Source organism: Miscanthus floridulus, chromosome 5, assembly GCF_019320115.1.
Source record: "Miscanthus floridulus cultivar M001 chromosome 5, ASM1932011v1, whole genome shotgun sequence".
Classification (NCBI taxonomy): Eukaryota; Viridiplantae; Streptophyta; class Magnoliopsida; order Poales; family Poaceae; genus Miscanthus; species Miscanthus floridulus.
The window spans coordinates 9,743,588-9,815,676 of NC_089584.1; the positions used below are offsets into that span (position 1 = coordinate 9,743,588).

Consider the following 72,089-nt stretch of genomic DNA (forward strand, 5'->3'; position numbering starts at 1 on the left):
TGTTCAAATATCTAATGTGACATTGATTACAAATTAGCATAAAGTTTTTATGGGATCCAAACACCCCTTGCGAAAAGCTGCTGCCACCACTGCGGTACTCAAGGTGTCCAGGCCTGGTTTAGATTAAGGTTATGAATTAGTATTGGATACTGTAGCACTTTTGTTTATATTTGATAATTATTGTCCAATCATAGCCTAACTAGGCTCAAAAGATTCGTCTCGTAATTTACAATCAAACTGTGTAATTAGTTATTTTTTTATCTACATTTAATACTCCATGCATGTGTCCAAAAATTTGATGTGATAGAGAGAGAGTGAAAAAACTTTGCAATCTAAACAAGGCCCCAGTGTCAGGTGGACATGAGCACTTGGGCAGGGCGCCTTGCCGCCTGCCTGCCTGCCTGCCTGCGGTTGTTTGCAGGGGTGGACGCCGGCACACCTTCTCTCTCCTGAGAAGTCCTGATCTCGTCCTTGCGCAGCGCCGCACGGGGGACCGGGGAGGCCGGCAGGACGCCCGCAGCGGGACATCCTCCCCGCCACGTTAATCATCTACGTGCTTGTTTAGTTCCTAAAAAATTTCTCAAAAAGAGCTACATTAGTCATCATATCGAATCTTGCGATACGTGCATGGAACATTAAATGTAGAACAAAAAAAACTAATTGCACAGTTTGGTTGGAAATTACGAGACGAACGTTTTGAGCCTAATTAGTCCATGATTGAACACTAATTACCAAATAAAAAAAAGTGCTACAGTAACCAAATTCCTAAAATTCGCGAACTAAACATGCCCTATACTTGTTGTGAACCATGATTCCTTTGTACTTCTTTCATGTGTGTTACTAAGTAGGAAATACATGGAGTGGTATGGATTCTGAAGCCCATAGCAAGGCACGGGTAAAGATTACTTCTTGATTGGTTCCGTTGATGCGCTAGAAGCATGTATCCATGTGACTGTAAATATCGTCCGTCGCTATGAGGGAAAATGTACAATACATCACCAGTATATCAATCCACAACAACACTAACACAAATTAGATAACTAAAAAGGTATAATATATGTTTTGGTAATCAATCATAGGATGAGACCAAATTATTTAGAGAAAAAGAATACACATAAATCGTAAAAAGTGATCTTAAAAATGTAATATGCACCTAAAATGCAAAATATAAACAAATAAAATATGCTCTAAAAGCTAAATGACGATCACACTCCAGATTTCCCTAAAATAAAGGAGTTAGTGGGTTCCTACCTCATCGTAAAGCTGTTCTTGGAATTTTGTTGTTACAAAATTTTAATTATGAAAGGTAAACAAAATCCAAGTGACATGTGTCGGGGACCTAATACCGGGGTACCCCAGAAGGTGTAACCAATAACCACCGAACGTTAAAAACTTCTGGATGGATAAGGGCGCCGTTACGTCCCTTGTTCGAATGACAGGAGTTTGGTTCCGTCTCGTCCGACGCCTTTGAAGATAGCTCTGCCTCGCCCGAGGGCTCAGGGCTAGTCTCCGTCTCGCCCGACGCCCTTGGGATGGGCTCGGTCTCGCCCGAGGGCTAAGGGCTAGTCTCCGTCTCGCCCGACGCCCTTGGGACGGGCTCGGTCTCGCCCGAGGGCTAAGGGATAGACTCCGCTTCGCCCGACGCCGACTCCGCCTCGCCCGACGCCTTTTGAAGATAGCTCTGCGTCGCCCGAGGACTCAGGGCTAGTCTCCGCCTCGCCCGACGCCTTTAGGACGGGCTCGGTCTCGCCCGAGGGCTGAGGGATAGACTCCGCCTCGCCCGACCCCGGAGGGGCGGGCTCGGTCTCGCCCATGAGATAAGGACTGGGCAAGACATGACGTTCGGGTCAACCATGGCTCCAAGGACCATACCCTGCGCCCTGGCAGGAAAAGTACTGCCAGGAAACGATGGGACAGGTGCTTTAGACCCTTCCGGGCGCCACAAAGCCCAAAAGGTATTACAGGTGCGAGCTCCTCACCCTGTAGAGTTGTGGGTGCCGCCTTCAGCTCTGGGACACAGAACCCGACAGAGACATACGACAACCGCTACGCTCCAGAAAAGAATTTGTTATCTCTATGAACGACGGATTTTCCGTCGCCGCGATATGGACCCAAGGGAGCAGAGCCCGCTTCCTGACCCCTCAGGTCCACCAAGTCAGGACAGCTTGCCCACGGCGCTACTCCGGACCCCAACCCCGCGTCCCTCCGACAAAGACTCCTAGGAGCCAGAAGGCGTGCGGAGCAAGGCTGGGGAGGCTCATAAGTCAAACCACCGTGCTGCAACCCATACCCTACGCAGGGCAGCATTCTGTAACCAACCTGACATTCTACAGAGGCATCGACAGTATTGTAGGCACTTATCTTCCTTCGCACTCATCAGAATGAAGAACCAGGCCGCGTAGACGTGAGCCACAAGATTAGGTAAAGCCCTCATCCTTGTAAAGCCAGCCCCTTCATCTATAAAAGGGGATGCGCTTCTCCCATCAAAGGGACGGACTTTTGATCGAACAACACAAGACACACACACACACACATACAGTCAAGTTGCTACAAAGTTTTTGGCCTCCTTTCAACCCTTCCATCAGAGACTTGGGACTAGTCCCTCTCTCGATCGTTTGTACCCCCTACTACAAACCGTTCACGGTGCTAATAACACGAGCAGCAACAAACTGGATCTAGGGACATTTGGCCCGAACCAGTATAAATCTTGTGTCCTTTAGCGCACCATCCGAGCCTAACGCGCATTACTATAAATTTACTTGCCGGTGCTTGTACGAAACACCAACAGTTGGCGCGCCAGGTAGGGGAGCTTGCGCATTCCAAATCAGGCCTCGGATGGCCACCCACGCAATCAGCTGGGCCCCGGGCGCATACGTGCGTTTCGATGACCTGGATTTCATCATCACACTAGGAGGAGAGCTGGCGCTGACTCACACAGCCGCCCCGTCTCTCCCTTCCATCAACATCAGCCATCTTAGGCTTGAGGGCCCGCCGGGCAACTCCTTTGGACCCCAGTCATCAAGGGGGGCCTCTCACAACGTCACCCTGCGTCCGAAAGGTCCCATACGGAGCGCCCCGATAGCATTTCTGTTTTGTCTCCGCAACGCTGCGGCGACCGCTGGCCACCTTCTGGCACTACGTATGGTTCAGTCACCCATGGACATCGAGTTTGTGGGGGCGATTGAGCATGATACGGAGACCCTCTACGGGCTCCTCAACGAGGAGCCAGGATCGTTCTCCAGCTCGGATTCTAGTAGGGGGAGCCACCACCCTTCCTGGGAATGCTTCATGGCGCAGACCCCCAAGGGTCACGTCGAAAGTGTCTCCGGGGAAGAGGTCACCCCTACAAACAACCCTGACGGTGGATCCGGGGAAGAGACGACAGCCCCATCTCGCCTAAGGATGGAGCAGCTGAGGGCCCATCAGCAAGAGATCGATGAGGCTGGGCAAGGGCTCATCCGGGAGTACGCGGACATCAATCGTGAGATTGAACGCCGCAAAGACGGGGGGTGCACGCACGCCACGGCCCGCATCGTACACCAAAGGATCCTCACCAACGATGGGACCCTTCCTCACTTTGCCCGAGCCAGCCAGAACATCGCCGCAGCAACCGCCTTGCTGCATGGCCTTCCGAAGGCCGCGACGTCCGAGGATCGCCGCGCCCATCGAGAAATTCGCACGTTGCTTGAGCGTGCGGCGGTGCAGCAGGCGGAAAGTTCGTTGTCTCGACGACGCAAACCCGACACCAGCCAGTGCATGCCCTCAGTGCGTCCCACCAAGGACGTGTCCATTCACCAAACACCGCCAGGCGGCAGGCAGCCCTCCGCCGTCCCAGTGCATCAACGCCTCGGCCATGACCGCAACGTACGCAACATCATCGACGCTCACAAACGCGCCCACAGCAACCCAGGAGAGGTAGCACGCCGTGGCTACCATCCCTGACGTGGCGGACGCTATGACAGCAACGAGGAGCGAAGCCCGAGCCCCGGCCTGCCAGGCCCTCAGGCTTTTGGCCGACACATCCTCAACGCTACGTTCCCCCTAAGGTATTAACCGCCTACCAACATCCCTAAATATTCTGGTGAAACAAATCCTGGGCTTTGGCTCGAAGACTATCGGCTTGCATGTCAGGCCGGTGGTGCGAGTGATGATGATTTCATTATTCACAATCTCCCACTGTTCTTGGCCGATTCGGCGCGAGCATGGCTGGAGCACCTATCGTCCAATGCCATTCAGAGTTGGGCGGATCTGACGGAGATCTTCATGGGCAACTTCCAGGGCACGTATAAACGCCCTAGAAACCCATGGGACCTCAAGAACTGCCGCCAGAAGGCCGATGAAACCCTCCGCGGGTACATTCGGCGTTTCTCTCGGCAGTGCAACAAGCTCCCAAACGTCGCCGACGCCGACGTGATAGGAGCCTTTCTGTCCGGGACAACCTACGAATCCTTGGTCCACAAGCTAGGACGCAGGGGCCCGTGGACTACCAAGGAACTCCTAGACATTGCCACCAGTCATGCCTCTAGAGAGGAGGCGGTCGAAGCCATCTTTGATCGCTCCGATGGAAAGACAAGGCGGGACGAGGACGCCGGCGAAGGCGCCTCCAACCGTCCCACCAAAAGGAAAAATAAGAAGCAACGGCGCGATAACTCGCTCATGGCCGCTGCCGACTGCAAGGTTGGCCGAAAGCCCGCGGAGGGCACTCCAAACCACTTCGAGAAAATGCTCGAGGGGCCATGCCCAAACCACGCCTTCCCAGCCAAGCATCTATACAAGGATTGCGGCCTCATGCGCAAATACTTGGCCGGGGGCCTTAACAAAGGGGAGTAGGGGAAGGAACCTATTCCCGCCACAGACGACGCAGAGGAGAAGGACGACGCCTTCCCAACACCGACCGGTGCCCTCATGATCTTCGGAGGATCAACGGCCTACGACTCCAGGCGCCGCCAGAAGGTCACGCGTTGTGAGGTCTATACCGCCAGACCGGCCACGCCAGCCTTCCTCCGGTGGTTGGAATCCACCATAACCTTTGACCAGACCGACCATCCGGATGCCGTCCCATACTCGGGAAGGTACCCGCTTGTCGTCGATCTGATCGTCGGTCCAAAGCGGCTCACCAAAGTACTGATGGATGGAGGCAGCGGCCTCAATGTCATGTACGCCAAGACGCTCAACGAGATGGGCGTCAACCGAACGAACCTTCGTCCCATCCGAGCACCTTTCCATGGCGTCGTGCCTGGTAGGCAAGCTGTGCCACTAGGGTAGATCGACCTGCCCGTCACTTTTGGGGATCGGTCCAATTACCAGACTGAGACCCTCACCTTCGATGTAGTGGGGTTCCCAGGGACTTTCCACGCCATCCTGGGATGACTATGCTACGCGAAGTTTATGGCCGTTCCCAATTATACGTACCTGAAGCTGAAGATGTCGAGCCCCCGTGGGGTCATCACCATCGGCACCTCCTTCCAGCGTGCTTACGAGTGCGAAGTCGAATGCTGTGGACACGCATCCGCAGTCATCGCCTCCGAAGAGCTCACCACCCTTAGGGAGGAGGTCATTGAAGGGGCACCCGACGCAAAGAGGTCGCCCGGATCGTTCAAATCAGCGGAAGGACCCAAGGAGGTCCTCCTGGACCCTAGCAACTCTGAGGGTAAGAAAGTCCGTATTGGGACTGCGCTCTTCTCTGAATAGGAAAGCACGCTCGTAGACTTCCTCCGCAAGAACAAAGACATCTTTGCATGGAAACCCTCGAATATGCCAGGCATCCTGAGGGAGGTCACTGAGCATACCTTAAAAAATTCACCCGGGCTCCAAGCCGGTGAAGCAACGCCTGCGCCACTTCGACGAGGAAAAACGCAGGGCCATCAGCGAGGAAATAGCCAAGCTGTTGGCCATAGGATTCATTAAGGAAGTATACCACCCAGAGTGGTTAGCAAATCCCGTTCTTGTGCGAAAAAAGAGCGGGAAATGGAGAATGTGTGTCGATTACATAGGCCTCAATAAAGCATGTCCAAAGGATCCGTTTCCTTTGCCACGAATAGACCAAATAGTCGATTCCACCTCAGGGTGCAAAACCCTTTGCTTCCTTGACACATACTCTGGCTACCACCAAATCGCGATGAAAGAGTCTGACCAGCTCGTGACATCTTTTATCACTCCCTTCGGATTGTTTTGCTACATTTCAATGCCATTCGGTCTGAAGAATGCTGGGGCAACGTACCAGCGCTGTATGCTCAATTGCTTCGGAGACCTCATTGGGCGAACCGTTGAGGCCTATGTCGATGACATCATAGTCAAGTCCAAGCGAGCTGACCACCTTGTCGCCGACCTTGAACAAACCTTTGTGAAACTTTGAGCAAACGACATCAAACTCAATCCCGAAAAATGTGTTTTCGGGGTCCCGAGGGGCATGCTGCTCTGCTTCATCGTCTCCGAGCGTGGCATCGAAGCCAACCCGGAGAAAATATTAGCCATCACAAGGATGGGCCCAATCCAAAACATAAAGGGGGTTCAGCGGATCACAGGGTGCCTCACCGCCCTCAGCCAATTCATTTCATGCCTCGGCGAATGAGGACTCCCCCTTTATTGACTCCTGAAAAAAGCTGACCGCTTTGAGTGGACAGCCGAGGCTCAGGAGGCGCTTGACATGGTTAAGCGATTTTTAACTAAACCGCCGGTCCTAGTTCCTCCATACAATGGAGAATCCCTCCTACTGTATATATCGGCCACCACCCAAGTGGTTAGCTCCGCCTTAGTAGTAGAGCGAGAGGAAGAGGGGCACGCCTTTAAGGTGCAGCGCCCTGTATATTTCATCAGCGAGGTGTTATCTGACTCCAAAACCCGCTACTCCCAAATCCAGAAACTCCTCTACACTGTCCTCATCACCAAAAGGAAGCTACGCCACTACTTCGAGTCACACCCCGTGACAGTAGTGATGTCGTTCCCCCTCGGCAAGGTCGTCCGTAGCCATGATGCTACGGGAAGATCCGCAAAGTGGGCACTCGAGCTGATGGATTAGGGCATTTCTTATGCCCCTGAACAACGATCAAATCTCAGGTACTGGCTGACTTCATCGCGGAGTGGACCGAGGTCCAGATGCCACCAGCAGCCGTCGATCAAGAGTACTCGACAATGTACTTCGACGGATCACTAATGAAGAAAGGCACCGGAGCAGGACTAGTTTTTGTATCTCCCCTCGGGGTCCACATGAGGTACATGGTTCAACTCCATTTCCCCTCATCAAACAATACTGCAGAATACGAAGCGCTCGTCAACGGCCTATGAATCGCCATCGAGCTAGGCATCCGACGCCTCAACGTCAGGGGCGACTCTCAGCTGGTCGTCAACTAGGTCATGAAAGAGTCATGCTGCCACGACGCCAAGATGGAGGCATACTATCAAGAAGTCTAATGGCTGGAGGACAAATTTGACAGCCTCAAACTCAATCACATCCCCAGGCGCCTCAACGAAGTAGCCGACACGCTCGCAAAAGTAGCATCCGGCCGAGAGCCAGTCCCAACAGGCGTCTTTGCTAGTGATCAACACAAACCCTCGGTACGCTACGTGGGGTCGGAACAAGCCAACGATGGCCCTTCTAGTCTGACCCCAGGGGCCGATCCACCAACTGTTCCGCCCGACCCCGAGGTCATGGAGCTTGAAGAGGACCCAGCAGCGGAGTCCGACCCTCCCGATGACTAGAGAATGCTTTACCTCGACTACCTCCTCCACGACATACTACCGGCAGATAAGATGGAAGCCCGACGGCTCGCACGACATGCCAAGTCCTTCGTTCTTGTAAAGGGCGAACTCTACAAACGGAGTCACATCGGGATTCTGCAACTCTGTATCCCTGGCGAACAGGGAAAACTCCTGCTAAGCGACATCCATAGTGGAGTCTGCGGTCATCATGCCGCACCAGGAACCTTGGTTGGGAATGCATTCCGACAAGGCTTCTACTGGCCCACCGCAGTAGCCGATGTAGAGCAAATTGTACGCACCTACGAAAGGTGCCAGTACTACGCTCGGCAAACACACCTCCCGGTCTAGGCTCTCTAGATGATCCCCATCACATGGCCCTTCACGGTCTAGGGGCTCGACCTGGTTGGGCCACTCAAAAAGGCACTCGGGGGCTTCACCCACCTGCTTGTCACCATAGACAAGTTTACAAAATGGATTGAAGCTCGACCAATATCCACGATCAAATCCGAGCAAGCTGTGCTGTTCTTCCTCGACATCATCCATCGCTTTGGAGTACCAAACTCCATCATCATAGACAACGGCACGCAGTTCACTGGTAGGAAATTCGTTCGATTCTGTGATGAACAACATATCCGGATTGATTGGGCAGCCGTCGCACACCCCCGGATGAACGGGCAGGTCGAGCGCGCAAACGGCATGCTCTTTCAAGGCCTCAAACCTAGAATTTTCAACCGGTTGAACAAGTTCGGCGTGCGCTGGCTCGCTGAGCTCCCGGCGATGCTCTGGGGCCTAAGGACAACTCCTAGCTGGGCCATCGGCTACACACCCTTCTTCATGGTCTACGGGTCCAAGGCCGTTCTCCCAACAGACCTCGACTATGGAGCACCAAGAATCTGAGCATACGACGAACAGGGGGCCGAGGCATCTCACCAAGACGCCATGGACCAGCTAGATGAAGCCCGCGACATCGCCCTCCTCCGTTCAGCTAAGTACCAGCAAGCGTTGCGATGGTACCACAGCCGACAGGTATGGGGTCGAGCCTTCAACGTCGGGGACCTCATCCTCCACCTTGTGCAGAGCAACAAGGACCGCCACAAACTCTCCCCGCCCTGGGAAGGGCCCTACGTCGTCGCGGAAGTACTTCGCCCGGGCGCCTATAGGTTGAAAACCATCAACGGCGAGGTCTTCACCAACGCCTGGAACATTGAGCAGCTACGTCATTTTTACCCTTAAAATAAGCGTATACTCTTCCTTATTAGTTTTTGTCATTACAAAACCCCTATCCTTAGTGACTTCCGACCCCTGCAAATCACGAGGGGTCAGACCTCACTCGGGGGCTGGCATGTTATCTCACATGCCTAACATATTGTAATACAAGTATTATTCTTGCAAAAACCTCATGTGTTATATTTACAAATATTCTCTAAGTTTTTCATTCTTCTCATAAATGAGTCCTAAGGGCTAAGATTTTGGGAACCAATTCTGAATACAACTGGTAGGACTGCGGGACACCCACGCCCCAGTGGCTGCAACCTCTTTGCTCACCAGCTCAATCAAAATTAGTTCGCTCATGTTCCTAGTTTCTTGTGACTTAGACCATGAGAGGGGTCAGAAGGCACCAAAATTGTTTCTACCAAAAAGAGAAAGATAAAAAATTGCTTGCCATAAGCAAAAGATGTAAATTTGTTCATTTTTTGCACAAATTCGCCACTTACAAAGTGATTTCATTACAAAAAGGACTAATGTACTTATAAATTCAGAGGACTGTTTACTCGGGGGCTGCCCCACAAAGTTATTCAATTACAGTCTCTGCTTAGCTTTACTACAAGTACTGCTACGGTCGCCGCGCCACGCTCTCCATCGGCGATGCCCGGGGCGTGTACACAGGCCAGCTCATCTACTACGGTCGCCGCGCCATGCTCTCCATCGGCGACGCCCGGGGCATGTACATGGGCTAGCTTGTCTACTGCGGTCGCTGCGCCACGCTCTCCATCGGTGACGCCCGAGGCGTGTACATGGGCCAGCTCATCTACTGCGGTCGCCGCACCACGCTTTCCATCAGCGATGCCCAGGGTGTGTACATGGGCCAGCTCGTCTACTGCAGCCACCATGCCACACTCTCCATCGGCGATATCCCACCGCTTCGTGGGATCCTCGAAGGCGTCGTCATCTGCAACGCCTCCGCCGGGGCGTCCGGGGACTACACCATCGTCGTCAGCCGCAACCCCGACAGCGACGCCTCTGCCAGGGCGTCCGGGGACTACGCCATCGTCGCTAGCCACAACCCTAACAACGGCATCAGGGCAAGAAACGCCTCCCGCCAAAGGAGGAGCACAGCGAACGATGACAAAGTCGACGACGTACGGCGCCCACCAGCGCCCCTTCTCCTTCGGCAGCAGCGACTCCTCAGCAAGGGTGGCATGCACCATCTCATCTACACTGGATAACCTCCGGCTTGACATCATGCTCTAGATTCACAAGCAAATTTGTGAGTTTTCTCTCTCTCTGGTATTACTCTTTCTCACTCAGGAACCGCCGCGACGCACGGACGCATTCGGCGGAAAGGGAGAAGAAGGAGAGATAGCGGCTCAAAGATAGAAGAAGAGGTGGGATGAGAACTCCCCTCCCCCTCCCTATTTAAAGAGGAGGCGCTGCAGCTAAGGAAAGGTGAAAGGTTGGATAAAAAACCCTCTCCCTTCCCCTCCTTAAATACGGAATTAATGCTGATAGATACCTGAGGGGACGCGCTGAAACTGACGGAACATGCCACGGTCGATGAGGCATCCTCCCCTAGTCAAACTGGACACTGCTTAGGTATGGCCCACCACTGACCCGCTCCGGATGTGGCAATTAAGGTGCCCACGTGGGCAGACAACCCTTCGCCTCCCTAGGCAGGACCATGGGACGATCCGATGACAAGACCTCTGTGAAGCGGAGCCCCAACGGATCTCCTGGGCCAGCCATTCGGTCTAGGAGAGACGATGAACGAACGTCCAAAGAAAGATAAGCATCTCTGCCTTCTTACTTTACGCGTTAAAATTCATTCTCGAGCTTCCGACCCCGTCAAACGGTGGGGACATGAATATCACTCGGGGGCTGCCGAGGATGTCTACCAGTCTAGACATCCTCCTTACCCAACCCCTCCGTATGCTTGAAACTAAGGGCATGACATACGGGCATAAAACTTTGAGTAAAACTGGATGAACTAGCAGACCCTACGCCTCGGTAGCTACGGTGTTCCTATTCACCAGAAAAATCATACTCAACACCCCCCGCGTCTCCAGCTTCGATGCCTGCCTTCTCAAGAAGGGTTTGGAGGGGTCCGCCTATAGAATCTCCCCCAAGGGAGAAGCTGTCAGGCTGCCCAAGTCAATTAAATGGCTCGGACCGCCACCGAGATACGAAAAACAAAGAACAGCGATTCTTATGCAGGTTACTCCAACCTCATCACAAACATCAGGGCCCAAACCCCACACGGACATATCTGGTAGGAGCTTTCCATCACTCATACCGCCAAGGTAACATTACCAACCCCGCCTTCATTTCAATTATATTATACATATGCAAGATGTCCCAACGCTTCGTGTTGCATCACGAAATAGCCATCGCCTCATTCGATATAGGCGGCAGCAGGCCGAGGTTCGAAGGCTGGCCCGCGAAGGGCTCGAGGCCACCTCGTGCCGAACAGAGCCAGGGAGAAATAACTGAGACAAGCCCCAGCGGCCCTACCTGACCCCGCTCAGAAGTGGACAGGGACGTCTCAACCTTTTCTCGTTCGATTCTAACCCCGAGCCAAACCCATAGAATCTCCATCGAGGAGAGGCCATCGGGCTGCCTGAGCCTATCGAACGGCTTGGGCATCTGTCGGGAGGCAGGTTAAGAAGTTGTGGAGTGCCACCAGAGGGCTCTACCGACCCCATCAGCAACTGATGTACTCGGATTCCACACGAACGTACCCGTTAGTGAGCTCGTTGAGCGCGATACTCAAGCCGTCGAGGCAAGTGTCATTTACTCAGCCCCTCCAATTGCGAAAATTGAGGACGGGGTAACACGCAAATTACGACCGACCCCTATCAGACCCTGACAAGGCCCGGGGGCTTAGCCAATCAATGCAGGGACACAGGTTTGAAGGCCCTACCTTGCCGAGCCCATAGAGTCCCCAGTTGGGGATTTCTGTTGGAAGACAGGGCGGGGAATATTGCAATGCCATCCAAGGACTTCATCGACCCTATCACAAAAACCATGGTTCTGGTCTCCAGTAACCCCCAACCCCAGCAAATGCAGGGGGTCGAACCTTAGTCGGGGGCTAGTTAAGGTATGGCTACCTCCCTTCCTTCTTTCGAAACAATCTCCTCGCATCAAGACCAGCGGCAAGATTCGAGGGAATAGATTGGTAAGATCACAAAAAATCAAACAAAATGAAATTACCAAGCAAAATCATGAAACTGCGTCCAGACTCGAAAATACCAACACTTGTTCACATATTACATATAAGTTGTTCTCAAAATTATTCGACTAACTACTCCCGCGAAGGGAGAACCATCTCTTTCAGATTATCCGCTAGGTTTTTCACAAGGGGAGCAACCATCTTCTCCATTGCCTCTAGCTCATCATCCTCATAGGTGGATGGGAAACCTTCGCTCATCACCTTCAGGTTGATTTCCTTCTCGTAATGGGCATAGGCGATGGTGAAGGCCTGGGTGATCCCGGCGTGAAAAGACTCTCCTTAAGCTGGCCCACCTGAGCCATGATACCTGCGGCACGAGCCGCGAGCGGGCTGGTCTCTACCGGCTCTACCACCTTCAGGGCATCAAGGACCACCCTGACCGCAGCTTGCAGAAGATCGTGCTCATCGCTCTCAGCCTGAAGGGTCCTTTGTGCATGGGCAAGCTCTTTTTCTAGCTTGACGGAGATGTTTTTAGCGCTCAACCTTCGGCTCACCGCGTCACCGAGATCCGCCCGAAGAGAGCGGACCACCTCGACGTCCTCATCCACCTTCTACTGAAGGGTCATGGCCCTACTCTCGGCCTTCCGCCTGAGGTCCCGTTCCATCTCCAGCTCCTTCATAACCTCGCCGGCCTTCTCATTAGCCGCGGCATTCCTCTACAGCAGCTCATCTCGCTCCTTTCGGAGCCTAGTGATCTCCTCCCCATCTAGTTTTGACCTTGTCGACAAATCCTGAAACATCCCGTGGGCCTCCTCCACGTCCTGACGCGCCTGGGCCTCTCGCTCCTGGGCGGTAGCAAGCTGGGTGGCCATGTCTGCTCGCAGCCGGGCCTCCTCAGAAAGGTGATCCCACTCTACCTTCTGCTCACGGAGGAATCGGGATTTATTCCGGCTACGAGCAACAAGAATCTGAAGAGGAAGAAGACTGGTATCAGAAATGCGAAAACACAAAAACATGCGAAGAAAGAAGAAAACCCAGCAAATACCTGAGTAGTAGGGATAACGATCTCATGGAGGGCTCCTCTGGCCTGGTCTAGGGCGTCCAGCATGGTCGAAATCCCGATGTCAAGACCCTCCCACTCCATGCTCTCGGCATGATCATCGAGCGAGAGAAGAGCCAATGTCGAATCCCAGGCGGCCATCCACTGGAGCGGCGGCTCCCCCCGCATGGGGCAGCGGCTTCCTCCCGACAAGGGGGTCGGGTTCGGCTCCCTTCTGACCCTATGTGGCACCACCGCCATGCTCGAGGACCCTCCGACCGGACCCTCCTCCATCGGGCCCGCTTCGAGCGGCACGGGCGGATCCACCTGGGCCCCCGGTGGTGCAGATTGCACTACGTCCTCAAGCATCACCACGGCTGCGCCCGGTTGATCCTGGCTTGGCACGGTCATGACCACCTCCATCGGTGGTATGCGGCCCTCGGCCGGTTGTACCACATCCACCATGGAGGAAGCCGCCTACTCGGTAACCATTGCGGGCATGGGCGCCACCACAGACGCCATCAGGTCGGCCAACGCGGCTCCAACATTGGCACCACTCTTGCCCGAAATAGGGGTAATGCTAGGCGACGCCATCCATTCCGCTTGAATGGCGAGGCTCTTCTTGGGCGCCACCCCCAGGGGGTGACCCGTCCGCAAAAACCTACACAAAGGCAATAACCATTAGGCCAAAATAGAAATGAAAGAAGGATGAAAACAAGGGAATCAGCAGCTTATGTTGACGTCCTTGGCCAGCGGAAGCGTTTTGGGGATGGATCCATGCCCTGACTTGTCTAGGCGAGACCGTTTCAAGCCTGCCCCCTGCTCTGGGGCAAGGGGACTCACCTCATGGGGCATGGCACCAGAGCCGCTCCCCTCCATCGTCTCGTGGGGCGCGGCTCCAGAGCCACTCCCCTCCCCCGTCTTGTGGGCCACGGCACCAGAGCCACTCCCCTCCACCATCACCTCGGGGTCGACAGTAGCAAGCCCACCCTCCCCCATCCACCGGTCCTCGGCCGGCATGCCGTGCGAAGCGGCGGACTCGCCGGCCTCCACCGACCTCATCGATTCACTTCCCTCCGCGTGGAAAGGGAAGGGTCCCTGCACGGACGGGTGGCCACTTGTCAGCGTGTCCTCATCCTCCAGGACATCCCAATCCATGCCTATGGCTACCTCGTCATCATCATCATCATCGTCATCGTCATCCTCACTACTCACGTCCTCTCCCCGATCCTGTGCCTCCTGCTTCAGTCGTTTCGCCTTCTTCATCTGATCTCTTGCTTTCTTGTCCCGCTCGGCCGTGAGTCGATTCGCCGCTGCCACGGCCTTGTCCTTGGGCAGCGGAACCGGACTGTCCTTGAAGACTAGCCCCCTCGACTAGTTCCAATGTCACGAAGGTGAGTATCAAAAAATAGAGATTCAGAAAAAACAAAAGAGCACGAGAGAAGAAGGCTTACGAATTCAAAGAACCCAGGCTCCGGCCGCATTGGGGGATGTCTGGGCACCGAATACACAATGTCGAGGACCCTGCCCGTGGAATCCTTCATCGGCTCCGTCACCTCCTTAATGCGCTGCGCCACTTTCGAGAAAGGGAGTGCCTCGTTAACGAGCACCGTCCCCTCGAACGACATCCCGGGCATCATCCGATGCAGGGGAAGCACGCGCGCCATCAGTGGCGCCACCCTCCTCGCATGATAGGCGCCGATAATCCCCGTCCCCTTTACACCCCGATCCTTCAGGGCTTGGAGGGCAGAAAGAAGGTCGGAGATGTGTTTCTTGTCTTTGGACTAGACGCCCTAGCTCCACGACTCCAGAGCATCTTCAATAAGGCATCCAGTATACCTCGGTAGGGTGGCACTCACATCATCCCTAACATAAAACCACTGCGAGTGCCATCCCTTGTTGGATGTCGCCAGACGCATGTATAGGTAACCCCTCGACCGGGTATGGTGCAGATGAATGCTGGCACATCCCATCGGCGCGTTCACATCTTTCCCCCCAATCTTCCTCTTTGACAAACTAATGTTAAGGAAATATCGCCACAGATCAAAATGGGGATCGATCCCCAGGAAACCCTCGCACAAGGCAACAAACGTTGCCATGTGTTGAACCCCATTGGGAGTTAGATGCTGCAGCTCCACCTCATAATAATCCAGCAGTCCCCAAAGGAATCTATGCGCGGGTACCGTGAATCCCCGCTCATGGAAGATGGCGAAAGAGACGACATACCCTTCGGGCGGCACCGGCTCACCCTCATCGCCAGGTAGCAGCCACTCCTGAACGGCAGACAGTGGGCGGAGAAGGCCACGACGGACGAGGCCCTCCAAATGCCGTGAGGTGATGCTAGATCTGCCCCACAACTCCATTAAAGCAATTGGGGAGAAGGGCGGGCGCGAGCTTAATGGCGGCTGCAACACGAGCGCAAGCCGGTCGATGGTGGCGATACGGGCGCAGGAGGCTAGGGCGATTGGCGGCGGATGTTTCAGAACGCAAAGGCAGGGGAGCGAAATACAAAACCGTGGGGGCGAACCCCATGGTTTTATAGGGGGCGATGGACGCGAGAAGGGCAACCGTCCGCCTCAATCTCCAGGCCTGCCACGTGCACCACCGCGTCATGTCGCGGGACATGCGCCCGCAGTCCCTATCCTCTCACCCCAAAAATCACGATGGACGGTTCACCTTCCCCAGGCGAATCCGGACTCTCTACCCACCTAGGAAACGCAAGCCACGAAGGCCTTTTTTCTCTTTGGCCCACCTAGGGCCCAGAAGCTCGGTGGCCGACCCAACCGAGTAAGGGTCCGCGAACGATCCAAAATCAAGGGCGCAAGCACCAGTTAGGTCAGCCCTGAATGAGTTCCCCGCGAACGGGATGCCACGACCCTCTCGGAAAAACATCCAGTTGACGAAAAACTAAGTCCTTCAGCCTTACCTGCGAAGGGACCGATACAACCCCCCGGGCGACTCTACTCGAATCACCCGGGGCTTGGGGGCTACACCCATCAGGTGCGCTCGCGCGCACCCTCTGGCAAAGTAACTTCAATGAAATCAAAAAACACCCTCCAGGCGGTTCTACTCGAATCACCTAGAGGCTCGGGGGCTACTGTCGGGGACCTAATACCGGGGTACCCTAGATGGTGGAACCAATAACCACCGAACGTTAAAAACTTCTGGACGGATAATGGCGCTGTTACGTCCCTTGTTCGAATGACAGGAGTTTGGTTCTGCCTCGCCCGACACCTTTGAAGATAGCTCTGCCTCGCCCGAGGGCTCAGGGCTAGTCTTCGTCTCGCCCGACGCCCTTGGGACGGGCTCGGTCTCGCCCGAGGGCTAAGGGCTAGTCTCCGTCTCGCCCGATGCCCTTGGGACAGGCTCGGTCTCGCCCGAGGGCTAAGGGATAGACTCCGCTTCGCCCGACGCCGACCCCGCCTCGCCCGATGCCTTTTGAAGACAGCTCTGCCTCGCCCGAGGACTCAGGGCTAGTCTCCGTCTCGCCCGACGCCTTTAGGATGGGCTCGGTCTCGCCCGAGGGCGGAGGGATAGACTCCGCCTCGCCTGACCCCGAAGGGGCGGGCTCGGTCTCGCCCGGGAGATAAGGACTGGGCAAGACAAGACGTTCGGGGTCAACCATGGCTCCAAGGACCATACCCTGCGCCCTGGCAGGAAAAGTACTGCCAGGAAACGATGGGACAGGTGCTTTAGACCCTTCAAGGTGCCACAAAGCCCAAAAGGTATTACAGGTGCGTGCTCCTCGCCCTGTAGAGTTGTGGGCGCCGCCTTCAGCTCTGGGACACGGAACCCGACAGAGACATACGACAACCGCTACGCTCCAGAAAAGAATTTGTTATCTCCACGAATGATGGATTTTCCGTCGCCGCGATATGGACCCAAGGGAGCGGAGCCCGCTTCCCGACCCCTCAGGTCCACCAAGTCAGGACAGCTTGCCCACGGCGCTACTCCGGACCCTGACCCCGCGTCCCTCCGACAAAGACTCCTAGGAGCCAGAAGGCGTGCGGAGCAAGGCTGGGGAGGCTCATAAGTCAAACCGTTGTGCTGCAACCCATACCCTGCGCAAGGCAGCATTCTGTAACCAACCTGACCTTCTATAGAGGCATCGACAGTATTGTAGGCGCTTATCTTCCTTCGCACTCATCAGAATGAAGAACCAGGCCGCGTAGACGTGAGCCACAAGATTAGGTAAAACCCTCATCCTTGTAAAGCCAGCCCTTTCATCTATAAAAGGGGATGCGCTTCTCCCATCAAAGGGATGGACTTTTGACCGAACAACACAAGACACACACACATACAGTCAAGTTGCTACAAAGCTCTTGGCCTCCTTTCAACACTTTCATCAGAGACTTGGGACCAGTCCCTCTCTCGATCGTTTGTACCCCCTTCTACAAACCGTTCACGGTGCTAATAACACGAGCAGTAACAAACTGGACGTAGGGACATTCGGCCCGAACCAGTATAAATCTTGTGTCCTTTAGCGCACCATCCGAGCCTAATGCGCATTACTATAAATTTACTTGCCGGTGCTTATACGAAACATCGACAACATGTAATGATAAATGACATACAAAATAAATTAAAGTGAAGTTAAACTATTGTGGATGATAAATCTAACTGAAAATATTGTATCCATCATATTCAATCTGATGATACCATGCCATGTGTATTTACCTTTCTTTTTATTATAATAATAAAAGGCAACGGGGCTGCGGTGGGGAAAACGGGAGGTGGGGACAAGTGGAGGAAGTGGAAGCACCACAGGAGGAGGAGGGTACCCTACCCTACAGGAGCAGGCAGCTGCTTTTGCTTTTGGGACAAGGGCGGACAGCGGGTTTGTCTCACTTGACATCCAGAAGGCTGTCAAGGCAGACGCGGACCAGGGCGTGGAGCCAGCTGTCGTCCTGCCCCAGGCAACAGCCGTAGCCCTTGTTTAGTTAGAGAAATTTGGATTTTGGGGCTACTGTAGTACGTTCGTTTTTATTTGGTAAATAGTGTTCAAATATGGACTAATTAGGCTCAAAACGTTCGTCTCGCAATTTTCCACCAAACTGTGCAATTAGTTTTTCTTTTTGTCTACATTTAATGCTCCATGCATGAGCCGCAAACATTCGATGTGATAAGTACTTTAGTAACTTTTTAGAAGTTGGGGTGGAACTAAACAATGGCGTAGTATCTTTGCCAACGTTTATTTTAAGCAAGTCAAAGAATAACAATCCCAAAGAAACAAAAAATATCACCGGGAGTTGGTAGGGAGGGTGCGACAGAGACACGGACGTACCCGTGCCAATCGGAACTGTGCTAATTTTGCTAGGTGCACACGAGACTCTGGGCCTGTTTAGATAAAATTAATCCAAATTAGCTATGGTGGACTAGTTAGTTAGCTATAAATTGAAAACTTGGCTAAAAAATTAACCCATCTGTTAGTCCTCCTGCTTGATACGGAGGACATTGTAGCTAACTTTTAATTAGCTAGCAATTGGCCCTTAGATCTAAATAGACCATCCATCAAGAAGTTTAGACCTGCTTTAGATTGTTTCCATACGTGCACACGTGCAAGTTCGAGACATAGGTGCGCTCCATCTGCTGTCACGCCGCCATGTTCTACCTCCTCATCTACATGTGCTTCGACGGCGAATGACTTGGTAGGGATGTGGGGACGTATTATACCCCTTATCGGACGGTCTGCGGAGGCTGCGATGTCCTACAAGTTGCCGCTTCACTTGGTCGCCTGTCTAGACTAATAGAGTATTATATACTATATAGGACCGAGCTCCCTAGCTCTGTCGCTAAATAAATTCATTTCTAAAGTTTTTTAAGCCAAACTTAAAATTAAGAAAATTAATTTAATTTATAAAAAGATCAATAAGACTTATAACACTAAAATTTAGTATAATTAGAAATAACATATAATATATTTTTAAAATATACTTATTTGATGTTATAAATATTTATGTTCCTTTCTATAAATTCAATCAAATGTAAAAAAGTTTAGTTGTTTACAGACGGAGGGAATAAATCTATATCTATATCTATACCTAATAATAAAGAAGCAAAATTTCAACCTAATTTTTTGGGTCCATCCATTTTTTGTCCGTCTCCCACTAACTACTGGACAATGAAGAGTTTCTTCCGTCCAAATTTATATATATAATAACTCATGCTCATACAAGATAGAATCCTAATCAAAATAGACCTGATCGTGTTTGATATTGAATCCTAATCCTAATCTAAATACAAAACAAAAATAAGAGTAAAAATTAGGAAAATATACATCCTTTTGTCCTCGCGTTCCTAATGTTTTTGTCTGCAAGTTTTTTTATCTGCCCTGCACGTTCCTCTGTTGTGCATCCGCTTGGTTCTATTTTTGTAGGGTCTCTGGTTGGCCTAGAGGGGGGTGAATAGGCATGTCAAAACAAACACTCAAACTTTTATTAAATTCACCCTACGACAATGCCACTCTGGAGGGCGGCACTGTCGGACTGCGGCACTACCAGGCCAGAACAACTGTACTGTCGCACCTGCAGGCAACTTCGAACCACAGTTCAAAATCCATGAGATTGAAGAAATTTTCTAGCTTACTACAGGTATGACAATCACAGATCAAGAGCTAGATCGACTAAAAACCCTAGAAATCACCTCAACCATAATATATCATGCAAGTAATGTAAATCAAACACAAGTAACACAATAATTTATCCCGTGGTTCGGCTCGCCACCAAGGCTTGCCTACCTCCACGTTGTTGAGGTTAGCCACTAAGGCTTAGGGCTTTCCAACCCTTACTCGTTCTCAAGTCAAGAGACTTAACTCTTGAGATGAGGGGTGAGTTTACTAGCTTCAAGAGATGGTTACAAATCTTTCGGGGCTGTCACACAAGTTGGCAAGCTCCACGAGCGACGCTCTAACTGGCTAGGAGCCAAGATCCAAGAGTAACAAACACAACCGCCGGTCAAAACATGAACCAAGTGCTCTTTAGAGTTGAGGAATCAATAGAGCTGCTCTTTAATTGAGTTTTGGACCCTTTTTCCACAAGGATTGATGGGAAAATCAATGGATTTGCTTGGGGGCTTGAGGTCAACAATGGAGGGAAAGAGAGAGAGAGAGCTCCTGCTCTGTTTTGGATGTGCTGAATTGAGGAAGAAGAGGTAGAGGGCCGTTGGGGAGGAAGGGGAAAGGTATATATATCCCCCCAGCCCCCAACTGTCACCGCACCCAAGGGGTCAGGCGAGATGGAGCCCGCGGCCAGGAGGTCAGGCGAGATGGAGCCCACGACTTTGCTGTAACAACACAGATAAGAACAGGCACCACACAACATATGATACATATAAAGATATATATTCTAGCACAATTGTATCACAAGCGACGTCATAGATTAATATATGTCCATATCCCACACATATATAAAGTACTTAAGTAGCATTATTACATAAATAGAGTTTCTAATGGACTCTCAAACTCTCACCTAACGAAGACTACTCTAAACAGATACGAACATAACTCTACCTGCAACAACCTCCATGGCCTCTAATTTTCTCCCCTTTGACATAAAGCACCAAAAAGAGAAGAAAAGAAGAAAGACCAACACTCACTCCTCATCCTCTTGGATGGTGTCCCAATCGACATCATCCCCACCAGCAGCTCCACTAGCACCTGCAACATCCTCCTCTCCACCATCATCGTTGTCGTCATCGTTAGAGGAAGAAGAAGACACTACCGCCCTCCCTTGGCGATGAGTGGTCAAAATGTGGCGCTCATGCCTAGTGCTCCTCCTCATGGACTGCAAGGTGGATCTCAAACTGGTGTGTGGATCAAGCTCTGGCTACTCTAGCTCCTCCTCCTCCTCATCCTCTAAATCTATCTCAGAAAGACTAGGGAGGTCATCAAACCTTAGCAGTGACTGAACTAGACAAAGAGGTGGTAGCCCTGCACACTCTCTAGCCTCCCGATTGGCTTCACGGTTCTTCAACCGGTCCTGATATGCTATCCTCACTGCATAGGTGCACGTGGTGAAGATGGCCTTGATCCATTTCCCAAATTTCTCTATCTTCTTTTCTTTGCGAGGCCTAGAGCAGGACGACTCAGGCATGTCCTCAACTAATGGAGAGCGTCTCACTGCCCTGCTAGCACCTACCCCTCGGGTCTTCTCAATTTTATAGACGGTGTGAAGACCATTGAAAGGTCCTTATTTGGTTTTGATAATTGAGTGACAACCTTAGGTGGAGTATTGTGTTTAAGTGAGATACACAGGTGATTAGTCCACGGGTACATGTGTATGAGCAACATATGCCATGATGGTGATGATGGCTCAAAGATGTTGCAAAGCTCACACATGTGATGATGAAGGAGCTTATTGCACATGACACATGACATGGAGTCATGTGATCAAGGTGGAGAAGATCAAGACATGACTTGGCTTGATGGACCAGTTACAAGCGTGAAGGGCAAGTCAGAGGCTTTGGAGTGATGGACCGCATGGCGGTGAAGCTTGAGCAAGACTTGGCACCAATGGATGAAGACAACGGTGAAGAGCAAGTGAAGTCAAGATCGATGGACTAATATGGTCACGTGATGATATAGAGTGGATCATATCATTGTTGATCATGTTGATGCATGTGTTGCATCGACATTGGAGGAGTTGGAATGTAATGCGCAAGGCAAAGGTATAACCTAGGGTATTTCACTTCACCGATCATAGGTGTGTAAAGAAGTTGATGACCGAGTTTAGGATCGATGGTCGTACTATTAAGAGGAGCAAACTTGTTTGCATATCGGTCATCTAGTGCCACTTGAGTGATCTAACCTTGCATACATGTTAGGATCGAGTGGCGTGGTGAATTAAGTGATTAACTCCTTAAAAATGTTTGTGAAATGCTAACACAGATACACATGGTGATGTACATTTGGTGGTGTTGGCATATTTGTAAAGGAGAAGAAGTTGGAGTTGAAACAGATCAACTCGGTGAAGAAATGGAGGCAAAACAGGTCACAGATGTGACCGGACGCTGGTCCTCATGGGACCGGACGCATCCGGTGCCTAACCCTAGGTGCTCTCGGTCTGCCTCTACGGCATGACCAAACATGTGGTGGATGCATCCAGTCCCGCTGACGTGGTGGCACAGAGAAGAGAAGGGCCGACCGCTGATGCTACGTCTGATCGTGACCTACCAGACATGCCCGGTCACAAAACAGAGGCTCAGGGAGCTCTCTAGAAATGACCGGATGCTAGCACCAGTGCATTTGGTCCTAACATGTGGTGCGTCTGGTCGTCACTTGACCGTTGAGATGGTGTCAGTGACCGTTGAGATCAAGCGGCTTTCAGTTAAAAGTGGGCGACACGTGGATGGCTAGGAGTGACTAGATGCTGGTCGGGTGCATCCGGTCATCATGACCAGCATGTTCGGTCGCCCTGAATTGTGCCCAATGAAGGGGCAATGGCTCTATTTGTTCATGGAGTTATAAATAGGAGCCTTGGTCAGCCTTGGGCCAAAGGCTGAGCACCCTAGAGCCTTGGTGGCTTGTGTAGGTGTGCTTAGGAGCTCTCCATCTCACATATGCTTGATAGTGATCATCCAATTGTGTGAGAGAGCGATTCTAGTGCAATTGCATCATGAGGTTGCATCGAGTGGCACTAGGTGATCGAGTTGCAAGCCGATGATGCTTGTTACTCTTGGAGGTTGCCACCTCCTAGATGGCTTGGTGGCTTGTGACTCTGTTGAAGCACACAAGAAGATTGTGCAGTGCTTCGGAGGAGGATTTGTGGGGGGGATTGTGCTCACCCCACGGGGATCTCGAAGAGCAACTCTAGTAGAGCGTGTCATTGAGCTACCCTCTCTTGTGGGAAGGTTCTTGTAGTTCCCAATGTGCGGACTTGGCGGGTGATGCCAATTAGCCGCCGAACCACCAAGTGAGCGGTCGACACAACAGGGACGTAGGTTGGTGGCAACCAAGTGAACCTCAGGAGAAAATCACCGTGTCAACATTGTCTTCATCATCTTCTCGGTGGTTTGCATTCCGCGCAACACAAGATTGTATTACTTTCATTTACACTATGCTTGTGTCGTTGCTCTTGTGACTAATTTAGCTTTAGTAGCTTGCTAGTTACCTTCTTGCTTGTGTAGTATAGAAGTAGCTCCCTTGCATGGCTAATTTGGTTTTAGTAACTTTGTTAGTTATGTTGCTTAGTTTGTGTAGCTAAGTAATTTATGCTCTCTAATTTGGCATTAGTTGCCTTGTTATTGAGCATTGCTAGTAATCTTAGGTGGCTTTGTGCTTTTGCTTACTAGATTGTGTAGGAGCTCCCTCGGTTGTGTGAAGTACTAGGTGCATAGGTTTGTGTGACCTTGCAAGCCAGATTGGTTAAGTTAGCTCTAACTAGCCTGACACCTTAGTTGCTTATTTAGGATCTTTACAAGGTGCTTGATAACTTAAATAGAGGGGTGTAGTCTTAGCTAGACCGATAGTTTTAATTTCGCACTTGTTTCAGTTAGCCGATGCGATTAAGTTTTGGAAATGACTATTTACCCCCTCTAGTCCGCCATCTCGACCCTACAACTATCTTTCTCAAATCTATAGCCAGTGACCCTCTCAATCATAAACATAAGATAGGGAGCATAGGGTATCCCCTTTCTCCCATCCTCCATGGTGTTCCTCAGCTCATGCCACATGAAGCAAGGGAGGATTCCTTTGTGAAATAGGTTACAATTGTCTCTTTATGGATAAGGGTGTGGAAGTCTATAGAAGAGAGGATTCCTCTATTGTATTTACAGGTCATTTAAAAGGAAAACTCTATCTAGTTGATTTTACATCAAATAGAGTAAATCCCGAGACTTGTTTAATGGCAAAATCTAGCATGGGTTGGTTATGGCATCGCCGACTTGCCCATGTTGGGATGAGGAACTTGGCCATACTTTAAAAAGGCGAACACATCCTTAGACTAACAAATGTTTCTTTTGAGAAAGATAGGATTTGTAGCGTATGCCAAGCGAGAAAACAAGTTGGAGCTAAACATCCCATCAAGAATATTGTGACAACTGAAAGGCCATTGGAGTTGCTTCACATGGACATATTTGGACCCATCGCTTACATAAGCATTGGTGGTAACAAATATGGTTTTGTAATTATCAATGATTATTCTCGTTTCACTTGGGTATTCTTTTTGCGTGAAAAGAGTGAAGTCCAAGGTATCTTCAAGAAGTTTGCAAGAAGAGCCCAAAATGAATTTGAAGTCAAAATCAAGAGAGTTAGAAGTGACAATGGGACGGAGTTCAAGAACACCAACATTGAAGAGTTTCTTGATGAAGAAGGAATCAAGCATGAGTTTTTGGTTCCATACACTCCACAACAAAATGGTGTTGTGGAGAGGAAGAACCGAATGCTCATAGAAGCCGCAAGAGTAATGTTAGATGAGTACAAGACTCCAACCAACTATTGAGCGGAAGCGGTCAATATGGCATGCCATCCTATCAACCGTTTATATCTTCACAAGAAAAGAGAAAAGACTGCCTACGAACTTCTAACCGGTAAAAAGCCCAAGGTGTACTACTTTAGAGTTTTTGGATCCAAGTGTTTCATACTTAATAAGAAATCCAAAAGCTCTAAGTTTGCACCAAAGTTTGATGAAGGTTTCATGCTTGGTTATGGTACTAACGAACATGGATATCGTGTTTTCAATAAAACCACCGGTTTGATTGAAATCGTGGTAGACGTGACTTTTGATGAAACCGATGGCTCTCAAAAAGAGCAAGTCAATGTTGAGAATGTAGGTAATGATGAAGCTCCACACGAAGCAATCAAGAAGCTTGCTATTGGTGAAGTAAAGCCCGTTGAGGACGAAGATGAAGACCATGTTGTGCATGATGATCTTGATCCAACCATTCATCATGTTTCATCCAATGAACATGGTGAACCTTCCACAACAAGAAATAATCAAGATGGGAGATCAAATGAAGCGCAAGGTCATTCTCATGAAGATGGTGTCAACAATGAGCGAGCTCAATCACAACTCACCAATGAAGAAAGAAGTGAAGTCAACCCTCCACAAGCTCATGATTGTGATCTTCCAATTGATCATGACCATGATGATGATGGCCCTATCCAAAGATCAACTCAAGTGCCACATCCTAGAGTGCATCAATCCATTCAACGGGATCATCCTGTTGATAACATATTGGGGAGCATTCGATGAGGGGTAACTAAACATTCCCGTTTAGCAAGTTTTTGTGAATATTACTCGTTTGTTTCTCCTTTGGAACCTCATAGGGTGGAAGAGGCACTTGATGATCCAGATTGGATGATAGCCATGCAAGAGAAGTTGAACAACTTCACTTAGAATGAAGTCTGGTCCTTGGTGGAAAGGCCCAAGCAAAATGTGATTGGAACCAAGTGGGTCTTCCGCAACAAGCAAGATGAGCATGGCGTGGTAACAAGGAACAAGGCAAGGTTGGTGGCTCAAGGATTCACTCAAATTGAAGGCTTGGATTTTGGGGAGACCTATGCACCGGTGGCTAGGCTAGAATAAATTCATATTCTACTTGCGTATGCCGCTCATCATGACTTCAAGCTATATCAAATGGACATAAAGAGTGCATTTCTCAACAGCCCCCTATCCGAGTTGGTGTATGTAGAGCAACCACTGGGCTTTGAAGACCCCAAGTATACAAACCACATTTACAAGCTCGACAAGGCGCTCTATGGGCTCAAACAAGCCCCTAGAGCTTGGTATGATTGCTTATAGGATTTCCTACTCAAATAAGGTTTTGAGATAGGAAAGGCCGATGCTACTTTGTTTACTCGCAAAGTCAATAATGATATCTTTGTTTGCCAAATATATGTCGATGACATAATATTTGGTAGTACTAATGTGGCTTTTTGTGAGGAATTTAATAGGATAATGACAAATAGGTTCGAGATGTCCATGATGGGAGAGTTGAAGTTTTTTCTTGGATTTCAAATCAAGCAACTCAAGGATGGCACGTTCATAAGTCAAACCAAGTACACCAACGACATGTTGAACAAGTTTAACTTGGACAAGGCCAAGCCCATCAAGACACCCATGCCAACCAATGGACATCTTGATCTTGATCAAGGAGGAAAGGACGTCGATCAAAAGGTATATCGCTCCATGATTGGATCACTTCTTTATCTTTGTGCATCTAGGCCTGATATTATGCTTAGCGTGTGCATGTGGCAAGATTTCAAGCTAATCCAAAAGAATGTCATTTGATGGCCGTTAAGAGAATTTTTTGGTATTTAGTGCACACTCCTAATCTTGGCTTGTGGTATCCTAAGGGCTCCACTTTTGAGTTACTTGGCTATTCCGATTCGGATTATGCCAGTTGCAAAGTAACCTAAAAGAGTACTACCGGGACTTGCTAATTTATTGGTAGATCCTTGGTGTCTTGGAGCTCTAAGAAGCAAAATTCCATTGCTTTGTCCACCACCGAGGTCGAGTATGTGGCGGCCGACGCTTGCTGTGCCCAACTACTTTGGATGAAGCAAACACTAAAGGACTTTGGATGTGAGTTAACCAAGATCCCACTTTTGTGTGACAATGAGAGTGCCATTAAGTTGGTAAACAACCCTGTAAACCACTCTCGAACAAAGCACATTGACATTCGACATCATTTTTTGAGAGACCACGAAGCTAAAGGAGATATCGCCATTCATCATGTGAGCACCGAAAAGCAATTAGCCGATATCTTCACAAAGCCACTAGATGAGTCAAGATTTTGTGCTTTGAGGAGTGAACTAAATATCATTGATTCTCGTAACGTGGCTTGATTCCTTGCACACACATTTTGTTTGATCTAGTTAGGAGAAAAGAATTAAGAAAACATTGTGTGCCACTTTCAAAATCTATTTTGTAATTTTCATAAGTGACTGTTGCTTTGTGTTGGTTGAATGAAATCTAGTCACTTGTGAAAATGTTAGTGTCCATCATATTTTTGCCCCACATGGTGTAGTGAGTTCAAGTTTGAGGTTTTTTCTATTTCCCTGTGTTGGAAGTCCCGACATAGGTTGGAAGTCCCGGCTCGCGTCGGAACTCCTGACTGCCGGAAGTCCTGACGTGCACCAGGAGTTTCGACGTAGATCTGATTTTTTTACCGTGCCGCGTCGGTTGCTCGGCTCATTTATAACCGGCTTGATTTTTTTTTACTTTGGTTATTTCCTTCCTCCGCCCCTCCCGTCGCCCCCATCGCCTCTCCTCGCGCCGCCATCGCTCCTCCTCGCCGCCCTCACTCCTCACGCCGCTGGGTTGCTCCCTACCCGCCGGTCTCCATTCCTCCACGTTGCGTCTCCGGAGGCCTTGCCGGTAGTCCCGACCTCCCCACCCCCATTCCATCACCCGTGCCCTAGTATTTCTTCAGCTCGGTTGTGGCTATTCCATTGGTGTGGTGGAGATTCCATTGGTGGAGGTGATTGTGCTCGTGGATTTGTTCGTCGATAGCGAATTTGTTTCTCTTCATCTCCTCTTTCCTCGATTCAAGGTGCTACCGTGGCGCCCTAACCCTAATCCAATGTACCTTGTGTTTTGACTCCATTCTTTCTCTCTCTCTACTCCTCTATCTTCCTTGTTTGAAAGAGTGTCGTGATTTGAAGCCCCATGAATGGGATGGTCACCTTGTGCGCTGGAAGTCCCGGTGACCGTCGAAGGTTCTGACCGTCGGAACTCCTGATGTCAGGCCAGAACTCCCAGCTATCGGAAATCCCGACTATGGCCGGAACTCCCAACCCTAGGGTGACTACTCCATTCCTATTTCTTCACTTCTCGATGTTCGTTCGCATCTCCTTGTATTTTTTTAAGTTCCACTTCATGTTCTTCATAGTCATGGATGGTGGTAGTCCTTTGCGTCATCAGGAGAAGCGTTCCAAGAACCAAGATCGTGCCGCTGTTCCCAAGCCGTCTGGCTACACCAAGGTGGCTTGTAAGCGTGGTGGTGCTGGTGGTTCCCATGCTACCCATCGTCGTGACGATCACGGGCCGCCAGCTGCTGCTCCTCCTCCTGCTCCTGCCCCTGTTGGGGATGTGCCGATGGTTGATGAAGAAGAGGAAGCGCTTGACCATGCCGGATGCACCATTGCTGCTCCATTGACTCGTGGACTGGGGTTTTTCTCTTAGCTTGTTCCGTTCACGGGTGTGTCACCAATCATGCGGGAGCCCACCTTGGCTCCCAATCCTGCTAGTGGCTGGACTCCTCCTCTTTCAATGGACTATCATCATCGGGTTAAGGACATCAGGTTCAATAGGAATAGGAACCTTTATGCTGAGGACAAGAAGGACCTACGACTTGAGTATCATTTCTGGCATCCCTTCCATTTTGACTTTTATGATTCCATTCTTTATCGGAAGTTCTTGAAGAAGAGGGAGCCACCGGTCTTGCAGATGAAGTGCATTGATGCATACTCTCTTGGCAAGTACAAGGAACCCGAGTTGGAGCAGATGGTTTGGGATATTCACACAATGGGGCTGTCCTACCTGTTAGAGTTTAGGAAGCATTGGAACAACGAGCTAATCTGTTAGTTTTATGCTTCTTATCATCATAAGAGAGACCCTACTAGTGCTGTTGACATTATTCATTGGACCACTGAAGGCAAGCATTATAAAGTGGACTTCATCACTTTCTCTCGCCTTCTCAGTTTGAGTCACAGTGACCGCATTGCTACTGAGTTGACTGAGTATGAGGATCTCGCTTTGGAGAAGTACCAACATATGTATCTTGATGGTCACATAGCTGATGGACAGACAGTATTTCTAAAGCCATACTATTATGTTCTGAACAACATCTTGCGATAGATCTTGTATCCAAAGGTCGGTGACTCCACCTACCTTCATGATGATTCACAGAAGGTGCTTCAACGTTTCGGCGATGTGTTTCAGAAGTTTTCCATCAGCCGCTATATTTGGAACAAGATACATGATGCTACTAAGGATCCGATAAAGCATCTTCCCTATGCACCATACATTATGCATGTCATTGAGCAAGTATCCGGCATCCGTTTTCCCTATGAAACTCAGCAAAAGCTCCTCAAGATATCCAACAAGACCTCCGTCATTGCTACTAGAGAGCTGAGGGAGAAAGTTGATGCAGCCAAAGCTAGAGGGAAAGGTGCTTTAGGTGCTCGCTCTCGCCATGGTGCTTCCACACCTACTGCTGCTGCTACTCGCTCTTCTAGTGCCGAGCCCCTCTCTTCGTCCTCCTCTGGAAAGAAGCCTAACAAGTTCAAGTTCCTAATGACATACTGTCGATGTTTTGGACCGGTAGGCCCTCAACCTACTAGCGAAAATGTACTATGTACCCCTAATCCCAGATGGTGATGCAAAGAGACACAAGGTTTATACTGGTTCAGGCAATAGGTGCCCTACGTCCAGTCTGAGAGAGTGATCTTGTATTCCTTGCACCGAGGTGCTTGTAGTAGGGGTTTACAAGCAGGGCGAGAGAGGGAGCTAGCCCTAGGTCTCTACGTGGAGCGGCGTGGGTTGCTCATCCATGTGTGTGTCTGAGTCTATGTCCGTCTGTGTGTGTGAGCGTGTCTCTCCCGATGCGTGAGTTCGTGTGTCTCCATGTCCAAAAATGGCCCCAGTCACTCCCTTTTATAGTTGAAGGGGGGACAGGGGCGATACATGTGTTCGCTACATGGTGTTTTGTGAGTGGAGGTGGTATATCCGGGCCCTGTAGGTCATCACTGTGGCGGCATGGTTGGTGGAGCGGCCTTGTCCTTGATGCACTGGAGCGACGCATCGGTCACGCCCGATCCTGTGCGATGTGGGAGCTCCTGTGATGGCTTGACACAGGGCATGGCGCATACTGTGGCCGACGTGCCGGTCGGTGTATGTCGACAGCATAGAGAGCCAAGGCCTAGTTGGTGTAGAGGTCGAACTATTGCGGGGGGCTCGGCGGGCATGAATCCCGAGGCTAAGGGGGTGCGGAAGCGGGTAGCCGAGGCTCCGGAGGGAGCAGTTGGTCTTGTACGCTAATTCCGAGGCTATAGGGACCCAGAATTGACTCTCCACGCCGCGCTGTCCTCGGAGTAGATGGGGTTAGGCAGCACAGTGCCACATAGGTGTCAGTCGTGGGCACAGTACCGAGCACAGCGGCCGGTGACCCTGCCCTATCCCGTTCTGGATGGCATAGCATCGATGTGACTCACGTCTCGTCGGCCACTCTGCTATGTCGAGCCGTCGTTTGGCTGATATCGCGAGAGCGGTTGAACGCGTTAGTTGGACGTGACGTCCTGTCAGAGAAGTCAGTCAAGGCAGAGGTGATGGAGTTGTTGTCGTGCCGTCCTTGAGCGAGTCGGAGAATCGGTACATCGCCCGAGGCCTTACAGGCGGGGCCTCGAGCGAGGCGGAGAATCGATACCTCATCCGAGGCCTTACACGCAGGGCCTCGGGCGAGGTGGAGAATTGGCGCCTCGTCCGAGGCCTTATGGGCGGGGCCTCGAGCGAGGTGGAGAACCGACACCTCATCCGAGGCCTTACGGTTGGGGCCTCGGGCGAGTCGGAATACTGTTCGAGGTGGGCCGGGTGGTCCAGCCGAGCCTCGGATAAGGTGGGGGTTTGCCGATAGTTGTCTCTTGGCTTCGATTTTTACACGGTCTAAGTGATTTTTTCGGTTCTTGCTTAGGGGACCCCTTTTTATGGTTCCCGACAGTAGCCCCCGAGCCTCGGGGAGAGTGTGAGCGCTCTTCCTGAGGTTTTGACGAGACTTGGCTCACGACTACTCTTGGCGGGATGGTATTTCATACTCGAGGCTTCGGTGGATGCGCATGAGCGCACCCACCGGGTGTAGCCCCCGAGGCCTGGGAGGAGTGGATTTATTCCTCTAGGGGCTTTTTCCATGTTAAGCGAGGGGTTTTATCATGTTTGCCGAGCCCATGAGTGCGAGTTTGGGTCGTTGGGCCTCGGCTTGGTTGTAGGAAGAGCCCCCGAGCCTCTGCTTGAAGCGAGAGGGTGATCAGGAGTTCTCCTGTCTTTTTTGTGCAGCCCTCGCGCATCCTTTTCGTTCAGAAGGAGGGGTGGAGCATGCTAGGCTACCCTCGGTGGGCGCGAGCAGTGACACCTCTGGTGAGCTATTATCGGGTAAGTCTAAGTGGAGGCTCATGCCCCTTTCGATAGGGGCCGGCTAGCGGTCCAGAGATGCACTCCAAAAGTACCAGAGGGCTTCTCTAGTGGGTCCTAGGGCCGTTCGATTGGCCCCAGGGGCTCGGTGCCTCCCTACGGTGGGATCCCATTTAGAGACCTGCCTACCAGTCTTAGACACGACTTAGGGCATCCCAAGCAATCGCTTGCTTGGGCCTCGGCCATGTACGGGCTCACCCATAGTCATCCCTAACTCTATTGTCCTGGGGCGGCTGTCAAGACCCTCGGGGGCCCAGCCTTCGAACCCTTAGACCATAACGGGCTCGGTGCCTAGTTCCCTAGTCTGAAAGGAATCGGGTGGGGGATATTCCCCTCCCATCGGCAGACAACGACGGGTGCACCTTTTGAGGTGGTTTCTCGAGGAGGTGGAACGGCGCCTGCCGTCGCTGCGTATGGATGCGACGCGATGCTTGTGGATTGGACGTTACTGTGCGTGCGCGGTTAATAAGGAAAAGGTGGATGTGTGGGCGGTTTAATCGGATCCAGATTAACTGCGCTAGATCTGAGGGAAACTTCCCTAGTTTCGTCGCCCGTCCATTTCGCCCCCTTCCCTCATAAATATGTGATGAGCCTCGCCCCTTCCCTCCTTACCTTGCCTACTTGTGTTTGCCCCTTTCTCCCTCGAGCGGTTGCTAAGAACAGAGGAAGAGAGCGTCGGGGAGAAGAAGGGAGAAGGGGAAGGAAAGGAGAGGGAGAGAGAGAGAGAGAGAGAGCGAGCCTTACCGCCATAGCCGCATTCTCCACCGCACCCATGGCCAGCGGCGCTGTTGTCCTCCAGGCGGATCCTTGGGGTCCATCCAATGTGTCCGCGGAGATGCTGCAGTCGCTCATCGATGACGACCTCCTCCACCCGGTTACCCACCCTAACGGACCGGAGTGGATTGCTCCGGGGGGCGAGCTGGAGCTGAGGCCACGTGATGGCTACATCGTGAGCTTTGTGTCCTTTCATGAGCGTGGTCTTAGCCTACCGGCGGACCGGTTCATGCGGGCGCTCCCGCACTATTATAGCGTGGAGCTCCACAACTTCAACCCCAACTCCATCACGTAGGCGGCTATCTTTGTCGCCATTTGCGAGGGGTACCTAGGCATTGCCCCCCACTGGGAGCTATGTCTCCACCTCTTTCGGGCGGGGCTCACCACCAAGCCGATGGGCACGGCGGGCACACGGAAGGCGATGAGGGCCTACGGCTGCACTCTCCAAGTGCACCAAGACCGACAGCTCCTCTATATCCTAGCCTAGCTCATGTCGTCCAACCTCCACTAGTACAACAGTTGGTTCTACCTCCGTAATGATGATGACGAACTTCCCCCCTATACCGGACGTGTCGTGGAGAGCCAGCCAAAGAAGTGGAGGTACGGCGTCCTAACGGTTGATCAGCCCAAGCTGCGGCCGCTTCTAGAGGCACTGGAGAGGCTATGCAGCCGCGGCCTTATGGCGGCTATGGTCATGGCGGCCTTCCACCACTGGAGGGTGCTGTCGCTGATGGCTCGGTGGCAGCGCCTGTTCGAGATGACACCGGATGAGCCGATCGATGGCGTCTGGATGTCCGCCGTCGCCCTCTCCGATGAGGAGATTCTACGTCAGGTGAGAGAGACAGTGGAGGGGAGGCTAAGGAGCAGTGGTCTATCCCCATTTCCAATGTGCTCGATGCGGAGGTACATCTCTCTGGTGAGTCCCGTGCCGCCGCTGCCCCCGAGGCCTCCTTGCTCCTTGCATTTTCCTATTCCCTCATTTGTGTTCGCCATTCCTACAGGGGATGAGGGATGTGCGAGCCTCCCCACCACCTATTCCCAAGGACGCAGAGCGGAGGATGGTGAATAGGGCGCATGCCGAGGCGCAGAAGAAGCAGAAGGACGCCGAGGAGGCAAGGCACAAGAGGAAGAACCTTGAGCGCGAGGAGCTGGAGAAACGTCACCAGCAGCAGAGTCATGATGGTCTCCTGGTGGAGCCATCTCCATCACCATCGTTGTCGGATTCCTCGAGCGATGACGACGAGATTGAGGTGGGGCGGGGTACCCTAGACCATCTCCTTGACGTTAGGGGGATGGCGATCACCCACCCTGGGGCTAAGGCTGACACGACTGAGGCACGGGCGTTAGGGAAGCGTGCCGTTAGCCTGGTGGGCTTGACGACGGAGGTGGAGCAGGTGATGGAGGAGGCAACCCAACAGCCTCCGCAGAGGGTCGAGGCGGCGCTGGGGTCCGGCGAGGGCTAGCCGGCACCGACGGACACGGGGGCCGTGCCACCATCGCCGCCACCGCCATCGCAGAGGACGATGGGTGCAGTGCAGAAGGTGTTGTGTCCCCGTTCGGGGTAAGTGTTTTGTCGATGGAGTTTGCAGTATCTTCCACTCGTTCTTTGGTTGTGTGCTAACCTCATGAATGCTTTGCCTTCAGCCGGAAGCGTCAGGCGGAAGCGCCCGCCATGGCGCCACGTAAGGCACTCAAGGTGAGCACTAGCTCCACCGCCCAATGAGTGATGGAGGCGCAAGCCGCCATACAGTGTGGCGCGGCATCGATGAGGGCCGACCCGAAGGAGCCGGACACCCAAGGAGAGGTTACCGAGGCGGCCACTAAGCGAGTGGGGGAGGAGGCACCTGCGTCCCTCAAGGCCGAGGCCCATGAGTCAGATGAGGCTGAGGTTCCCTCAGCCACTGAGGCCACCGAGGGCGAGGCCGAGGCCCCTAGGACCTCCAAGGCTGAGGCGACGAAGGCCGGGGCGTCTAGGACCACCGAGGCCGAGGTGGCGGAGGCCGGAGCCCTCGAGACCACCGAGGCCAAGGTGGCGGAGGCCGGCGTGGGCGCGGCGGAGCCAGCGGCCCAGGAAGTGGAGACGGAGGCGGGGCAAGCTTCAGTACCGCCCCCGGTCCAAGGTCTGCCGCCATCGCAAGAGAGCGCCCGAGAAGTGGAGGTCCATTCGATCTCCTCCGACGATACTTCCCAGGGGAAGGAGGTGGCAGATGCCAAGGCAGCCAGCACCACAGAGCAGCCAGCTTCGACCTCTGGCGAGGGAAGCTCGGCCCTCGTCCGGGTACAACCCGAGCCCCATGGGTGGGATCACCCGCATGTCTTGTGGTAGAGCTGAGATGACCCTAAGGGGGAGCCTCTGTTCGCCCTTGAGGACACGGCCAAGGGGGGGCGCTAGGGCTCCTTCGAGCAATTTCGCCGGCTGGCGGAGTGGTTGTTGTGGACATTGTTGTTCATCGTGGCTGACGCTCTGCCCGGGGTTGCCTAGGTGCACGCTTTCTTTTCTGGTGCTATGTTGTCTTTTTTCAAGTTTTTCTTGCAGTACTTGACCTCTATTCTGCCTACCTAGGAGCTCGAGGCCCGGTCCCTCAGGAAGTCATTGTTCCTCCAGCGGGAGAGGGGCGTCTAGGACCAGCTTCGGTAGTAAAAGGACCTGCTCGCCAATGCTAATGAGCTTCTGTCGGTGCGGAGCGTGGAGGTGGAGGACCTCCGCCTTTGCTGTGCTGATATGAAGGCTGAGGCAGCCACGGCTCAGGAGCAGGCCGCCCCTTTAGCAGCGCGGATCAAGGAGCTCGAGGAGGAGTTGACCTGGGTGGCCGACGAGCAGGACACCTTCAGGTCTTGAGCCAAACAAGTGGAGGTCTCTGACAAGGCCATCACCGGGCAGCTGGGGGCGGAGTAGGGTGCGCACCTGCTGATGAAAGGTGCCCTGGCAGAGGCCCTCAAAATGGCCGAGGCCTCTCGGGTCGAGGCCTTAGCCTAGAAGGAAAAGGCCGAGGATGAGTCCTATTTGGCCATGCCTCTTGTTTTATTTTTTCTTCTTGCGTTCGACCCCTAACTCCCTGATGTGACGCAGAGCTAGAGAGGGAGGCTTCCAGGGCGGCCGAGGCCTCTCGAGCTGAGGTCCAAAACTAGAGGGAGAAAGCCGAAGGTGAGTCTTGTAGGCGTGCACCTTTGTTCGGGTTATTTCCTTTTGTGGTTAACCCCATCCTGTTTGTCTTGGCACGGGGTTGGAGAAGGAGGTCTCCCAGGTAGCTGAGGCCTCCATTGAAGTGCAAGCGGTGCTCGAGGCCGAGATCGGGGAGCACAACGCGCTGCAGAGCACCGCCTGTACCGCCTATGAGGCCCTAGAGGTTGAGGGGGTTGAGTCGGGCAGCTCCCTTGGGAGTCGCTTGACCGCGTTGAGCGGCCAAGTGCGCGAGCGACTCTGGGGGGCGCTGCACATGGGCGTCAAGCGCGCCCTAGCCGTCGTCTCCTCGCACTATGCCGGCATTGACCTTGAGGCCATCAGCGACAGCTACGTCATGGTTGAGGATGATGAGGAGGCTGAGGAGGAGGTCATGAAGCTGGTGGAGGCGGCTGAGGCCTCTAGCACGGCGCTGGCCAAGCTGTTCAAAGAGGAGGTGGTTCCTCCTACGCCTAGCGCCGACGCTGGCAACCCTAAGGTCTGACCTAGGCCAAAGGGGCCATGTAAATAGATTAGGATTATTATTGTATCGTAACGCTTGTGGCCGTCGAGGCCTTTAAAGTACTTATGCATCTACGCTTTTTACTCATTTTTTATTGTATTTCCGAGCCTCTGCCCTCTGTCTCATCTCTGAACATATCACTTGCAAAAAACTTCCTCAGAGCCTAAGCTGCCCCTCGGGCAAAAGGTGGTGAGGGAGTTGCCATAGACCAGAGGCGTAGGCCGTCTCACGGCTCAGCTGACCTTTTGGCCCTGAGGCAGACTTTTGGTCCTTAGGTTTTTTATAATCGATTTGTCAGAGCACGCTAGAGAGTTTGGCGTAGAATTTTTTTTCGAAAAACGACTAAAAATGGTGCCTGGGACTTAGGGGGGGATCCCCCCTTCTAGCCCCCAAGGGAGGCTCGGTTCTGCAGAGGTAGAGCTGAGTCTTGTTCAAGCCCCGCGGTGGGCACCTCTACAGAGGCAAAGCCGAGTCTCCCTTATAGCGTTATTGTAACGCCGATCCCCCATCGACGGGCTTAGGGGGGTTCTCGAAAAATTTAGAACAACTAAAGAACACATCTTTATTGTATTTCGAGAAACAATGTATATAATGCTTGGAAATTTAAGGGTAGAAGCGACATAGTTGTTCTATGTTCCAAGCGTTGGACATTGTCCATGCCGCCTAGCTGACAAGCCAGGCGGTAATCGGCCAGCCACAACTCAGGGTTGGTCTCGCTGCTGTACTTTGCGAGGTTGGCCGGTTGCCGAAACCGGGCCGGGAAGTGAGCGCCACGGATGGCCCTGCTGAAGACTCGAGGGCCAGGTGGCCTAGGAGAAGGACTACGGTCCTCCCCACTGTCGTAGCGACCACCTCGGTGTAGGTGGTAGCCTCAGGTGGGTCCATCGTTGTCGTGGCGCCATCGCCTGCTGACTACATCATGGTTGCTGTGGGCCTCGCATCGGCCGCCGAGGCGGTCGTACACCTAGGGGGCCCTGTTGGCCGTTGGTGCCCGAGCGGGCTCAGGATGAACCGAGGCTTCCCTATCCTGTAGAGGTGGTGCCGTGGGAAGTTCTGAGGCGCCTCCGCACCGTCGAGAGGTGGAACTTTCGGCCTACTGCACCGCGGTAGTCTTGAGGAGGTCTCGGAGCTCGCCGTGGACCCATCGCCCCTCCATGGTAGAGGGCTCGGACATAGTCTAGAGTAGCATCGCCGCTGCCGTGATGTTCTAGCTAGCGCGATTGAAGATATGGGGTTGCTCGCCCCCTATGTCGTTGTTGATGCGGTGGTTGACGTCACAAGCCCTCCGCCGGGCTGCTCTGCCATCACCACGACCCCATTGCTCCTGCTCGAGAGTGTCTCGGAGCTGCTATAGAAGGAGTCGGTCTTGTTCGACCTTGTCCTGAAGCTCACGGAGCTGCTCTAGGTCCAGGCGTTGAAGTTCCTCGGGGGCAAGGTTCTCGTTCCGCGCTGCTCGAGGCTCGACGCGTGGAGGTGCAGCGCCGCCTATGCCCTCAGGAGGCGGGGAGCAAGAACCTACCCCTTCGTCCTCATTGCCCATGCTCGGCATCCTGAGCTTGATGTGGAAGCACTCACGAGTGGGGTTGTAAGTGCCTTCATCATCGGAGTTGGAGTAGCCTTCGTCGCTCGTGGCCAGGAAGCGTCGCATGGCTTTAGGGTCGTGAAGCCTAGAGAAGTCTGCTTTGGCCCATGTCTCATCCTCCTCTGAGGAGTCAGTGTGGGTGTGGGTCGAGGTTGTGGCGATGAGGTCGAGGGCAAAATGTTGGTGGCATCCTGAGGGCTCCGCGTGAGCGGATGCGTAGGCGGAAGCATAGGCGGCGGCGGTATTGCCAAACTCAAAGGGGTACGGGGATGGTGTCATCGCCGGGCTCCGCTCCACCAGAGGTGACTCCTCAGGAGGTGGCGGGGTAGAGCTTGATGATGGGGCGTCGCCGCGTGCCATCGGTGTCTTCCCCTTGCCTAGGCTTAGGCTGGACAGGTCCCCAACCAGGGACTCTGTACCAACAGCTGGGCATGGGGTACCGGCAGAGCGTAGTGCATCACCCTGAGCTTGCGCGGTGTTGGGGTGGTCCTGCCCATGTTGTGCCTGGCGAGCGTGACAAGAGCGGTGGCCCGAGCACCACCTGCGCCAGCGCTGCTGGTGCGTGGTGTCATCGTCGGTCGGTGGGGCTCTGGGTGTGAGGAATACCATATCATACTCAGATCCTAGAGACATGAACTCTAGGCTCCCAAACCAGATCGCCGTGCCAAGATGAAGTGGTCGCACGGGGTCTGCCATCTGGAACTTGTTGGGGGTGACTAAGCTGACACGCAGTAAAGCCCCTACCTAGCGCGCCAACTATCGGTGTTTTGGACCGGCATGCCCTCAACCTACTAGTGAAAATGTACTGCGTGCCCCTAATCCTAGATGGTGATACAAAGAGACACAAGGTTTATACTGGTTCAGGCAATAGGTGCCCTACGTCCAGTCTGAGTGAGCGATCTTGTATTCCTTGCACCAAGGTGCTTGTAGTAGGGGTTTACAAGCAGGGCGAGAGAGGGAGCTAGCCCTAGGTCTCTGCATGGAGCGGCGTGGGTTGCTCGTCCATGTGTGTGTGTCTGAGTCTATGTCCATCTATGCGTGTGAGCATGGCTCTCCCGATGCATGAGTTCGTGGGTCTCTGTGTCTAGAAACGGCCCCAGTCACTCCCTTTTATAGTTGAAGGGGGGACATGGGCGATACATGTGTTCGCTATGTGATGTTTTGTGAACAAAGGCAGTATGTCCGAGCCCTATAGGTCATCACTGTGGTGGCATGGTTGGTGGAGCGGCCTTGTCCCTGGTGCACTAGAGCAATGCGACGGTCACGCCCGATCCTGTGCGACGTGGAAGGTCCTGTGATGGCTTGACGTAGGGCATGGCGCATACTATGGCCGACGTGCCGGTCGGTGTATGTCGACAACGTAGAGAGCCGAGGCCTAGTCGGTGCAGAAGCCGAACTATTGCGGGGGCTCGGTGGGCATGAATCCCGAGGCTAAGGGGGTGCGGAAGCGGGTAGCCGAGGCTCCGGAGGGAGCAGTTGGTCTTGTACGCTAATTCCGAGGCTACAGGGACCTAGAATGGACTCTCCACGCCGTGCTATCCTCAGAGCAGATGGGGTTAGGCAACACAGTGCCACATAGGTGTCAGTCGTGGGCATAGTACCGAGCACAGCGGCTGGTGACCCCTGCCCCGTCCCATCCTGGATGGCATGGCGTCGATGTGACTCACGTCTCATCGGCCACTCCGCTATGTCGAGCCATCGTTCGGCTAATATCGTGGGAGCGTTTGAATGTGTTAGTTGGGCATGACGTCCTGTCAGAGAAGTCGGTCAAGGCAGAGGCGACGGAGTTGTTGTCGAGCTGGCCTCGAGCGAGTCGGAGAATCGGTACATTGTCCGAGGCCTTATGGGTGGGGCCTCGAGCGAGGCGGAGAATTGGTACCTTGTTCGAGGCCTTACACGCAGGGCCTCGGGCGAGGTGGAGAATCGGCGCCTCATTCGAGGCCTTATGGGTGGGGCCTCGAGCGAGGTGGAGAACTGGCACCTCGTTCGAGGCCTTATGGTTGGGGCCTCGGGCGAGTCGGAATACTGTTCGAGGTGGGCCGGGTGGTCCAGCCAAGCCTCGGATAAGGTGGGGGTTTGCCAGTAGTTGTCTCTTGGCTTTGATTTTTACAGGGTCTAAGCGATTTTTTCGGTTCTTGCTTAGGGGACCCCTTTTTATGGTACCCGACACATACATGTTTGGACAGTGTTGTGCTAGTGCTCAATGTGAGCATGATATGCCAGAGAGGCTATATCGGTTGGAATAGCAAGCAGGCATTGTATCTTCTCCTCCACCACTGTTTGTGCCTCCTCGTGATCTGTTGGCTTTGTATGATGAGGCTTGTGCAGTGTACAAAGATGATGCGACTTCTCACTCGCATGGTAAAGGGAAGGCGACTGAAGAAGATGAGGAATACATCGAGGATGATGATGATGATGAAGATGACGATGGTGGTGACGATGGTGACCAAGATGAGGATGATGATTACGAGGATGAGTAGTTGGATATTCACGCGGCCTACCCTTTTGGCACTTGTTGACAAAGGGGGAGTGTTAGGCTTTGATTTCTCTTTGTAATAAGTTAGTTGGTCTTTATGTTTTGGAACTTTAAAACTTCTAGCGTGTACGAACTATGTCATGTGGTGGCAAGCTTGTGATGGATAACCATTTATATGTGTTTGTGTTGAATGATTGTAGGACAAGTTTATGATTATCTATTTATCTTATTAGCTTACACTTGTTTCTACTTATGATGGTGAATGTATTTTGAATGGCCATGTGCTGCTCTAATTTTTTTTTCAATCTTGGCCATCATATTCTCTTTACTTATTGTGTGAAATACATGTCATATTGCATTTCTTTTCACACATATCTATTTGTTCACACACTTGTCACACCCCACGGATTGCAAAATTTAAGGGGAGCTTTTGTCTTGATGTATGCAAATCAAGTATAGAGGATACTAATTGAAATTCAAATTCATGCATACATCAAAGGGGGAGCTTTCATAAATTTTGGGTTTCAAAAGTTTTAAAATCTTTCATTCCTACAAAAGCCTAAGTAGGTTGTCATCATTACCAAAAAGGGGGAGATTGAAAGTGCATTTGCCCCCTATATGGGTTTTGGTGTATTGATGACATCCAAATTAGGGACTAATGTGATCTTAATGAGGTATGTCCGCAGCTATTAGTCCCATGAAAGACTCAAAGAGTTGATAAAGATGAAATGGTATCCCTCAATTCTTGAAGCTGTAAAGGCAAATGAACTCAAACGCTCTCCAAAGGTTTTTATTTTGTTTTTGAGTTTAGGATCTGCCGTACTATAAAGAGGGATGCAAACTTAGTTGGTCTGAGGAAGATAGAGTGGCTCATGCATTAAAATAAAATCAAAAGAGAGACACTCTAGCACTTCATGAGCACATAGGATAATTTTCTGTGACTGTCGATGTCCGGAGCCCAACGTAAGCCAGAACTCCCGACAGTCAGAAGTCATGACTCTTGCCAAAAGTTCTGACTCCTAGTCACTTAGCCTATGTGGTGACTGTGGACGTCGGAAGTCCCCGACGTGAGTCAGAACTCCCGACAGTCGGAAGTCTTGACCCAACCCGGGAGTCCCGGCATTGGTGGTTCTGCTGGGCCTGCTATCTGTGCACATCGGAACTCCCAATGTACATTGGAAGTTCTGATTGTCGGAAGTCCTCGACCCATGTCGGGAGTCCTGATACCTGTTGCGCGCTGGCTGGGTGTTAAACTACGCACGTCGAAAGTCCCGACGTTCGTTGGAAGTTCCGATCATCAGAAGTCCCGATGTTTGCTGGGAGTTCCAAACACTGACCTGCATGTGCGGTCTTCTGACTCTTTGTGAATAGTGTTTTTTGTTAACGTCGGAAGTCCCAAGATCTGCGTCGGAACTTTTAATGTAGATCTAAACGGTTAGATTTTCACTTGGAGTATAAATACCCCTCTCTTCACTTCTAACCGTTATGGACTCATTAACAGCTAACCCACTTCATGCTCAACAACTCCTAAGCAACTAAAGCACCCCTCACCTTCCCCCTTTGCTCCAATCTTCGATTCCCTTGGGGTTTGAGTGAAAGGAGAGTGGATTAAGTGAGAGCGTCACTTTGGATAGCTTGAGCACTTGATTTCTTCGTCAAGCCGGTTGATTTTGCGTCTTTTACTCTTGGGGCTTTGCCCCTAGCTGGTTAGGCATTGCCCAAGAGCTTCCATCTTGTGGAAGAGCCTTGGGAAGTTTGTATCACCCTTCGATTTCTTAGTGGAAAGCTCAAGTGACCTTTGTGGTCGCTTTGAGAGAGGCAAGGAGGTGGAAAAGACTACGACCTTGGTGGTCACCTCAACAACAAGGACGTAGGAGCTCCTTAGTGGGTTTGCCAAACCTCGGGATAAATCCTTGTGTCCCGTGTGCTTGTTATATGATTGTTAGAAATTACTTGTATGTGTTTGTCTCTTTGTCTCCCAACTTTCCATTTAGGGTTTGGATTCGATCTATGGTTTGGAGGCATTACGGCATCAAGGGAGTGACCCAACATCTTCACCAACCACTAGAAAGTGAGGTTTGTAAGATTATTTATCTGCAATGTTAAATTTGGCACTACTTTTGTAGGTTCACGTAGGCGTTGGAACTGCTGACGTTTGCATCGGAACTTCTGACAACGTCGGGAGTTTCGACCCAAACGCTGGGACTTCCGACAGTGACTGACAGATTTGAACTTAGCATTTGTAGTAAATATTTAGATACGCCTATTCACCCCTCCCTCTAGGCATTGTTAGATCCTTTCAGCTACAAATCCTATCTTTCTCAAAGTGAACATTTATTGGTCCAAGGATATGTTCATCTTTTAGAAGTTTGGCCAAGTTCCTCATCCCAACATGGGCTAGTTGGCGATGCCAAAGCCAAGGCATGCTAAATTTTGCCACTAAACAAGACTCAAGCTTAGCTTTACTTTTGTTAAAATCAACTAAGTAAAGCTTGTTCTTTAATTGACCCATAAAGACAATAGAGGAATTCTCCCTTCTAAGAATTCCACACCCTTATCCGAAAAAAGACAATTATAGCCCATCTCACACAATTGAGAAACGGACAACAAATTGTAACTCAACGAATCAACATGTAATACATTTGTAATTGAATGCTCAAGGGTTATAGAAACTTTACCAAGACTAATCACATCCCCCTTTGAATTGTCTCCAAAGACAATATTTTTATTTGAGTGCGTCATCAGGGAATATGATGAGAACATACTCATTTCTCTGATTATATGATTTGTACATCCACTATCAAGCATCCAACTTGATCCACCGGAGGAGTATGCCTACAAAACAAGTTTAGTTGCTAGATTTAGGTCCCCACTTTGACTTGGGGCCTTGCATGTTAGTCACAAGAATCTTAGTACCCAAATAGAAGTATTCCTATATATGTTGGTTTCCTTTCCAACATATTTTGGAACCACTTTTACACCGCTGTTGTTTCCTCAAAACAAAGCAAGATGTCAAGCTTTGTCGAGGTGCATAAGTCTTTTGGTTGATAGGCATACTTGTTCTTGGTGGCCCACATTGATTCCTTAGGCCTCTAGAAAACCTATTTCTCCTAGTTACACCTTCTTCTTGGGTTTATTGGATCAGGAACAAAATTAATAGCCTTCCCATTTTTGTGAGGCGCGGCACTGCCGGGCACTGCCGCGGTCTGTGTAGGCTGATCTATACCAATTTTGCCCTTCCTCTCAAACTGCACACACTCATAGTCATTCACTATCCTTCTTCTATTTGTCTTGGCTCCTTTTGTGTGACCGAGCCCATGCTTGATTGATGGATGTCTTCCTTGCTTGAATTGTGGCTCTTTTGATTCATCAACCTTCTTGTCATTGGATTGGGCCACACTTATCCACCCTTTTCCAATGACTTCATTGAGCCTAGCAATCTACTTTCTCATAGCTTCCATGTTTACAAGGTTACTGGAATATGCATTCAAAATCAAGATTAAAACATTTTCCATAGCCTTGACTAGTGGAGGGAGTAGAGGTTCCTTTGCCTTATGGAGATGTGAGTTGCTATCCCAAAGAATGCCATATTGCATCTCAAGTTCTTTGTGCTTTTCATCCAAGTCATAATACTTTTTCTTGAGAGCTTTATTTGCTTTCTTTATAATAGCATGGTCCTCTTGCTCTTTGGCCAAAGCCTTGCACAAGGATTCCAGCCTCACTTCTCTCTAATGCAAGAGCTTCTTAGCTAGCAATGTAGAGATCCTCTTGTTGGATAAGAGTCTCTTCTCTAGATTCTAGCTTGGCTTTGACACTCTCTAAATCCTCCATTAGCTTAGTAATGAATAATTTGGTTTTTCAATCCAAAATTTTAGTTACCATGTTTATTTCTTCATCACTAGATTCATCATCACTAGAGCTATCACTAATATCACTACTAGAGATATCACTAGGAGGTGGAGGAGATTTGGCCTTCGATTTAGATTTTACCTTCTCACCCTTTGCCATGAGACAAGTGTGAGGGGAGTAGTAGTCATCATCAAACATGCTGTTGAAGAGCCTTGGTGTAGGGGATGACTTATGAATAGCAATAGTTGCAACCTTCTCAGTCCTCTTCACTTATGCTCTCTTTAGTTGAGTCCCATTCAATGCCCAATGTGAGCCTCTCTCATGTACTTCTTGCTCTTCCTACGATCGGCCTTCTCATCTTTCTTGTCCTTCTTGTATTTGTTGTCCTTGATCTCATATAGGAGACTTGGCAATGAAGTGATCGGCTGCTTCCACAATTATAGCATGTCCTCTTTTCTTGTTTGGAAAGCTTTCTCTTCACTACCTTGCAGCCTTGCTTCTTTAGCCCCTTGTGATACCTCTTCATAAAGAGAGCACCATCATCAACTTTCTCATATTGATCATCATCATTTTTGCCTTTCACTTGAAGATGATGTGGTCTCTACTCTTTCTTGAACTCGCTTGCTTGCTTTGGGCTTGCTAGTTGAAGCTTGTTGGTTGAACTTGGACTTGCTTGTAGAGCCTTGCTTGCTTGATTTGTTGGCCTTGAGAGCTACATCTTTGATCTTGATGCCCTCTAGCTTTGCTTGTAATTCTTCAAGTTTCTTCCTCTCATTTGCTTCTTCTCTTTGCATGTCAAAGGTCAAGATCCTCCCAAGTACATCATTTGGTGTGAAGTACTCAAACTTCTTCTTGTCTCTAATTAGAGTCAATACTGGTCTCATTTCTAGGTGAATAAGCCTCCAACATAATCCTGACAACTTTATGATCATCTAGCTTATCACAACCATAGCCTCTAATCTTGCCCACCATATGTCATCAACCTATCAAACATCTCTTGTGGCCCCTCTCCATCCAAGATTATAAATCGGTTGAGCTTTGACATCAACAAGTCAATTCTTGTCCTTTCTCACTTTAGTCAACCCCTTCATATGCTAGGTGCAAAGTGATCCCATATTTGCTTGGCAACATCAACTCCAGTCACTCTATTGTACTCATCACCATCTAAGGCACTAAGCAACACACTTGTGCCTTGACCATTGAGGTGAATGATTCTCATCTCTTCTAGTGTTGGGTTCTTAGGGATCAACCGGTGGCTCAAATCCATTGCAAACAATCTTCCAAATGCCAGGGGTGAAGACCTATAAGATAGGCTCTCATCAAGTGCTTCCACTAGGCAAAGTTAGTCCCATTGAAATGAGGTAACTTGCCCGTGGGCATATTGATGAATGACCTCCGATCATGGTTAGTCATAGGAATAGAAGAATAATTTAAGGATACAGTGGCATATTTGTTATTGTCGGCCTTGCCCTTTCCTTTCTTCTCCTTCTTGTTCCTCTCCAACACTTGGTATGACTCATCATCATCTCCATCTTCGGAACTACTTGATATGCTTGATGATGCATTTGTTGCCTTCTCTTCTTTTCTTCTTCTTCCTAGCTTCTCTTCTTTTTCTTCTTGCTTCTCTCTTGAGACTTCTTTGTTCTTTCCTTTGCTTCTTCTCCTCTAACCGCTACTCCTCTTTCTTCTTCTATGTTGCTTCTCTTTTAGGTTGCTTGCCTCCTTCCTTCTTCTTCTCTCAGTCTCATTGAGAGCTCCTTCATCATCGGTAGCCTCAAGATGTGGTAGCATGGTGGTTGCTTATTGTCGACATGCTCAGTTCGCTGTTGTCCGTGTCGACATCCACATGCTTGAGACTTCTTTGTTCTTTCCTTTGCTTCTTCTCCTCTAACCGCTGCTCCTCGTTCTTCTTCTCTATTGCTTCTCTTTTTAGGTTGCTTGCCTCCTTCCTTCTTCTTCTCTCATTCTCATTGAGAGCTCCTTCATCATCGGTAGCCTCAAGATGTGGTAGCATGGTGTGCTTGTTGTTCGACATGCTCAGTTTGTTGTTGTCTATGTCAACATCCTCCTGCTTCATGCTACTAGTTCCTCCTCTGGGCTCCATACCTCATGCGATGAATCGTATATGAGGTAACCTGGCTCTGATACCACTTGTAGGATCTCTGATTGGCCTAGAGGGGGGGTGAATAGGCCTATCAAAACAAACGCTCAAAATTTGATTAAATTCACCCTGCGGCACTACTGCTCTGTAGGGCGGCACTGCCAGACTACTGCACTACCGGGCTAGAATAGCGGTACTGTCGCACCTACAGACAACTTTGAATCATAATTCAAAATCCATGAACAAAAACTTAGATTGAAGAAATTTCCTAGTTTACTGTAGGTATGACAATCACAGATCAAGAGCTAGAAGTGGTAGGAACACCACACACAAGTAGATCGACTAGAAACCCTAGAATTCACCTCAACCATAATTGTCATGCAAATAATATAAATAAAAAACAAGTGACACAATAATTTATCCTGTGGTTTGGCTCACCACTAAGGCTTGCCTACCTCCATGTTGTTAAGGTTAAACACTAAGGCTTAGAGCTTTCTAACCCTTCCTCGTTCTCAAGTCAAGAGACTTAACTCTTGAGATGAGGGGTGAGTTTTATTAGCTTTAAGAGATAGTTACAAACCTTCCAGTGCTGCCACACAAGTTGACAAGCTCCACAGGCGACGCTCTAGCCAGCTAGGAGCCAAGCTCCAAGAGTAACAACACAACCACCGGTCAAAACGTGCACCAAGTGCTCTTTAGAGTTGGAGAATCAATGGAGCTACTCTCTAATCGAGTTTGGACACTTTTCCCTCAAGGATTGATGGGAAAATAAATGGATTTGCTTGAGGGCTTGAGGTTAACAATGGAGGGAGAGAGAGAGAACTCTTGCTCTATTTTGGGCATGCTGAATTGAGGAAGAAGAGGTAGAGGGCCATTGGAGAGGAAGAGAAAAAAGGTATATATACCCCCTAGCCTCCAACGACCACCGCACCCAAGAGGTCGGGCGAGACGGAGCCCGCAGCCTCGAGGTCGGGTGAGATAGAGCCCGCGACTTTGGGGTCGGGCGAGATGGAGCCCGCGACCTCGAGGTCAGGCGAGACGGAGCCCACGACCTTAGGGTCGAGTGAGACCGAGCTCGTACCCAAGGGGTCGGGCGAGACCTTTTAATATGTCTCGAGCCATCCGAGAAAGTCAGTGTGGGCACTAACTTCCTTGTGCCGCGACTCAAGTGCGGCAGTGCCACACCACGCAATACAGCAAGGATGATAGTGAAGTGTAGACTGTCTTGGCTATGAATCTGAGGATGCATGTGGTTGTTTGAGCACTTGGTAGCATATATTAGCTTAAGCATTGTGTCCTCCTTTATAGTACGGCTTTTTCTATACTCAAATTAAAAATATAAAAGAATTTAAACCTCCTTTGAGTTTGAAGCCATCTACATTTGTATTGGGGCTCCTCCATTTCGTATAACATCCTCGGATATATACATTCCCTGCTTGTCATCTTAATAAATCTCATTAGTTCTCTAATTGCGTGGTCATTATCATTAAAACGCACGATTAGGGCTTGATTGCACTTTCACTTTTATTTTTCAAAATCTGTTTCTTCAGCTACGGTGTTTTTTGTTCCTAATTTTTTTATCCGCAAGTTTTTTGTCTGGCCCGCGTATTCCTTTGTTGTAAAACTTCACCTAACTGCGGTGGTTTTTTGTTTGTTTTTTCTCAAATTAACATAAAAACAAATAATAAACACAATACTATTCTTTTGAACCGTTGCCCTTTATGTAGTTTGGTAATTTGATTAAAAACATATTTTATTAAATTCTAGATTACTCGATGGTCCAACCAATCAACCAGTGAACTAAGATCATGATCCGTTTAATTTCTAATCACGTCTAAACAAATGTCTCTGCAATCCTCGATGAGAGCTACCATGCGAAAAAATTGAGATGTATCCTGTCATAAGCACCAGAATTCTGGACACGTCAATAACTAACTCTTTGCCGATTTTAATCAGAGATTCCAACTATGGATTTTTATGGTCCTTGAAGATAATGACGAAAACCAAATATTTAACTATAGAAAAACATGGATAGTATAATTTTTTTCAATTATGATATATATTTACATCTAAATGTTTCTGTGCTTTGCAGCAGAAGGGAAAATAATATATTAATGTTGTATTTTGTATTTAATTTGATACAAGTTTCATTGGACACTATCATATTATTACCAATTTTAACTTATATTATAGATGTCATGGTTATCCTAAAAGAGAATAGAAGTTTTAAATTTCAAAGAAAGGAAAAACATAAATAGACATGCAGCACTTCCTATCATCGTTTTATATGAATGTATTTGATATTATTTTTCTCCCATTGTAATCCACTGGGCATGTTTGCTAGTTCTAACTAAAATAATTATCGAAATATTGAAAATGACAAACACTGTTCCAACGATCGCATGCATATGGCTGCAAACAACAACTTCGACTTGCGCTGTTGTTTAATGCTCACATCCGTACTGTTCCTTCTAGCTAAAATGAGACGAGTTTAGAAAGCAATTTAGTCCAAGATCTCATATAGGGACATCCGTACTCCAGTAGTTACAATGAAGACTTACAAAACTCACTCATATATTTTGAGAAACAAAGATGTGATGATGTTCGTAGCAAGCTACTACCTAGTTTAATTGTCTTTGTCCTAAAAGGAGTGTAATTTAGATATGCACAAAGTCTAACTATTTTAAATTTAACTAAATTTAAAAAAATGGTATCAACTTCTTTTTTTTCTAAGCATTCGATAGAGGCATAGAGCCTTACTCCCTCGTTCCAGAAAAATGTAAATCACACTCTTGGAGGAGTAAAACTTTCTCAAGTTTAACTAGTGCCGGGTTCATGAACCTAGGGTCCCCAATGGACCCGCTTCCCTGCCTAAAATTCGGCCCAGCAGATGGCGTAGCGACAACGCACGCCTCCCGGGCCGGCCCAGATACATAATGATAGGCCATGAGAATGATCCGGTCTTCGACCAGAATACCCGGCCTAAGGTGGGGACACAGTCCGACTCCGACCTTCTTTTCCGACCGGGGATACGCCGGACCTCTGCTTCGTGGCTCTTCCCGACCGACACGGTCGGGGACAGGCTGGGAAACAACCGACCGGGGATGTCCGCTCGGTGAGGGCCCAGGGATCAAGCGGAACAGATAAGGTAAGGCGCTCAAGTCAACCACAAGTCCACAATACCCGAAGGACCATACCCCACGCCTCCAGGATGGTGCCACCAGGCCAATGCCAGACGGGCACTATGCAACCTTCCAGTCGTGACATAGCACAAACAGTATTGTAGGCGCCGACGTTTGCCGTACTAGGTGAACACGGTAGAGCCTGCCATATGCATCTAGGCATAAACAGTATTGTGGGACGTCGACGACCGTCTCGTACCCAACGCCTAGACAACCAAGACTAGGTAGCACATTGTATTCATTCTTTCTTTCTCTGACTGTAAGGCCATCAGTGCAGCGGTGCAGCGGTTCAGTCCTTATACAGCCAGCAATGCAGCGGTTCAGTCCTTATACATCAGTTCACTTAATAGTTTCCAATATTGTACCAGTGCAGCGGTGCAATAGTTCAGTGCAGCCAGCAGTGCAGCAGTTCAGTCCTTATACAGCCAGCAATGCAGCAGTGTTTGCTACCATTGTTTACTGATTGTCTTTTTTTCTTGACTTACCAGAAACGATATGATAAAGATGATGCAGCCTTGGACTGGTTATAGCTACTGCTGGAGCAAAATGGAAGCTGTTTATGGCAACCCTAAAACGACAATTTTTTTTGATGAAACATTGACTGATGAGGAACTAAGGAACTTAAATGGACATAGAGTAGATGATGATGAATGTAATTCTCTTATCAAGTATTGGAGGTCTCCTGAGTCTCAAGTAAGGATTAACTAATATCAATCTATTTTTTTCAGTTACTTGCCTATTGGACTTGTTTTTATCAACGGCAAGAGGGAAAGACAATCGTGCAAAGTTGAAGTTTCTTCATACAGTAGGCAGTGTGAGATATGCTTGTACTGCACACAAAATGGTACAGAAACTTGTCATTGTCATCTCATTTGAATGGATCATTTTTGGGGCATTTTCACTTGTGCAAATTTAAAACTTGTAGGGTCAGCAACTTGGGCGCCCTCCTCGAAGAGAGGAAGTCTATATACAAACACATACAAGAAAAAATGGAGTACCTTTAAAGGCTAGCAGCATCAACAATTGTAAGTTTTTTCTAGAAAGCACGGACCAACACTAGTTTGCTGCATGAAATATATAAATCTTGTATAATCGTCGATTCTTCAAGAGTACCATAGTAGCCAGCTAGTGTAAATTTTGTTACTACCTCCAAATACTAATGATTGTATTTGTGGTAGCTTCTGAGGAATTCTGTTAGTAATTAACAATCAGCACAGTACAGAAACCCGTGGAGAAGGCTCATGTGAATAGGACACGTACCTAAGCCTATGCAAATTTGAATTTACTATGTGTGAGTTAGTAGAATGCATGATTATTAACTTCAAAGTTATAGTCTAGTCGAAGTTAATCTTAAAGTCAAAGATTTATAAACAACATATTCATTCTTCCTAAGAAAAAAATGAGCTGAAAAAAGTTTTGAAGCCCGTCCGGAGTTGATGGATAGGACAATTCAGCAAGGTGATGCTTTTGCTACTGTTTATGGAGTAAAGGAGCCAGGGTGATTGCTTTTGGAGTACAACTTCGGTTTTTGTTTTCGGACTCGAACCGGATGGTGATAGGTTTTATTGTTTTTGACTAGCAACCTGATGGTGCTAGCTTTTGATCAATGTTTGATCATTTTCGGTTGATGGCTTTTGCTCAATAGGGAAACAATGGCTGATGGTTGTATGCTTGTATGTTGGCTTGATTCAACAAGCTAGTGACATGATTACATATGTACTCGTTTTTTGATATAAATGAATGAGAGTATGACTTATGGTCATTTGTGATGTGGTCATTTGTGTATGTCATCCAAAATCTGTATAATATAATTTCAATATTGTATTGGGTTTACACTTTTTTTACCTATTTAATTGAGCTCGATGGACTGTTAGTTGTTAAAAGTTCTTATTGCAATGAACCGTCGGTCGCTAAAAGTTCTAACATGTTGTTGGTCACTAAAAGTTAGACCGTCGAACTATCCGTTGCTAAAGATGATGTCTGTCGCTGTATACATATAACGACGGCTTCATTAGCAACTGCAGGAGTCCGTCACTATAACCTTTAGCAACTGACTAACAATCACTGTACACCCCTTTCAGCAACTCTAAATCGGTTGTTGTTTTAAGGTTGTGGTGTAGTGACTGTTTGGTTAACAAGGAGCCTTCCAAAGTAAATGGCACTTTTGACTTTTTAGATCAAATCTGTTGGTCAACTTCAGAGACTGCATTGTCTGAGGTTAAATCCCCAACATAACTGTAGGCTGCTACATAAAAGCGAACATGCACATCACAATTAGCTCTAGCAATTAGCCAGCTACTCCCTCCGTCCCAAAATAGATGACACTTTTAACTTTTTATTAGATATTATGTTTGATCATTTGTCTTATTCAGTTTTTTGCAAATAATAAAATAATGAGTCATTATTAAATTATATCTAATAATAAAATAACTCACAATATAATAAATAATATTTATACAAAAGTTTTAAATAAGACGAACAATCAAATAAATATCTAAAAGCTAAAAACGTTACTGCTACCACGCCATTAGTAGGGGGTTGTACAGTGCCATGTTTACCACAACTGTGCCACAGTAGCCTCAAGTCTTTGCGGTATGCACTGCACTGCCACTGCACTAACCGACACGTTGTAGAGCAAACAACACAAGGGGCGTGTTCTTTTTCACGGGAGAAAGGACTCGAGACCCAAGGGCCTGTTGGTTTTCATAAGTTAGATGACTTATTAAGTCAGGTGACTGAAAACCAGTGACTTATAAGTTATGCCTGTTTGATTGTAGATGACTTATAAGCTCATTAAAGGTGTGGGCCCCACGCAGAAAAGGGTGACTTATAAGTTTTAAGCAGGGGGTGAACTAACTTAAAACTTATAAGCAGGGGTGACTTATAAGTTGGTGGTGTTTGGCAAAATAAGTCACTTATTTCACTTTTTAACTTATAAGTAGATGACTTATTTGGAACCAAACAGACCCTAAGGCCCTGTTTGGTTTCCATAAGTCAGGTGACTTATTAAGTCAGGTGACTTATAAGTTGATGGTATTTGACAAAATCAGTCACTTATTTCATTTTTAACTTATAAGTAGATGACTTATTTAAAACCAAACAGACCCTAAACACTAGAAACTAAAATATAGTAGTTCCCTTAACTAACTACTAAGCCCGTACCTCTCATTCTCTCTCCTCACTCGTAGTCTCTCTTCACCTTCTAGTCCTCGAAAACAAACACCATTTTAGTAAAAAAAAAAGAACACGCCCCAAGTCACGACACAACGGACCAGAATGCCAGATTCGATTCCATGGCACTGCCGCTCAGCCTGCCCTGGGTCCGACCCTTTCCCGTGTTCGCGGCTGTGGACGGGGCCCCACCGATCCTCCACTGCGGAGCGCAACATGCCACCACAAGACGTGGTAGAGAAAAGATCTCCCGCTGCGGGCGTCCTGCCGGCTTCCCCGGTCCCCCCCTGCCCTGCGGCGCTGCGCAAGGACGAGATCAGGAGGCGCTGCGCAAGGACGAGATCAGGACTCAGGAGAGAGAAGGTGTGCCGGCGTCCACCCCTGCAAACAACTGCAGGCAGGCAGGCGGCCAGGCGCCTGCCCAAGTGCCCAGGCCCACCTGACACTGGACTCCACGCAGCAGGCGCAGCAGAACGGTGGCCCCGTACATGGAGTCCCGCATTGGTGGCAGCAGCTTTTCGCCAGGCGGTGTTTGGATCCCAGAAACGCTAATTTTTAATCTCTATGGCATCAGATATTTAAATACTAATTTAAAGCATTAAACATAAACTAGTTATAAAACTAATTGAATAGTTAAAGACTAATTTACAAGACGAATTCAATAAATCTAATTAGTCTATGATTTACCACTATGATACTACAATAAACATGTGTTAATGATGGATTAATTAGACTCAATAGATTCATCTTATAAATTAGTCTCTATCGGTGTAATTAGTTTTATAATTAGTTAATATTTAGTCCCTCTAATTAACATCTAAACGTCCGATGTGACATGAACATAAAATATAGTCCTTACCGGGTCATTTTTTGTTGTTGTTGTTGTTGAGTTGTTCCTTATCATTAATAAGTATCTTTCTCACTTCTCAAAGAGTCAAATATTTTCAACTTTGATCAATATATAAGAAAAATATTAATATTTGTAGTACATAATTAGTAATATTAGATAGATCATTGAATTTATTTTTATAATAAACTTATTTTAAGATATAAAGGTTGCTTATACGTGCTATAAATCTAGTCAAACTTAGACGGACACGATTAGCCAGTATGCACACTGTAGTTTGTAAATGTGGAGCTAGACTAGCTGCACTCTGCTCTGCCCGCCAAGCCCTTGCTAGTGCCTAGTCTGCTGCTTGCTATCACTGCTGATGCAAAATGCAGGTAGCTGGTCATGCACCAGTAGTAGGACTAGCATGGATGCAGAATTCAGATGTCCGTATGTATGCATGGATGGCAGCACCGTGCTCTAGTGGCCTACGGAGTACCTGGTCATCAGCTATACTGGCAGCACCATTGCAAAATTTTTCACATTCTCCGTCACATCGAATTTTTAGACGCATGCATGAAGTATTAAATATAAATAAAAAATAAACTAATTACATAGTTTAGACGAAATCCAGGAGACGAATCTTTTAAGCATAATTAGACTTTGATCGGACATTTGTCAAATAACAACGAAAATACTACAGTAGCCATTTTGCAAAAAAAATTTCATCTAAACAAGGCCTCGCAGAAAAACGAAAAAGAAAACAGCTACGGAGTACATGCATGCATGCAACTATGCAAGTGCAACACTGTATATACAGTATGGTTGCTTCTGGAAGCTCTTTAAAGAATTTAATTATAAATGTCCAATTCAGTAATATATTATCGGCCTGTTCGGTTGACTGGTTCATATCGTTGTTGGTTCGTGAAGAAATACTGCTGACTGGTTTGTGTGAGAGAAAAATATTGTTCCAGCTGGAAATTTACGATCGTTTACGACAAGCCACAGCCAAACGAACAGGCTGTACGTCGTCTATGTGCTTGCTTACTCCTATATAGCAATAAGCAGCATGTTCGGCTGGACTTATACGATCGTGGATTATAAGCTATAATAATATTTTTCTCTCACACCAAACTAGCCAAATCAGTCAGCAGTAAATAATCCACGATCGTTTACGATGAAACGAACATGCTAAATGTTCGTACGAGTGCATCTCCTTGTCCAAATACCTACCAGTGTATAGTCGCGTACGTATGTCATTGAACACTCACACACAGGATTCATTAAAAATAAACTCGCAGATGGCAAAGCAGCAACTACACTCTCCGTAAAAAAAACTAATTCTAGCTGAACACGGATTCGAGCTTTGAACCTGGACCGCTAGCGTTTTTTTTTACGGAGGGAGTAGCTTCGATTCTCAAACAGTACAGTGATTCGGATATTGACGTGCAGATCGTGTAAAACAGGGGTCAATTGAATGCAACGTGTGTCAGAAGGGTGAGCCGGGAGGGTAAGGTGCTGGCGATGTGGGCCGATCGAGCCTACAGTAAGGCCCCGTTTAGATGCAATCCAAAATCCAAAAATTTTCAAGATTCTTCATCACATTAAATCTTGCGGCATATGCATAGCATTAAATGTAGGTAAAAAGAATAACTAATTGCACAGTTTATCCGTAATTGACGAGACAAATCTTTTAAGCCTAAATAGTCCATAATTGGACATTTTTTTACCACGTACAAACAAAAGTGCTACAGTAACCAAAACCCAAAAATTTTCGTATCTAAAAGGGCCTAAACCGCAAATCCAAAAAGCATTTGTGCTTTTCCATCCTTTCCCATCCCACCTTCTGCATTTTATCTTTACTTTTGCAGGAACCAGCTGTACTTTTGCAGGGAGCAGCAGCAGCTGTTGCAGGACGATCGGCCATGGCATGGAATGCAACCGCACTATCACAACCGAAGAGTATGTACTATTTGCATCGCATCTTTCATCGTTGGGCATCTTTTTGACCGAGTGCAGTAAAGCATTCTGCATCGTGCCAAATCCCTCCTTTTTTCTTCCGGAGCAAGTAAATTTTTGCAAAAGAACCAGATTGCATTTAGTTCCACCCCAACTTCTAAAAAGTTGCTACAGTACCTGTCACATCGAATGTTTGCGACCCGTGCATAGAGCATTAAATGTAGACGAAAAGAAAAACTAATTGCACAGTTTGGTGGGAAATTACGAGACGAACGTTTTGAGCCTAATTAGTCCATGTTTAAACACTATTTGTCAAATAAAAACGAACGTGCTACAGTAACCCTAAAATCCAAATTCCTACTACTAAACCCAGCATAGAAGAAAAAATAATATCACCAGGAGTTGGCAGGGAGGGTGCGACAGAGACGGACGTACCCGTGCCAATCGGAACTGGTGTGCCAATTTTGCTAGGTGCACACGAGACTCTGGGCCTGTTTAGATGAAATTAATCCAAGGGCTTGTTCGGCTGGTATTAAAGCCGACTTATAAGCCGGCTGAAGCTGTTTTGTTGTGAGAGAAAAATACTGTAGATTCTAGCTGATAAGCCGGCTGATAAGTTCAGTAAATTAGCTATAACCCATCTAACTTTTCTATAACCCATCTAAAGCCGGCTGATAAATTAGTTATAACCCATCCATTAATCCTCCTGTTTGATACACTGTAGCTAACTTTTAATTAGCTAGCAATTAGCCCTTAGATCTAAATGGACCATCCATCAAGAAGTTTAGACCTGCTTTAGATTGTTTCCATACGTGCACACGTGCAAGTTCGAGACATAGGTGCGCTCCATCTGCTGTCACGCCGCCATGTTCTACCCCATGTTTTAAAGGCGGTTAGGCGTCCAGGCGAGTGCTTGGTACGCCTGGACGCCTAGGCGACGCCTAGGCGACAAGGCGCCACTGTTTTCCAAGGCGAGCTGGGTACGCCTGGACGCCTAGGCGTCGGCTAGGCGACGCCTTTAAAACACTGTCTACCTCCTCATCTACATGTGCTTCAAGCCTTCGACGACGAACGATTTGGTAGGGATATGGGGACGTACTGTACCCCCGTATCGAACGGCCCGCGGAGGCTGCGATGTCCTGCAGGTTGCCGCTTCATTTGGTCGCCTGTCTAAACTAATAGAGTATATACTATAGGACCGAGCTCCCTAGCTCTGTCGTTAAATAAATTAATTTCTAGAGTTTCTTGAGTCGAACTTAAAACTAAGAAAACTTAATTAAATTTAATTTATAAAAAGATCAGTAAGACTTATGACACTTAAATTTAGTATAATTAGAAATAACATATACTCCCTCCGTATTGGTAAATGAAGTAGTTTTGCATAGGATTTAGAATATCAAGGCGTGACTAATTAGGATGTATTTTTTCCTGTTTGCCCTTATTAAATAAAGCTACGGGTTATATCTAAACAACAATTTGAACAACAGGGCTGGTTAACGTGCCAATGCCCAAGGCAGGTGGTACAAGGTTCGATTCCTCTCTGCGCGACGGAAACAAAGAGACGGCACGGGGGCATTCACGTCCAAAACAAGGTTATAAGAGATCTAAAACCAGGTTTGGGCGTTTGGGTTACCCAATTTTTTGGGTCGGGTAATTCGGGTAATGAAAACTGCTACCCGATGTTAGTCCTGAAAAAACACTACTCGTAATTTCGGGTACCCGATAATTCGGGTTTAGGTATTCCCGATATACCTGAATTTATAAAAAAAAATAACAACACACAATATTTAGTAGCAATTTATATATAATTTTAGCAGCAATTTATATAGAATTTCAATAGCATTTTATAGAGAATAATGTATTACAGTCACTTGTTCAAACAGAGAGCATTATATTCTAATAAAGTGACAAGTTCAAGTGTTCAACTAACAACACATGATAAATACAAAGAAATAGACAAATCACTAGTAGAGAACAGACCTTTGATCCTCGGTCAAAATGGGCTCTAGTCCTGGCATTTTTTGCGCCCGGGACTAGAGATACCTTTAGTTCCAGTTGGTGGCTTCAACCGGGACTAAATGTCCCTCCCAACGGCTACTGCGCCAGAAAGAGGTGGCAGGGACCTTTAGTCCCGGTCGGAGCCACCAACCGGGACTAAAGGTAGACTTTTACTCCCAGTTGGTGGCTCCAACCGAGACTAAAGGTCCCTGCCACCTCTGTCTGGCGCAGTAGCCGTTGGGAGGGACCTTTAGTCTCGGTTGGAGACACCAACCAGGACTAAAGGTCCCCCCTTTATATCCCGGCCGTCTCCTTCTTCCTCCCTGAGCCCGAGCTCAGCACATTTTGAAGCTCACTGCACTAGTTCTTGCTTCCTCCCTCCATTGTTTCTCCATCCATTCTTCGATTCCTACGTCGATTTCTTCGATTCCTCCGTCGATTCTTCAGTTCTAAAGGTTACCAATCTCATACTCTCATTTTTCACCATTGTCTTATCTCATTTTGTTCACTATATATATAATATGGTTCTTTATTGTGGGTTTTTTTTCATTTATAAGCAATTTGAGCTCAAAATCACTTCAAGCTTGCATATTTACATGAAGGAAGGTTAAAGTAGCTATTAAAAACTAGTATTCACCATTCATTTGTAGCATGCATAGCACACTTCATTGTTTAGAGATATAGAGAATTTTAGAGTTGTTTAATTTTATTTGTTTATAAAATGAGAAATTTATAGTGTATTAAAAATGAGTATAGGGACGAGTGCCTCCGACTGGTATGACAGATGCAATGCAAGGCCGTGCAATAGGAAGCAAATCCGTTCTCTTTTGACGATATGCCCGAACAGCTGGCCTGACAGATTTGGTGGTTGAACGGGTCCGTCGGCCGTCGCTGTGCGACTGTACGACAAAGAACGAAATCGATCGACCATAGTATTTTATTGTCCGGAGTCCGATCCGGGGTGCAATGCAACACAATGACAATTGACAATGCGTTGCTAGGTCAAAATATGATCATTTCTATGGACTCCGCGACTAAACATTTTATTTTAACTTTTTATGAAATGAAAAACTTAGAAAATAGTTAGAAAATTATAGAAAATCCGTACTGGTTGAACTTGCGGACCGTGTTCAGCTCGGCCAGCATGTTCTCTGCCGAGCGGTAACGGACATCAAGGAGGAGCTTTGATTCTACGAGGGAGAGCGGCAACGGTCGTGGAAGACCGTGTTCCCTTCCTCGTAGAATTGGAGCTCTTCCTTGACCAAGTACGGTGCCGTCCGGTGGAGAAATGCTCGCCGAGATGATCACGTAAGCAAGGTCAACTAGTACGGATGGTTATTTATTAAAACATGTTTTTGAGCTATAAATCCTGCTGGCCGTCTTCTTCCTCCCCGAGCCCGCCCGAGAGCTTAAGTTCACTATATATATATGGTTCTTTATTGTGGTTTTTTTTTCATTTGTAAGCAATTTGAGCTCAAAATCACTTCAAGCTTGCATATTTACATGAAGGAAGGTTAAAGTAGCTAGTTGAACTAGCGGACCATGTTCATTTCGGCGAGCATGTTCTCTGCCGAGCGGTAACGGACATCAAGGAGGAGCTTTGATTCTACGAGGGAGAGCGGCAACGGTCGTGGAAGACCGTGTTCCCTTCCTCGTAGAATCGGAGCTCTTCTGTGGCCAAGTACGGTGCCATCCGGTGGAGAAATGCTCGCCGAGATGATCACGTAAGCAAGGTCAACTAGTACGGATGGTTATTTATTCACACGTCCTGATATCATCGCAGTAGTCTGTTAATCACCGTACCCAAACGTAGTATATATATAAATATAAACGATAATCGATTGTTATGTGTGTACACTCCCATTCTTCTGTTAATTTTGCGGAAATATCATGTGAATTACTTACCTGCCGCAGTAAAAGACAAGAACACAATGACCATTAAAAATATCATTGTTTAGAGATATAGATAATTTTATAATTTCTTAATTTTATTTGTTTATAAAATGAGAAATTTATAGTGTATTAAAAAATGAGTATAGAGAGTAGATGGCAACTGCTTCCGGGTCCTCGGCCTCTCATAGGTTTCCAAAGCGACTTAGGCCGGGCCTCCCTCTCATTCCATGCGGCAAGTGTCGTGATGAGACGAAGATTGTGATGGAGTACCGAGTGAAGAAAGAGGGTCCCAACAAGGATCATATCTTCTACAAGTGTCCGAATCGCAATGTGAGTTAGTTTATCATATTTAATGATTATGGTTAGTTTATACCTATTTTCATGATGATTGTGATTAAAGTTCTAATTTTTTGTTTTAATTTCAGTGGGATGGCAGTGGACGATGTCCAGGCTTCTATTGGGAGGAAGAGTATGTTGAACTCGTGCAAAAATATCTTGCACAACAGGTAGATACGGCGGCTAATGAGGCAGTGATCCAGCCGAAAAAGCCCAAAGATGTTGCACAATCGGGGGATCTGTCTGTTTTAGTTGAGATTGGTCGCGAAATCCTTGTGCTCCTGAAATGTATTTTAGCTTTAGTTCTTTTAGTGGTAGTTGGGATTGTCTATATTGTAGCGATGCTTTCATAAATTTGTACCTTTTATGGTGGCACGCATGTTGTATAAATAATTAATTATGATCTAGGTTTTAATATAGTATTTATGTCATGTAATGCAGATGAGCCGGCATTGGATGTACAATGCTGATCGCCGCTCCCAAGAGTTCATTGACGGCGTGCATTCTTTGTTACGTGCGGCCGAGGCAAACAAACGCGACGGTTTCATGTGCTGCCCATGTGCCATATGTAAGAATACGGTGGAATATCCTTGCTCAAGGACTCTTCATTCACACTTGTTCAAGTCAGGTTTTATGCCAAACTATATTTGTTGGACGAAGCACGGATAAACCGGCATTGTAATGGAAGAAGGTGAAGAAGAACAATGGGACGACAATGATATTATTCTCGATGGTGCGTGCTTCAATGATACTGCAATGGGAGAAGCTGAAGAAGAGGTAGCCGCAGAAGATGAGCCGGCTGATGATCTTTGTCAGGTCATTCGTGACACACAAAGAGAATGTGAAAGTGAAAAGGAGAAGATCAAGTTCGAGCGGATGCTAGAAGATCACAAGAAATTGTTGTACCCAACTTGTGATGCAGGGCAGAAAAAGTTGGGAACCACACTAGAATTGCTGCAATGGAAGGCAAAGAATGGTGTATCTGACAAGGGATTTGGAGAGTTACTAAAAATCCAAAAGAAGATGCTTCTGAAGGACAATGAATTGCCCGCCACTACCTATGAAGCAAAATAAGTTGTCTGTCCTATGGGGCTAGAAATCGAGAAGATACAAGCATGTCCTAATGACTACATCCTGTACCGTGGCAAAGAGTACGAGAAATTGGATGCACGCCCAGTATGTCATGCATCGCGGTATAAGATCAGGCGAGATGACCTTGGTGATGTTGAGGGCGAACGTCCGTGGAAGAAAATCCCTGCCAAGGTTATGTGGTATGCTCCTATAATACCACGCTTGAAACATCTATTCAGAAACAAAGAACATGCAAAATTGTTGCGATGGCACAAACAAGACCGTAAGGTAGACAATATGTTGAGACACCCTGCTGATGGATCCCAGTGGAGAGCAATCGACAGAGAATTCCCAGAGTTTGCAAATGACGCAAGAAACTTAAGGTTTGCTTTAAGTACAGACGGTATCAATCCTTTTGGAGAGCAGAACAGTAGTCATAGCACTTGGCCTGTTACTCTAAGTATCTACAACCTTCCTCCTTGGTTATACATGAAGAGGAAGTTCATTATGATGCCTATGCTCATCCAAGGCCCGAAGCAACCTAGCAATGACATCGATGTGTATCTGAGACCACTTATTGACAAACTTCTCATTTTGTGGAATAAAGAAGGTGTATGTGTGTGGGATGAGTACAAATAGGAACACTTTGATCTATGAGCATTGTTGTTCGTAACAATCAATAATTGGCCTGCTCTAAGTAATCTTTCAGGACAGTCAAACAAGGGATATAATGCATGCACACACTGCTTCGGTGATATTAGAGGTGTATTCTTGAAAAAATGTCGAAAGGTCGTGTACCTTGGCCATCGTCGATTTCTTCCTACAAATCACCTCATAAGAAAGAAAGGCAAGCATTTTAAAGGGAAGGCAGACCACCTGACCAAGCCTCGCAACCGAACCGGTGAGGATGTACTCGATATGGTCAATGATGTGAAAGTCGTCTTTGGAAAAGGACATGGTAGCCAACCTATTCCGAACGACGCTAACGGTCATGCACCCATGTGGAAGAAGAAGTCCATATTTTGGGACCTACCCTATTGGCAAGTCCTAGAGGTCCGCAGCTCAATCGATGTGATGCACCTGATGAAGAATCTTTGTGTGAACTTGCTAGGCTTCATGGGTGTGTATGGAAAGCCTAAGGACACATTTGAAGCACGATAGGACCTACGTTGTTTGAGAGAAAGAGACAACCTGCATCCAGAGAAGACAGATGATGGACGCCATTACTTACGTCCTGCCAGCACACTCTAAGCAAAGAGGAGAAGGAAATCATGTTTGAATGCTTAAACAACATAAAGGTACCATCTGGATTCTCCTCGAATATAAAGGGTATTATAAATGTGCCAGAGAAGAAATTATGTAACTTAAAGTCCCATGACTGTCACGTTCTCATGACGCAATTACTTCTAGTTGCATTAAGAGGAATTCTACCTCCAAATGTACATCTAGCCACCGTGAAGCTATGTGCATTCCTCAATGCAATTTCTCAGAAGGCAATTGATCCAACTGATCTAGCTAAACTACAGAATGATGTGGTTCAATATCTCATCAGCTTTGAGTTGGTATTCCCTCCTTCCTTCTTTGATATCATGACACACCTCCTAGTTCACCTAGTCAAGGAGATTTTCATTCTTGGTCCTGTGTTCCTACACAACATGTTCCCCTTAGAGAGATTCATGGGAGTCCTGAAGAAATATGTTCACAACCGTGCTCGCCCAGAAGGAAGCATCACCAAGGGCTATGGAACAGAAGAGGTCATTGAGTTCTATGTTGACTTTATTCCCGACCTTGACTCGATTGGTGTTCCTGAATCGAGACATGAGGGGAGACTAAGCGGAAAGGGGACACTAGGGAGAAAAACATATATTGGTACAGATGATGATTATTTTAATAAAGCGCACTACATAGTTCTACAGAACTCCTCTTTGGTAGATCCATATATTGAGACACACAAGGATCTCTTACGATCCGAGTTTCCAGGGAAGACTGAAGCTTGGATTACGCATAAGCACATGGAAACTTTCGGTGGTTGGTTGCGAAAAAAATGTCAAGGTGATGAGAGCATCTAGGAGCAACTGTATTTATTGGCTATGCAACCATCATGGCATATCGTCACATACAAAGGGTACGAGATAAATGGGAACATATTCTACACAGTAGCCCAAGATAAAAGGAGTACCAACCAAAACAGTGGTGTCCGCATAGATGCCACAGACCCGAATGGGAATAAGCAGACATATTATGGACGCATAGATGAAATATGGGAACTAGAATATGCACCTACTTTGAAGATTCCATTGTTCAAGTGCCAATGGGTCAAGGTGACCGGAGGCGGGGTAACAGTAGACAACGAGTATAGAATGACAATAGTAGACCTTAGTAATATTGGGTACAAAGACGAACCATTCGTCCTTACCAAGGATGTGAATTAGGTGTTCTATGTCAATGATATGTCTACCAAACCAAAAAGAGGGAAAACGATAATGACTCAACCAAAGAGCCAAAGCGCCACATAGTTCTTTCAGGGAAAAGAGTCATCGTGGGAATTGAGGACAAGTCGGACATGTTAGAAGATTATGAAAAGGATGACCGAATTCTGCCCTTCAAAGTGAACAAAGACCCTAGCATCTTAGTAAATGATGAGGACACTCCATGGTTATGACGCGATCATAACCAAGGGACATACGTAAAGAAGAAGTTCACTGCCGTGCCCACTTGATGATATAGTGATTTAATGTAGTGTGTGTTTGAGATATTATGTAATAATTGTGAATTCAGATGTTTATTATGTCGTGTTTCAAATTAAATCAATGTTTGATTTGGTGGGATTTCTCTCTCGAAAAGTTAAATTAGGATATTGAGTGATGAAAAATTAAAATATTAACGTTAAAATGATGTGAAAACAAATTTCCTGTCCAAAACCAATAGTTTTAATAATTTTAATTAAACACTACATTTTTGCATTAACAAAATAATAAATATTAGTTACATTATGTTTTATAATTATAACAAAAAATAAAAAAGTTAGGTTATAGACTTTTCCTATGTGCAATAAAGAAAAAGAAAATCCATATTTTTAACAAATAATTTTATGCCTTTTATTTAATTTACTATGTATTTAACAAGACTATTGCATTTCTATTAAAAAATTTGCTTAAAACAGGCGGGAAACGAAACTGCAGCCCACCTTTACTCCCGGGTTGGAAGCCCACCCGGGAGTAAAGGTGGGCTGCAGTTTCGTGGCCCGCCAAAAAAACCTTTACTCGCGGTGCTTATTACCAACCGGAGGTAAAGGTAAACCTTTGCTCCCGGTGCGTGTTACCAACTGGGAGTAAAGGTATACCTTTACTCCCGGTTGGTAACACGCACTGGGAGTAAAGGACCTTTATTCCCGGTGGGGGGATGGCACCGGGAGTAAAGGGGCGTGGCATATATATACCAGTGCCATCTTCTTTCTTGCGTTCTTCGCCGATTCCTCTCCCCCTACGCCCACGCCACTCAGCCCGCCACACCGAGGACGCCACCGCCACCCCACCCGACGCCGGTCGTCGCCACCGCCTCGCACGCGTCCGCGGTCCCCATGCCACCCCGCGCGCCGATGACCTCACGGCGCCAGCTGCTACCCGGCCGCCCTGGCCAGATGCACGGGCCACACCGGTACCGTACCCTCCAGTGCATTGACACGGCACGACGACGAGGCCGCCAACGCGCGCGGCTTCCTCTCCTCCATTCCCGAGGTACGCTGCTTGCTCCAATCCATCTCCAGGCTACACCGTGACCGCAACAGATCGATGATGAGGAGCACGCTGTGCTTGCTCCATTCCATCTCCATGCATGAAACACATGTTTTAGGCAAGTTCACTCATGGTAACCGTACTGTTGTTCAGGTTTTCTTTTCCTACGTGCATGCTCCTCTATTGATACAGTAGCTACTGAAATAAATATACATATAGAAAAAGGGATTTTATTTCAAAGGATACTAGCTCCAACGAATGAAAGAATAATTAGGCCAAACTATAAGCATGTATGTTGAGTCGAATCAGAATTTTAAATCCAAATAGTCATGTTCTATTATATGGAACCGTATCAATCAATGACCAACGTTCTTAGCTTGCAATACTAATACCGGTGGCAGCGCCATCGCAGTTGAACGAGGAGGCTTTGCGAGTACAGTACGTACCTCCTTTAGTTCATTAATTATTATGTACCAAATTAATAATTGTGGTAATAAACAAAACTTTCATCAATCAACGGGTGGTCCTCAAATTCGCATACGTACGTACATCAACAAATGTGTGTATCGATCACAAACCCAAATGTACTGATCACTTCACTGGATATACTTAACTAATTTTCATGGCACGTCGCACACGGTGTTCAGACAGGCATTATTCTCTATCGCGCTAACTATTATAAGAAAGAAAGCGCCAAAGAAACAGAAAAAAATTCCAGTGTATACGCGCCATCTATAAGCGCCATGCATTTCTATGTATAAGCGCCATGCGTTTCTATGTATAAGGCGGAGCACCACCGCCCTCGTTCACCCTAGGGTTTATACGGCGGAGCATCGCCGCCCTCGTTCGCCCTCGGGTTTAGGGTTTATACGACGGAGCACCGTCGCCCTCGTTCGCCCTAGGGTTTAGGGTTTATACGGTGGAGCACCACCGCCCTCGTTCACCCATGTGTACAAACATATATACGGTAGAGTGGAGCACCGCCACTCTCGTCACACTGCCCTCTCTCATGGCCTAGTCGATCAACATTCGTATTATCATTATCGTTAACGCTAAACAATCACACTAGGGCGAATTGCATCGGTGACTAGGGCGAACCGCGTTGTTGATGTCACCGACGTGGTTCGCCCTAGTCACTGACGCAATTCACCCTCGGCCATTTATGTATAGCGCTAATTCGCCCTAGTACCGACACAGTTCACCCTAGTGTGGCGAATTGCGTCCGTGACCGAGGGGCAAGATTTAATAATGCATATTATTCATAGATTTTATGCATGTAAGCAAATATTTGACGTACTATATATTGGTTTTGTTTTTTGAAGCTAGATGGCCGACCCAAGAAACATGGATGAGGAGGAGTTGATGATGAATTTGATCAACACAGTCACTCAAGGTGCCGGCGATGATGGTGCTAAAAATAACGTGCAAGAGGATGTAGATGACGGGAGTTAGTACTTAGCTCTTGAACAAAATGAGCAACAACATATTGGCCAAGTATATATTTTTTATTATTTGCTATATATATTATCATATGTCTTATGTGTGCTCATGACATTAAAAATAATGTTTATGTTTTGTAGCCCTCTGGATCGACATCAACAACTACAACGAAGAGTAAAAATGTTCGAGGTCCCAAAAAGCCATTGGAGGGCCGCTTCATCATCTCGGAGTTCAATGTGGATACAGGCGAACCGGGGGGGGGGGGGGGGCAAATAAAACGAAATTTGTGCACCATTGTGGTTACCTTGTACGGGACTGGCTCTCGATCAGTACCCGCGAATGGAAGAGGAAGACCAATGCTCCTCATATCAGTTTTGTCTCCGATCGTGACAAGATGCTAATTTGGAATGATGTCTTGGAACATTTCACGCTCCAAACAGATGGTTATAATGATATAATAGATGGTGATGAATTAAAGGAGTGAGTTAGGAATTGGGCAATGAAGAAGATGGCCACCCACTTTCAGACTTGGAAGAAACACATATACATGACGTATGTCAAGAAGAACATAGCACCAGATTTTACTGTCCCAGGCCCGATCTCAAAGCAGAGGCCCTATTGGGATGAGTTTGTACAGTACAAGACGTCGAAAGAGGGTGTGAGTCGTGTGATAAAGAACCAACGTAATGCCCAACAGAAGACATACCACCATAACTTGGGATCAGGTGGCTACCCGACTGCCATTAAGAAGTGGAACAAAATGGAAGCAGGCCTTCTTGCCAAGGGTATCACACCAGAATCACTCAAGTGGGGAGAGCGTGCAAAGAATTGGTTTTTTGCTCATGGGGGAACACTGGACCAGGAGATAGGGAAATGCGTTTATGGCGCAAGACTGCAAGAAGCAGCAGAAAGATTGTTTTATGCTCAGGGAGCTACTGCTAGTGGTGCGTTCAGGCCCAATAGAGAGAAGGATGAACTGACATATGCCATCAGGACTATTGAACATGGTGGCCGAACTAGAGGCAAAGGAAGTGTCTCGTGGGAACATGGATTCCCTCAGGACAGACCTTCCTACAGAAGCCGCCAGAGAAAGAAGGAAGAAGAGGCACAGCGGCTCCAGAGGTTGGAGGAAGCGGTGCGTGAAGCACAGGAGCGGGAAAAAACCCTTGAAGTGAGAATGCAGGAGGAAATCAGAAGGCAAGTGCAAATAGCAGTGAGTGCAAGCAAGCAGGCATCAGAGCCAGGAATCAACATTAGCCAATTTGTTCAGTTGAAAAGCAGCTGCGCTTCCACTGAGATACCAAATCAAGGGGACACAGGACTGCGCTTCCCTATGGATGACGTCACTGAACCTTGTACATCGTGTGAGCTACACATTCTGAAGGGGAATTCCACAATCAAGGTGGCTATCGGTCTTGTTAATCCTATCGACTGAACCAAGACATCAAGGATTCATGGGAATATAATCCAAGAAGGATATGCTACCATCTCGGTAGATAAAGCTGAAAAAGGTTTTAGTGATTTGCCTCTTGACATTCCTGGAGGTGATGGTGAGAAGACTTTAGGAGAAGCAGAGAAGACATTCATTCTATGGCGCAAGCGCTACATCATCATTCCTGGGATGTCGCCTCCACCTTCTCCTGAACTACCTCACCATAGGTGTGGATGAAAACACTACATCATTAATTTATATTGGCTTAAATAATTAACAATCTACTCATAATAATATGTCATTCCTTTTTTGTAGCAGATCCTCCCCCCAACCTAAATCTAATTGTTCAATTGCCAGATCATCATAGTGCTCTATACGATGAAAATGTGTTGGAAGGCGAGGTTGCATCCACACCATCTCCAAGGAGGTCTCCAACACCACAACCGCCACCTCCAAGGAGGTCTCCAACGCTGCTGCCACCACCTCCAAGGAGGTCTCCAACGCCTCCCCTGCCCCCTCCTACCAAGAAGCTAATTACTAGCAAGAGGTCAGCCCCGCAAATGAAGAACCAGTCCCCGCCGGCAAAGAAAGCCACCGTGAAACCAAGGGCTATTCCCAAAATAATATCTGAACAGAAGAAAGAAGTAACTGATGCATATAAAAAAGATATGTCCAGATTCTATGACAAACTTAAAAAGGATCAAGAAGCAAGGAGAAACCCGGAGAAACCATACTTCTTCGTAGCTCCAGATATTCTAAGAAAAAAGGTGGCTTCTTACCAGCAACAACAGCGGGAATCTCGTAAGCCGTCCAAATCAACGATAACGGACTATGACCGCACTCTCACCAAGTCAATTGAGGCGGCACAGAAAAAGAAGCGGGTAGGGAAAGGAGTTGCACAACTCGGACAATAATCGCACCAATCAGTCCCCCCGCTAGTTGTTGGTAATGAATATGGTTCGAATTTAGGATTAATGCATCAGGCAAATATACCTCCGGATGTCGATTTGGATCACCTTGGTGAATTTATTGAAGAGACTGGTCTCGACCTTTACCAGATGTTTGGTGATGGAAACATTGAGAGTACGACGGAGGTTGATATTTGGAAGAAAAAATTTGTACTAGGCCAAAGTCTATACAACCCTCAAGCCTTAGGTGATCTGGGGACGCAAATGTACCTGCTAAACAAGTGGTACATGCAGGCGTCTACCGGTGGAGACTTCTGCGTTGGTGTTAGAATTAGAGACGAACATTGGTTCCGTGGCGATGATGTTATGTATGTTGACTTTGCAGAATTTCATCAACTATGCCACCTGACCTCTCTGGACAAAGTTATCATTAGCTGCTATTGCTTGTAAGTAATAATTTTTTCGATCTATTATTAAACTCATCATATGTGTGTATATGCATATAAATTATCCTAACAAGTACTATATATATGCAGATTTACAATGACAGAGCTCAGAAAGGAAGGCTACAATGAAATTGGTTTTACTGATCCCCATATAGTATTCAAAGACCCAGTTACTCTAAAGCCTAATTGGAAGTCTGAGTCAGAGAGTAACCTCATAAACTTCTTAGTGAACCAACGCCACAAGAAGGATATACTCTTTCCCTACAACTTCAAGTGAGTGTTAATAATGTCGATCATGGCTCATATGTTGATTCTAGTTAATTAATGAGTGTTATGCGTTATATCCTATAAACACATGCAGCAATCACTAGATATTGATGGACATCGATCTGGTGAAAAGTCACTTGATAATCTATGACTCGATGAAAAAACCACAACAAGACTACCAAGATATGATACATATTATCCAGAGGTAATTTCGGTATCTCTAGCAACTATATATACACACAAACATGATGATTAACTATATCTGATGACGTGGCAAATTTTTTATTGGGCAGTGTTTGGAAAACCTTTATTGAGAAGCAACACATGGGAAAATGCAAAGCGCCACTGAATGTAATCCCTTTGAAAGTAAGTCCCCTAAATCGCATCATCTTTATTAATTAAACATATAGCTTTCACCGGATCACCAGATTGGATGACAAATCTTTTTCTCATAAAGTGGTGTCTGAGGCAGGAACAGGGGAACAACTACTGTGGTTACTATGTTTGCAAGTTTATCTAGGTGGTCTCCCAAAGAACTCCTACAGAGAGACTCAAAGTACGTTAAAAATACACTATATATTCATTTAATTATTATTATTGATTGTGTTACTATGTCTTTATATACATATATATATACATATATTAATTTATTTTCCTTTAATTCAAACCTGTAGGCTCGATGGTTGGAGAAAAAGGTCATACGGCAAGACCAAATCAAAGCAATTCAAGAGTCTATAGCCGGATTTTTTAATGACCATGTCATCGATTCTAAGGGCGAGTTCTACTTCGACCCAACACTGCCATGGAAGCCAAGCTAGAGGATGAGAGGAAACTTGTTATATCACAACAACTGTAATGCAATCTTTTGTAATATATGCACATGAAATAATATAATGTAAAATACACATATGCATGCATGCATGTAAATATATATATGATGCATGCATGCATATATATATATATATATATATATATATATATATATATATATATATATATATATATTTCTATGCTTGAATTGTGTGATTTAATACGTTCATTGTGCTTGAACCGAAACATACTATACGCGCGTATAAATATATAATTAGCAGTGTACAATACGACTTCGAAAACCTATTTTGAAAAGAAAACAAAAAAAATGAAAAGAAAAGAAAAAAGAAAAAAAATAACCTTTAGTCCTGGTTGGTATTACCAACCGGGACTAAAGGGTGCCGGCCTCGTGGCATGTCAGGAGGCACCTTTAGTCCCGGTTGGTGTTACCCACCGGGACTAAAGGTCCCCCTTTAGTCCCGGTTCCTGACCCGGGACTAAAGGACCCCCCTTTAGTCTCGGATGCTTGCTCTCGGGTGCGGAACCGGGACTAGAGGGGGTTCCCCACCGGGAGTAAAGCTCTGTTCTCTACCAGTGGTTAGTATTACATCAGCACATTACAAAACCCGTGAGAAGGCTCATGTGTAATAGGACACGTACCTAGCCTATGCAAATTGAATTTACTATGTGTGAGTTAGTAGAATGCATATTATTACTTCAAAGTATAAGTCTATCTAGATTTATCTTAAGTCAAAGATTTATAAACATACATATTCATTCTTCCTAGAATGAGCTGAAAAAAGTTGTTGAAGCCCGTCCGGAGTTGATGGATAGGACAATTCAGCAAGGTGATGCTTTTGCTGCTGTTTGTGGAGTAAAGGAGCCAGGGTGATTGCTTTTGGAGTACAACTTCGGTTTTTGTTTTCGGACTCGAACCGGATGGTGATAGGTTTTGTTGTTTTTGACTAGCAACCTGATGGTGCTAGCTTTTAATCAATGTTTGATCGCTTTCGGTTGATGGCTTTTGCTCAATAGGGAAACAATGGCTGATGGTTGTATGCTTGTATGTTGGCTTGATTCAACAAGCTAGTGACATGATTACATATGTACTCGTTTTTTGATATAAATGAATGAGAGTATGACTTATGTGGTCATTTGTGATGTGGTCATTTGTGTATGTCATCTAAAATCTGTATAATATAATTTCAATATTGTATTGGGTTTACACTTTTTTACCTATTTAATTGAGCTCGATGGACTGTTAGTTGTTAAAAGTTCTTATTGCGATGAACTGTCGGTCGCTAAAAGTTCTAACTTGTTGTTGGTCACTAAAAGTTGGACCGTTGAACTATCCGTTGCTAAAGATGATGTCCGTCGCTGTATACATATAACGACGACTTCATTAGCAACTGCAGGGGTCCGTCGCTATAACCTTTAGCAACTGACTGACCATCACTGTACACCCCTTTCAGCAACTCTAAATCAGTTGTTGTTTTAAGGTTGTGGTGTAGTGACTGTTTGGTTAACAAGGAGCCTTCCAAAGTAAATGACACTTTTGACTTTTTAGATCAAATCTGTTGGTCAACTTCAGAGACTGCATTGTCTGAGGTTAAATCCCCAACATAACTGTAGGCTGCTACATAAAAGCGAACATGCACATCACAATTAGCTCTAGCAATTAGCCAGCTACTCCCTCCGTTCAAAAATAGATGACACTTTTAACTTTTTATTAGATATTATGTTTGATCATTTGTCTTATTCAGTTTTTTTGCAAATAATAAAATAAATGAGTCATTATTAAATTATCGGTAATGATAAAATAACTCACAATACAATAAATAATATTTATACAAAAGTTTTAAATAAGACGAACAATCAAATAAATATCTAAAAGCTAAAAACGTTACTGCTACCACGCCATTAGTAGGGGTTGTACAGCGCCATGTTTACCACAACTGTGCCACAGTAGCCTCATGTCTTTGCGGTATGCACTGCACTGCCACTGCACTACCCGACACGTTGTAGAGCAAACAACACAAGGGCGTGTTCTTTTTCACGGGAGAAAGACTAGAGACTAAATTTTAGTTTTAATTAGTCTTTTTTAACTAAGGTTTTGTTTGGTTTCTATAAGTCAGGTGACTGAAAATCAGTGACTTATAAGTCATACCTGTTTGGTTGTAGCTGACTTATAAGCTCATGTATGTTAAGTGAAAGGTGTGGGCCCCACGCGGAAAAAGGTGGCTTATAAGTTTTAGGCAGGGGTGAACCAGCTTATTTCTTATAAGCAGGGGTGACTTATAAGTTGGTGGTGTTTGGCAAAATCAGTCCCTTATTTCATTTTTTAACTTATAAGTATGTGACTTATTTGAAACCAAACATGCTCTAAACACCAGAGACTAAAATATAGTAGTCCTTTGACTAACTACTAATTGAGACTAATAGACCCTTTACAACCCATACCTCTCCTTCTCTCTCCTCACTCGTAGTCTCTCTTCACCTTTCTAGTCCTCGAAAACAAACACCATTTTAGTAAAAAAAAAAAAGAACACGCCCCAAGTCACGACACAACGGACCAGAATGCCAGATTCGATTCCATGGCACTGCCGCTCAGCCTGCCCTGGGTCCGTCCCTTTCCCGTGTTCGCGGCTGTGGACGGGGCCCCACCGATCCTCCACTGCGGAGCGCAACATGCCACCACAAGACGTGGTAGAGAAGATCTCCCGCTGCGGGCGTCCTGCCGGCTTCCCCGGTCCCCCCTGCCCTGCGGCGCTGCGCAAGGACGAGATCAGGAGGCGCTGCGCAAGGAGAGAAGGTGTGACATGGAGTCCCGCATTGGTGGCAGCAGCTTTTCGCCAGGCGGTGTTTGGATCGCAGAAACGCTAATTTTTAAAACATAAGCTAA

General features: G+C 47.7%; 1 protein-coding gene across 1 annotated transcript; it reads left to right on the plus strand.

Moving 5' to 3' along the window:
- The first annotated feature begins 33,785 nt into the window (after window positions 1-33,785).
- On the plus strand, window positions 33,786-34,859 carry LOC136454221 (uncharacterized). Its single transcript, XM_066454725.1, has 2 exons — window positions 33,786-34,298; window positions 34,689-34,859. The coding sequence occupies exons 1-2, from the start codon at window positions 33,786-33,788 to the stop codon at window positions 34,857-34,859; spliced, it is 684 nt and encodes a 227-aa protein (XP_066310822.1).
- Window positions 34,860-72,089: the final 37,230 nt, after the last annotated feature.

Bases quoted from the DNA above. Each gene is read 5' to 3' on its own strand.
- LOC136454221 (XM_066454725.1), top strand. From the start codon at position 33,786: ATGAGGGCCGACCCGAAGGAGCCGGACACCCAAGGAGAGGTTACCGAG. The intron at 34,299-34,688 runs GTACAACCCGAG...AATGCTAATGAG, and splicing joins GAAGCTCGGCCCTCGTCCGG to CTTCTGTCGGTGCGGAGCGT.